We start from the raw sequence: 72,089 nt of genomic DNA on the forward strand, positions 1-72,089 counted from the left end.
CAAAGAGATGCACGAAATACAGATGTAACTCTGTGAGATGAATTAACAGAACACTAAGCAGTTTCTCAGAAAGCTTCTTTCCAGATTTCGTCTGAGGATATTTCCTTTTTCACCATAGCCCTCTATGGGCTTCCAAATATCACTTTGCCAATTCCACAAGAACTGTCTTAGCGAAAGGCTTCTTGAGGGGAAAGCTGTAACTCTGTGAGCTCATTTCACAGAACAGAAAGAAGTTTCTCAGAAAGCTTCTTTCTCTTAGTTTTCGGAGGATATTTCCTTTGGCCCTATAGTCTTCAAAGGGATCCGAAATATCTGTTCTCAGAATCCACAGAAATAAGGGTAGCCAAGTGATCCACGAAATACAGATGTAACTCTGTGAGATGAATTAACAGAACACTAAGCAGTTTCTCAGAAAGCTTCTTTCCAGATTTCATCGGAGGATATTTCCTTTTTCAACATAGCCCTCTATGGGCTTCCAAATATCACTTTGCCAATGCCACAAGAACTGTCTTAGCGAAAGGCTTCTTGAGGGGAAAGCTGTAACTCTGTGAGATGATTTCACAGAACACCAAGAAGTTTCTCAGAAAGCTTCTTTCTCTTAGTTATCGGAGGATATTTCCTTTGGCCCTATAGTCTTCAAAGGGATCCGAAATATCTGTTTTCAGATTCCACAGAAATAAGGCTAGCAAAGAGATCCACGAAATACAGATGTAACTCTGTGAGATGAATTAACAGAACACTAAGCAGTTTCTCAGAAAGCTTCTTTCCAGATTTCATCTGAGGATATTTCCTTTTTCACCATTGCCATCTATGGGCTTCCAAATATCACTTTGCCAATTCCACAAGAACTGTCTTAGCGAAAGGCTTCTTGAGGGGAAAGCTGTAACTCTGTGAGATGATTTCACAGAACACAAAGGAGTTTCTCAGAAAGCTTCTTTCTCTTAGTTATCGGAGGATATTTCCTTTGGCCCTATAGTCTTCAAAGGGATGCGAAATATCTGTTCTCAGATTCCACAGAAATAAGGCTAGCCAAGTGATCCACGAAATACAGTTGTAACTCTGTGAGATGAATTAACAGAACACTAAGCAGTTTCTCAGAAAGCTTCTTTCCAGATTTCATCGGAGGATATTTCCTTTTTCACCATAGCCCTCTATGGGCTTCCAAATATCACTTTGCCAATTCCACAAGAACTGTCTTAGCGAAAGGCTTCTTGAGGGGAAAGCTGTAACTCTGTGAGATGATTACATAGAACACAAAGAAATTTCTCACAAAGCTTCTTTCTCTTTGTTATCGGAGGATATTTCCTTTGGCCCTATAGTCTTCAAAGGGATCCGAAATATCTGTTCTCAGATTCCACAGAAATAAGGCTAGCAAAGAGATGCACGAAATACAGATGTAACTCTGTGAGATGAATTAACAGAACACTAAGCAGTTTCTCAGAAAGCTTCTTTCCAGATTTCATCTGAGGATATTTCCTTTTTCACCATAGCCCTCTATGGGATTCCAAATATGCTTCCAAATATCACTTTGCCAATTCCACAAGAACTGTCTTAGCGAAAGGCTTCTTGAGGGGAAAGTTATAACTCTGTGAGATGATTTCACAGAACACAAAGGATTTTCCCACAAAGCTTCTTTCTCTTTGTTATCGGAGGATATTTCCTTTGGCCCTATAGTCTTCAAAGGGATCCGAAATATCTGTTCTCAGATTCCACAGAAATAAGGCTAGCAAAGAGATCCACGAAATATAGATGTAAATCTGTGAGATGAATTAACAGAACACTAAGCAGCTTCTCAGAAAGCTTCTTTCCAGATTTCATCGGAGGATATTTCCTTTTTCACCATAGCCCTCTATGGGCTTCCAAATATCACTATGCCAATTCCACAAGAACTGTCTTAGCGAAAGGCTTCTTGAGGGGAAAGCTGTAACTCTGTGAGATGATTTCACAGAACACAAAGAAGTTTCTCAGAAAGCTTCTTTCTCTCAGTTATAGGAGGATATTTCCTTTGGCCCTCTAGTCTTCAAAGGGATCTTAAATATCTGTTGTCAGATTCCACAGAAATAAGGCTAGCAAAGAGATCCACGAAATACAGATGTAACTCGGTGAGATGAATTAACAGAACACTGAGCAGTTTCTCAGAAAGCTTCTTTCCAGTTTTCATCTGAGGATATTTCCTTTTTCACCATAGCCCTCTAAGGGCTTACAAATATCACTTTGCCAATTCCACAAGAACTGTCTTAGCGAAAGGCTTCTTGAGGGGAAAGCTGTAACTCTGTGAGATTATTTCACAGAACACAAAGAGGTTTCTCAAAAGATTCTTTCTCTTTTTTATCGGAGGATATTTCCTTTGGCCCTATAGTCTTCAAAGGGATCCGAAATATCTGTTCTCAGATTCCACAGAAATAAGGCTAGCAAGGAGATCAACGAAATACAGATCTAACTCTGTGAGTGGATGTCACACATCACAGAGCAGTTTCTCAGAAAGCTTCTTTCCAGATTTCATCTGAGGATATTTCCTTTTTCACCATAGCCCTCTATGGGCTTCCAAATATCACTTTGCCAATTCCACAAGAACTGTCTTAGCGAAAGGCTTCTTCAGGGGAATGCTGTAACTCTGTGAGATGATTTCACAGAACTCAAAGAAGTTTCTCAGAAAGCTTCTTTCTCTTAGTTATCGGAGGATATTTCCTTTGGCCCTATAGTCTTCAAAGGGATCCGAAATATCTGTTCTCAGATTCCACAGAAATAAGGCTAGCAAAGAGATCCACGAAATACAGATGTAACTCTGTGAGATGAATTAACAGAACACTAAGCAGTTTCTCAGAAAGCTTCTTTCCAGATGTCATCTGAAGATATTTCCTTTTTCACCATAGCCCTCTATGGGCTTCCAAATATCACTTTGCCAATTCCACAAGAACTGTCTTAGCGAAAGGCTTCTTGAGGGGAAAGCTGTAACTCTGTGAGATGATTTCACAGAACACAAAGAAGTTTCTCAGAAAGCTTCTTTCTCTTAGTTATCGGAGGATATTTCCTTTGGCCCTATAGTCTTCAAAGGGATCCGAAATATCTGTTCTCAGATTCAACAGAAATAAGGCTAGCAAAGAGATTCACGAAATACAGATGTAACTCTGTGAGATGAATTAACAGAACACTAAGCAGTTTCTCAGAAAGCTTCTTTCCAGATTTCATCAGAGGATATTTCCTTTTTCACCATTGCCATCTATGGGCTTCCAAATATCACTTTGCCAATTCCACAAGAACTGTCTTTGCGAAAGGCTTCTTGAGGGGAAAGCTGTAACTCTGTGAGATGATTTCACAGAACACAAAGAAGTTTCTCAGAAAGCTTCTTTCTCTTAGTTATCGGAGGATATTTCCTTTGGCCCTATAGTCTTCAAAGGGATTTGAAATATCTGTTCTCAGATTCCACAGAAATAAGGCTAGCCAAGTGATCCATGAAATACAGATGTAACTCTGTGAGAAGAATTTACAGAACACTAAGCAGTTTCTCAGAAAGCTTCTTTCCAGATTTCATCGGAGGATATTTCCTTTTTCACCATAGCCCTCTATGGGCTTCCAAATATCACTTTGCCAATTCCACAAGAACTCTCTTAGCGAAAGGCTTCTTGAGGGGAAAGCTGTAACTCTGTGAGCTCATTTCACAGAACAGAAAGAAGTTTCTCAGAAAGCTTCTTTCTCTTAGTTTTCGGAGGATATTTCCTTTGGCCCTATAGTCTTCAAAGGGATCCGAAATATCTGTTCTCAGAATCCACAGAAATAAGGCTAGCAAGAAGATCCACGAAATACAGATGTAACTCTGTGAGATGAATTTACAGAACACTAAGCAGTTTCTCAGAAAGCTTCTTTCCAGGTTTCATCTGAGGATATTTCCTTTTTCACCATAGCCCTCTATGGGCTTCCAAATATCACTTTGCCAATTCCACAAGAACTGTCTTAGCGAAAGGCTTCTTGAGGGGAAAGCTGTAACGCTGTGAGATGATTTCACAGAACACAAAGAAGTTTCTCAGAAAGCTTCTTTCTCTCAGTTATCGGAGGATATTTCCTTTGGCCCTATAGTCTTCAAAGGGATCTTAAATATCTGTTGTCAGATTCCACAGAAATAAGGCTAGCAAAGAGATCCACGAAATACAGATGTAACTCTGTGAGATGAATTAACAGAACACTAAGCAGTTTCTCAGAAAGCTTCTTTCCAGATTTCATCTGAGGATATTTCCTTTTTCACCATAGCCCTCTATGGGCTTCCAAATATCACTTTGCCAATTCCACAAGAACTGTCTTAGCGAAAGGCTTCTTGAGGGGAAAGCTGTAACTCTGTGAAATGATTACATAGAACACAAAGAAATTTCTCACAAAGCTTCTTTCTCTTTGTTATCGGAGGATATTTCCTTTGGCCCTATAGTCTTCAAAGGGATCCGAAATATCTGTTCTCAGATTCCACAGAAATAAGGCTAGCAAAGAGATCCACGAAATATAGATGTAACTCTGTGAGATGAATTAACAGAACACTAAGCAGTTTCTCAGAAAGCTTCTTTCCAGATTTCATCGGAGGATATTTCCTTTTTCACCATAGCCCTCTATGGGCTTCCAAATATCACTTTTCCAATTCCACAAGAACTGTCTTAGCGAAAGGCTTCTTGAGGGGAAAGCTGTAACTCTGTGAGATGATTTCACAGAACACAAAGAAGTTTCTCAGAAAGCTTCTTTCTCTTAGTTATCGGAGGATATTTCCTTTGGCCCTATAGTTTTCAAAGGGATCCGAAATATCTGTTTTCAGATTCCACAGAAATAAGGCCAGCCAACTGATCCACGAAATACAGATGTAACACTGTGAGATGAATTAACAGAACACTGAGCAGTTTCTCAGAAAGCTTCTTTCCAGATTTCATCTGAGGATATTTCCTTTTTCACCATTGCCATCTATGGGCTTCCAAATATCACTTTGCCAATTCCACAAGAACTGTCTTAGCGAAAGGCTTCTTGAGGGGAAAGCTGTAACTCTGTGAGATGATTTCACAGAACACAAAGAAGTTTCTCAGAAAGCTTCTTTCCAGATTTCATCGGAGGATATTTCCTTTGGCCCTATAGTCTTCAAAGGGATTCGAAATATCACTTTGCCAATTCCACAAGAACTGTCTTAGCGAAAGGCTTCTTGAGGGGAAAGCTGTAACTCTGTGAGATGATTACATAGAACACAAAGAAATTTCTCACAAAGCTTCTTTCTCTTTGTTATCGGAGGATATTTCCTTTGGCCCTATAGTCTTCAAAGGGATCCGAAATATCTGTTCTCAGATTCCACAGAAATAAGGCTAGCAAAGAGATGCACGAAATACAGATGTAACTCTGTGAGATGAATTAACAGAACACTAAGCAGTTTCTCAGAAAGCTTCTTTCCAGATTTCATCTGAGGATATTTCCTTTTTCACCATAGCCCTCTATGGGCTTCCAAATATCACTTTGCCAATTCCACAAGAACTGTCTTAGCGAAAGGCTTCTTGAGGGGAAAGCTGTAACTCTGTGAGCTCATTTCACAGAACAGAAAGAAGTTTCTCAGAAAGTTTCTTTCTCTTAGTTTTCGGAGGATATTTCCTTTGGCCCTATAGTCTTCAAAGGGATCCGAAATATCTGTTCTCAGAATCCACAGAAATAAGGCTAGCCAAGTGATCCACGAAACACAGATGTAACTCTGTGAGATGAATTAACAGAACACTAAGCAGTTTCTCAGAAAGCTTCTTTCCAGATTTCATCTGAGGATATTTCCTTTTTCACCATAGCCCTCTATGGGCTTCCAAATATCACTTTGCCAATTCCACAAGAACTGTCTTAGCGAAAGGCTTCTTGAGGGGAAAGCTGTAACTCTGTGAGATGATTTCACAGAACACCAAGAAGTTTCTCAGAAAGCTTCTTTCTCTTAGTTATCGGAGGATATTTCCTTTGGCCCTATAGTCTTCAAAGGGATCCGAAATATCTGTTTTCAGATTCCACAGAAATAAGGCTAGCAAAGAGATCCACGAAATACAGATGTAACTCTGTGAGATGAATTAACAGAACACTAAGCAGTTTCTCAGAAAGCTTCTTTCCAGATTTCATCTGAGGATATTTCCTTTTTCACCATTGCCATCTATGGGCTTCCAAATATCACTTTGCCAATTCCACAAGAACTGTCTTAGCGAAAGGCTTCTTGAGGGGAAAGCTGTAACTCTGTGAGATGATTTCACAGAACACAAAGGAGTTTCTCAGAAAGCTTCTTTCTCTTAGTTATCGGAGGATATTTCCTTTGGCCCTATAGTCTTCAAAGGGATGCGAAATATCTGTTCTCAGATTCCACAGAAATAAGGCTAGCCAAGTGATCCACGAAATACAGATGTAACTCTGTGAGATGAATTAACAGAACACTGAGCAGTTTCTCAGAAAGCTTCTTTCCAGAATTCATCTGAGGATATTTCCTTTTTCACCATAGCCCTCTATCGGCTTCCAAATATCACTTTCCCAATTCCACAAGAACTGTCTTAGCGAAAGGCTTCTTGAGGGGAAAGCTGTAACTCTGTGAGATGATTTCACAGAACACAAAGAAGTTTCTCATAAAGCTTCTTTCTCTTTGTTATCGGAGGATATTTCCTTTGGCCCTATAGTCTTCAAAGGGATCCGAAATATCTGTTCTCAGATTCCACAGAAATAAGGCTAGCAAAGAGATCCACAAAATATAGATGTAACTCTGTGAGATGAATTAACAGAACACTAAGCAGTTTCTCAGAAAGCTTCTTTCCAGATTTCATCGGAGGATATTTCCTTTTTCAACATAGCCCTCTATGGGCTTCCAAATATCACTTTGCCAATGCCACAAGAACTGTCTTAGCGAAAGGCTTCTTGAGGGGAAAGCTGTAACTCTGTGAGATGATTTCACAGAACACAAAGAAGTTTCTCAGAAAGCTTCTTTCTCTTAGTTATCGGAGGATATTTCCTTTGGCCCTATAGTCTTCAAAGGGATCCGAAATATCTGTTTTCAGATTCCACAGAAATAAGGCCAGCCAAGTGATCCACGAAATACAGATGTAACACTGTGAGATGAATTAACAGAACACTAAGCAGTTTCTCAGAAAGCTTCTTTCCAGATTTCATCTGAGGATATTTCCTTTTTCACCATTGCCATCTATGGGCTTCCAAATATCACTTTGCCAATTCCACAAGAACTGTCTTAGCGAAAGGCTTCTTGAGGGGAAAGCTGTAACTCTGTGAGATGATTTCACAGAACACAAAGAAGTTTCTCAGAAAGCTTCTTTCCAGATTTCATCGCAGGATATTTCCTTTGGCCCTATAGTCTTCAAAGGGATTCGAAATATCACTTTGCCAATTCCACAAGAACTGTCTTAGCGAAAGGCTTCTTGAGGGGAAAGCTGTAACTCTGTGAGATGATTACATAGAACACAAAGAAATTTCTCACAAAGCTTCTTTCTCTTTGTTATCGGAGGATATTTCCTTTGGCCCTATAGTCTTCAAAGGGATCCGAAATATCTGTTCTCAGATTCCACAGAAATAAGGCTAGCAAAGAGATGCACGAAATACAGATGTAACTCTGTGAGATGAATTAACAGAACACTAAGCAGTTTCTCAGAAAGCTTCTTTCCAGATTTCATCTGAGGATATTTCCTTTTTCACCATAGCCCTCTATGGGCTTCCAAATATCACTTTGCCAATTCCACAAGAACTGTCTTAGCGAAAGGCTTCTTGAGGGGAAAGCTGTAACTCTGTGAGCTCATTTCACAGAACAGAAAGAAGTTTCTCAGAAAGCTTCTTTCTCTTAGTTTTCGGAGGATATTTCCTTTGGCCCTATAGTCTTCAAAGGGATCCGAAATATCTGTTCTCAGAATCCACAGAAATAAGGCTAGCCAAGTGATCCACGATATACAGATGTAACTCTGTGAGATGAATTAACAGAACACTAAGCAGTTTCTCAGAAAGCTTCTTTCCAGATTTCATCTGAGGATATTTCCTTTTTCACCATAGCCCTCTATGGGCTTCCAAATATCACTTTGCCAATTCCACAAGAAGTGTCTTAGCGAAAGGCTTCTTGAGGGGAAAGCTGTAACTCTGTGAGATGATTACATAGAACACAAAGAAATTTCTCACAAAGCTTCTTTCTCTTTGTTATCGGAGGATATTTCCTTTGGCCCTATAGTCTTCAAAGGGATCCGAAATATCTGTTCTCAGATTCCACAGAAATAAGGCTAGCAAAGAGATGCACGAAATACAGATGTAACTCTGTGAGATGAATTAACAGAACACTAAGCAGTTTCTCAGAAAGCTTCTTTCCAGATTTCATCTGAGGATATTTCCTTTTTCACCATAGCCCTCTATGGGCTTCCAAATATCACTTTGCCAATTCCACAAGAACTGTCTTAGCGAAAGGCTTCTTGAGGGGAAAGCTGTAACTCTGTGAGATGATTTCACAGAACACCAAGAAGTTTCTCAGAAAGCTTCTTTCTCTTAGTTATCGGAGGATATTTCCTTTGGCCCTATAGTCTTCAAAGGGATCCGAAATATCTGTTTTCAGATTCCACAGAAATAAGGCTAGCAAAGAGATCCACGATATACAGATGTAACTCTGTGAGATGAATTAACAGAACACTAAGCAGTTTCTCAGAAAGCTTTCCAGATTTCACCTGAGGATATTTCCTTTTTCACCTTAGCCCTCTATGGGCTTCCAAATATCACTTTGCCAATTCCACAAGAACTGTCTTAGCGAAAGGCTTCTTGAGGGGAAAGCTGTAACACTGTGAGATGATTTCACAGAACACAAAGAAGTTTCTCAGAAAGCTTCTTTCTCTTAGTTATCCGAGGATATTTCCTTTGGCCCTATAGTCTTCAAAGGGATCCGAAATATCTGTTCTCAGATTCCACAGAAATAAGCCTAGCAAAGAGATCCACGAAATACAGATGTAACTCTGTGAGATGAATTAACAGAACACTGAGCAGTTTCTCAGAAAGCTTCTTTCCAGATTTCATCTGAGGATATTTCCTTTTTCACCATAGCCCTCTAAGGGCTTCCAAATATCACTTTGCCAATTCCACAAGAACTGTCTTAGCGAAAGGCTTCTTGAGGGGAAAGCTGTAACTCTGTGAGATGTTTTCACAGAACACAAAGAGGTTTCTCAAAAGATTCTTTCTCTTTTTTATCGGAGGATATTTCCTTTGGCCCTATAGTCTTCAAAGGGATCCGAAATATCTGTTCTCAGATTCCACAGAAATAAGGCTAGCAAAGAGATCAACGAAATACAGATCTAACTCTGTGAGTGGATGTCACACATCACAGAGCAGTTTCTCAGAAAGCTTCTTTCCAGATTTCATCTGAGGATATTTCCTTTTTCACCATAGCCCTCTATGGGCTTCCAAATATCACTTTGCCAATTCCACAAGAACTGTCTTAGCGAAAGGCTTCTTCAGGGGAATGCTGTAACTCTGTGAGATGATTTCACAGAACTCAAAGAAGTTTCTCAGAAAGCTTCTTTCTCTTAGTTATCGGAGGATATTTCCTTTGGCCCTATAGTCTTCAAAGGGATCCGAAATATCTGTTCTCAGATTCCACAGAAATAAGGCTAGCAAAGAGATCCACGAAATACAGATGTAACTCTGTGAGATGAATTAACAGAACACTAAGCAGTTTCTCAGAAAGCTTCTTTCCAGATGTCATCTGAGGATATTTCCTTTTTCACCATAGCCCTCTATGGGCTTCCAAATATCACTTTGCCAATTCCACAAGAACTGTCTTAGCGAAAGGCTTCTTGAGGGGAAAGCTGTAACTCTGTGAGATGATTTCACAGAACACAAAGAAGTTTCTCAGAAAGCTTCTTTCTCTTAGTTATCGGAGGATATTTCCTTTGGCCCTATAGTCTTCAAAGGGATCCGAAATATCTGTTCTCAGATTCCACAGAAATAAGGCTAGCAAAGAGATCCACGAAATACAGATGTAACTCTGTGAGATGAATTTACAGAACACTAAGCAGTTTCTCAGAAAGCTTCTTTCCAGATTTCATCGGAGGATATTTCCTTTTTCACCATAGCCCTCTATTGGCTTCCAAATATCACTTTGCCAATTCCACAAGAACTGTCTTAGCGAAAGGCTTCTTGAGGGGAAAGCTGTAACTCTGTGAGATGATTTCACAGAACACAAAGAAGTTTCTCAGAAAGCTTCTTTCTCTTAGTTATCGGAGGATATTTCCTTTGGCCCTATAGTCTGCAAAGGGATCCGAAATATCTGTTCTCAGATTCCACAGAAATAAGGCTAGCAAAGAGATCCACGAAATATAGAAGTAACTCTGTGAGATGAATTAACAGAACACTAAGCAGTTTCTCAGAAAGCTTCTTTCCAGATTTCATCTGAGGATATTTCCTTTTTCACCATAGCCCTCTATGGGCTTCCAAATATCACTTTGCCAATTCCACAAGAACTGTCTTAGCGAAAGGCTTCTTGAGGGGAAAGCTGTAACTCTGTGAGATGATTTCACAGAACCCAAAGAGGTTTCTCAGAAAGCTTCTTTCTCTTAGTTATCGGAGGATATTTCCTTTGGCCCTATAGTCTTCAAAGGGATCCGAAATATCTGTTCTCAGATTCCACAGAAATAAGGCTGGCAAAGAGATCCACGAAATACAGATGTAACTCTGTGAGTGGAAGTCACACATCACAGAGCAGTTTCTCAGAAAGCTTCTTTCCAGATTTCATCTGAGGATATTTCCTTTTACCCATAGCCCTCTATGGGCTTCCAAATATCACTTTGCCAGTTCCACAAGAACTGTCTTAGCGAAAGGCTTCTTGAGGGGAAAGCTGTAACTCTGTGAGCTCATTTCACAGAACACAAAGAAGTTTCTCAGAAAGCTTCTTTCTCTTAGTTTTCGGAGGATATTTCCTTTGGCCCTATAGTCTTCAAAGGGATCCGAAATATCTGTTCTCAGATTCCACAGAAATAAGGCTAGCAAAGAGATCCACGAAATACAGATGTAACTCTGTGAGATGAATTAACAGAACACTAAGCAGTTTCTCAGAAAGCTTCTTTCCAGATTTCATCGGAGGATATTTCCTTTTTCACCATAGCCCTCTATGGGCTTCCAAATATCACTTTGCCAATTCCACAAGAACTGTCTTAGCGAAAGGCTTCTTGAGGGGAAAGCTGTAACTCTGTGAGATGATTTCACAGAACACAAAGAAGTTTCTCAGAAAGCTTCTTTCTCTTAGTTTTCGGAGGATATTTCCTTTGGCCCTATAGTCTTCAAAGGGATCCGAAATATCTGTTCTCAGATTCCACAGAAATAAGGCTAGCAAAGAGATCCACGAAATACAGATGTAACTCTGTGAGATGAATTAACAGAACACTAAGCAGTTTCTCAGAAAGCTTCTTTCCAGATTTCATCGGAGGATATTTCCTTTTTCACCATAGCCCTCTAGGGGTTTCCAAATATCACTTTGCCAATTCCACAAGAACTGTCTTAGCGAAAGGCTTCTTGAGGGGAAAGCTGTAACTCTGTGAGCTCATTTCACAGAACACAAAGAAGTTTCTCAGACAGCTTCTTTCTCTTTGTTATCGGAGGATATTTCCTTTGGCCCTATAGTCTTCAAAGGGATCCGAAATATCTGTTCTCAGATTCCACAGAAATAAGCCTAGCAAAGAGATCCCCGAAATACAGATGTAACTCTGTGAGATGAATTAACAGAACACAGAGCAGTTTCTCAGAAAGCTTCTTTCCAGATTTCATCTGAGGATATTTCCTTTTTCACCATAGCCCTCTATCGGCTTCCAAATATCACTTTCCCAATTCCACAAGAACTGTCTTAGCGAAAGGCTTCTTGAGGGGAAAGCTGTAACTCTGTGAGATGATTTCACAGAACACAAAGAAGTTTCTCATAAAGCTTCTTTCTCTTTGTTATCGGAGGATATTTCCTTTGGCCCTATAGTCTTCAAAGGGATCCGAAATATCTGTTCTCAGATTCCACAGAAATAAGGCTAGCAAAGAGATCCACGAAATATAGATGTAACTCTGTGAGATGAATTAACAGAACACTAAGCAGTTTCTCAGAAAGCTTCTTTCCAGATTTCATCGGAGGATATTTCCTTTTTCACCATAGCCCTCTATGGGCTTCCAAATATCACTTTGCCAATTCCACAAGAACTGTCTTAGCGAAAGGCTTCTTGAGGGGAAAGCTGTAACTCTGTGAGATGATTTCACAGAACACAAAGAAGTTTCTCAGAAAGCTTCTTTCTCTTAGTTATCGGAGGATATTTCCTTTGGCCCTATAGTCTTCAAAGGGATCCGAAATATCTGTTTTCAGATTCCACAGAAATAAGGCCAGCCAAGTGATACACGAAATACAGATGTAACACTGTGAGATGAATTAACAGAACACTAAGCAGTTTCTCAGAAAGCTTCTTTCCAGATTTCATCTGAGGATATTTCCTTTTTCACCATTGCCATCTATGGGCTTCCAAATATCACTTTGCCAATTCCACAAGAACTGTCTTAGCAAAAGGCTTCTAGAGGAGAAAGCTGTAACTCTGTGAGATGATTTCACAGAACACAAAGAAGTTTCTCAGAAAGCTTCTTTCCAGATTTCATCGGAGGATATTTCCTTTGGCCCTATAGTCTTCAAAGGGATTCGAAATATCACTTTGCCAATTCCACAAGAACTGTCTTAGCGAAAGGCTTCTTGAGGGGAAAGCTGTAACTCTGTGAGATGATTACATAGAACACAAAGAAATTTCTCACAAAGCTTCTTTCTCTTTGTTATCGGAGGATATTTCCTTTGGCCCTATAGTCTTCAAAGGGATCCGAAATATCTGTTCTCAGATTCCACAGAAATAAGGCTAGCAAAGAGATGCACGAAATACAGATGTAACTCTGTGAGATGAATTAACAGAACACTAAGCAGTTTCTCAGAAAGCTTCTTTCCAGATTTCGTCTGAGGATATTTCCTTTTTCACCATAGCCCTCTATGGGCTTCCAAATATCACTTTGCCAATTCCACAAGAACTGTCTTAGCGAAAGGCTTCTTGAGGGGAAAGCTGTAACTCTGTGAGCTCATTTCACAGAACAGAAAGAAGTTTCTCAGAAAGCTTCTTTCTCTTAGTTTTCGGAGGATATTTCCTTTGGCCCTATAGTCTTCAAAGGGATCCGAAATATCTGTTCTCAGAATCCACAGAAATAAGGCTAGCCAAGTGATCCACGAAATACAGATGTAACTCTGTGAGATGAATTAACAGAACACTAAGCAGTTTCTCAGAAAGCTTCTTTCCAGATTTCATCGGAGGATATTTCCTTTTTCAACATAGCCCTCTATGGGCTTCCAAATATCACTTTGCCAATGCCACAAGAACTGTCTTAGCGAAAGGCTTCTTGAGGGGAAAGCTGTAACTCTGTGAGATGATTTCACAGAACACCAAGAAGTTTCTCAGAAAGCTTCTTTCTCTTAGTTATCGGAGGATATTTCCTTTGGCCCTATAGTCTTCAAAGGGATCCGAAATATCTGTTTTCAGATTCCACAGAAATAAGGCTAGCAAAGAGATCCACGAAATACAGATGTAACTCTGTGAGATGAATTAACAGAACACTAAGCAGTTTCTCAGAAAGCTTCTTTCCAGATTTCATCTGAGGATATTTCCTTTTTCACCATTGCCATCTATGGGCTTCCAAATATCACTTTGCCAATTCCACAAGAACTGTCTTAGCGAAAGGCTTCTTGAGGGGAAAGCTGTAACTCTGTGAGATGATTACATAGAACACAAAGAAATTTCTCACAAAGCTTCTTTCTCTTTGTTATCGGAGGATATTTCCTTTGGCCCTATAGTCTTCAAAGGGATCCGAAATATCTGTTCTCAGATTCCACAGAAATAAGGCTAGCAAAGAGATGCACGAAATACAGATGTAACTCTGTGAGATGAATTAACAGAACACTAAGCAGTTTCTCAGAAAGCTTCTTTCCAGATTTCATCTGAGGATATTTCCTTTTTCACCATAGCCCTCTATGGGATTCCAAATATGCTTCCAAATATCACTTTGCCAATTCCACAAGAACTGTCTTAGCGAAAGGCTTCTTGAGGGGAAAGTTATAACTCTGTGAGATGATTTCACAGAACACAAAGGATTTTCCCACAAAGCTTCTTTCTCTTTGTTATCGGAGGATATTTCCTTTGGCCCTATAGTCTTCAAAGGGATCCGAAATATCTGTTCTCAGATTCCACAGAAATAAGGCTAGCAAAGAGATCCACGAAATATAGATGTAAATCTGTGAGATGAATTAACAGAACACTAAGCAGCTTCTCAGAAAGCTTCTTTCCAGATTTCATCGGAGGATATTTCCTTTTTCACCATAGCCCTCTATGGGCTTCCAAATATCACTATGCCAATTCCACAAGAACTGTCTTAGCGAAAGGCTTATTGAGGGGAAAGCTGTAACTCTGTGAGATGATTTCACAGAACACAAAGAAGTTTCTCAGAAAGCTTCTTTCTCTTAGTTATCGGAGGATATTTCCTTTGGCCCTATAGTCTTCAAAGGGAACCGAAATATCTGTTCTCAGATTCAACAGAAATAATTCTAGCAAAGAGATTCACGAAATACAGATGTAACTCTGTGAGATGAATTAACAGAACACTAAGCAGTTTCTCAGAAAGCTTCTTTCCAGATTTCATCAGAGGATATTTCCTTTTTCACCATTGCCATCTATGGGCTTCCAAATATCACTTTGCCAATTCCACAAGAACTGTCTTTGCGAAAGGCTTCTTGAGGGGAAAGCTGTAACTCTGTGAGATGATTTCACAGAACACAAAGAAGTTTCTCAGAAAGCTTCTTTCTCTTAGTTATCGGAGGATATTTCCTTTGGCCCTATAGTCTTCAAAGGGATTTGAAATATCTGTTCTCAGATTCCACAGAAATAAGGCTAGCCAAGTGATCCATGAAATACAGATGTAACTCTGTGAGAAGAATTTACAGAACACTAAGCAGTTTCTCAGAAAGCTTCTTTCCAGATTTCATCGGAGGATATTTCCTTTTTCACCATAGCCCTCTATGGGCTTCCAAATATCACTTTGCCAATTCCACAAGAACTCTCTTAGCGAAAGGCTTCTTGAGGGGAAAGCTGTAACTCTGTGAGCTCATTTCACAGAACAGAAAGAAGTTTCTCAGAAAGCTTCTTTCTCTTAGTTTTCGGAGGATATTTCCTTTGGCCCTATAGTCTTCAAAGGGATCCGAAATATCTGTTCTCAGAATCCACAGAAATAAGGCTAGCAAGAAGATCCACGAAATACAGATGTAACTCTGTGAGATGAATTAACAGAACACTAAGCAGTTTCTCAGAAAGCTTCTTTCCAGGTTTCATCTGAGGATATTTCCTTTTTCACCATAGCCCTCTATGGGCTTCCAAATATCACTTTGCCAATTCCACAAGAACTGTCTTAGCGAAAGGCTTCTTGAGGGGAAAGCTGTAACTCTGTGAGATGATTTCACAGAACACAAAGAAGTTTCTCAGAAAGCTTCTTTCTCTCAGTTATCGGAGGATATTTCCTTTGGCCCTATAGTCTTCAAAGGGATCTTAAATATCTGTTGTCAGATTCCACAGAAATAAGGCTAGCAAAGAGATCCACGAAATACAGATGTAACTCTGTGAGATGAATTAACAGAACACTAAGCAGTTTCTCAGAAAGCTTCTTTCCAGATTTCATCGGAGGATATTTCCTTTTTCACCATAGCCCTCTATGGGCTTCCAAATATCACTTTGCCAATTCCACAAGAACTGTCTTAGCGAAAGGCTTCTTGAGGGGAAAGCTGTAACTCTGTGAGATGATTACATAGAACACAAAGAAATTTCTCACAAAGCTTCTTTCTCTTTGTTATCGGAGGATATTTCCTTTGGCCCTATAGTCTTCAAAGGGATCCGAAATATCTGTTCTCAGATTCCACAGAAATAAGGCTAGCAAAGAGATGCACAAAATACAGATGTAACTCTGTGAGATGAATTAACAGAACACTAAGCAGTTTCTCAGAAAGCTTCTTTCCAGATTTCATCTGAGGATATTTCCTTTTTCACCATAGCCCTCTATGGGATTCCAAATATGCTTCCAAATATCACTTTGCCAATTCCACAAGAACTGTCTTAGCGAAAGGCTTCTTGAGGGGAAAGTTGTAACTCTGTGAGATGATTTCACAGAACACAAAGGATTTTCCCACAAAGCTTCTTTCTCTTTGTTATCGGAGGATATTTCCTTTGGCCCTATAGTCTTCAAAGGGATCCGAAATATCTGTTCTCAGATTCCACAGAAATAAGGCTAGCAAAGAGATCTACGAAATATAGATGTAAATCTGTGAGATGAATTAACAGAACACTAAGCAGCTTCTCAGAAAGCTTCTTTCCAGATTTCATCGGAGGATATTTCCTTTTTCACCATAGCCCTCTATGGGCTTCCAAATATCACTATGCCAATTCCACAAGAACTGTCTTAGCGAAAGGCTTCTTGAGGGGAAAGCTGTAACTCTGTGAGATGATTTCACAGAACACAAAGAAGTTTCTCAGAAAGCTTCTTTCTCTCAGTTATAGGAGGATATTTCCTTTGGCCCTCTAGTCTTCAAAGGGATCTTAAATATCTGTTGTCAGATTCCACAGAAATAAGGCTAGCAAAGAGATCCACGAAATACAGATGTAACTCTGTGAGATGAATTAACAGAACACTGAGCAGTTTCTCAGAAAGCTTCTTTCCAGATTTCATCTGAGGATATTTCCTTTTTCACCATAGCCCTCTAAGGGCTTACAAATATCACTTTGCCAATTCCACAAGAACTGTCTTAGCGAAAGGCTTCTTGAGGGGAAAGCTGTAACTCTGTGAGATTATTTCACAGAACACAAAGAGGTTTCTCAAAAGACTCTTTCTCTTTTTTATCGGAGGATATTTCCTTTGGCCCTATAGTCTTCAAAGGGATCCGAAATATCTGTTCTCAGATTCCACAGAAATAAGGCTAGCAAAGAGATCAACGAAATACAGATCTAACTCTGTGAGTGGATGTCACACATCACAGAGCAGTTTCTCAGAAAGCTTCTTTCCATATTTCATCTGAGGATATTTCCTTTTTCACCATAGCCCTCTATGGGCTTCCAAATATCACTTTGCCAATTCCACAAGAACTGTCTTAGCGAAAGGCTTCTTCAGGGGAATGCTGTAACTCTGTGAGATGATTTCACAGAACTCAAAGAAGTTTCTCAGAAAGCTTCTTTCTCTTAGTTATCGGAGGATATTTCCTTTGGCCCTATAGTCTTCAAAGGGATCCGAAATATCTGTTCTCAGATTCCACAGAAATAAGGCTAGCAAAGAGATCCACGAAATACAGATGTAACTCTGTGAGATGAATTAACAGAACACTAAGCAGTTTCTCAGAAAGCTTCTTTCCAGATGTCATCTGAGGATATTTCCTTTTTCACCATAGCCCTCTATGGGCTTCCAAATATCACTTTGCCAATTCCACAAGAACTGTCTTAGCGAAAGGCTTCTTGAGGGGAAAGCTGTAACTCTGTGAGATGATTTCACAGAACACAAAGAAGTTTCTCAGAAAGCTTCTTTCTCTTAGTTATCGGAGGATATTTCCTTTGGCCCTATAGTCTTCAAAGGGATCCGAAATATCTGTTCTCAGATTCTACAAAAATAAGGCTAGCAAAGGGATCCACGAAATACAGATGTAACTCTGTGAGATGAATTAACAGAACACTAAGCAGTTTCTCAGAAAGCTTCTTTCCAGATTTCATCAGAGGATATTTCCTTTTTCACCATTGCCATCTATGGGCTTCCAAATATCACTTTGCCAATTCCACAAGAACTGTCTTTGCGAAAGGCTTCTTGAGGGGAAAGCTGTAACTCTGTGAGATGATTTCACAGAACACAAAGAAGTTTCTCAGAAAGCTTCTTTCTCTTAGTTATCGGAGGATATTTCCTTTGGCCCTATAGTCTTCAAAGGCATTTGAAATATCTGTTCTCAGATTCCACAGAAATAAGGCTAGCCAAGTGATCCACGAAATACAGATGTAACTCTGTGAGAAGAATTTACAGAACACTAAGCAGTTTCTCAGAAAGCTTCTTTCCAGATTTCATCGGAGGATATTTCCTTTTTCACCATAGCCCTCTATGGGCTTCCAAATATCACTTTGCCAATTCCACAAGAACTGTCTTAGCGAAAGGCTTCTTGAGGAGAAAGCTGTAACTCTGTGAGCTCATTTCACAGAACAGAAAGAAGTTTCTCAGAAAGCTTCTTTCTCTTAGTTTTCGGAGGATATTTCCTTTGGCCCTATAGTCTTCAAAGGGATCCGAAATATCTGTTCTCAGAATGCACAGAAATAAGGCTAGCAAGAAGATCCACGAAATACTGATGTAACTCTGTGAGATGAATTAACAGAACACTAAGCAGTTTCTCAGAAAGCTTCTTTCCAGGTTTCATCTGAGGATATTTCCTTTTTCACCATAGCCCTCTATGGGCTTCCAAATATCACTTTGCCAATTCCACAAGAACTGTCTTAGCGAAAGGCTTCTTGAGGGGAAAGCTGTAACGCTGTGAGATGATTTCACAGAACACAAAGAAGTTTCTCAGAAAGCTTCTTTCTCTCAGTTATCGGAGGATATTTCCTTTGGCCCTATAGTCTTCAAAGGGATCTTAAATATCTGTTGTCAGATTCCACAGAAATAAGGCTAGCAAAGAGATCCACGAAATACAGATGTAACTCTGTGAGATGAATTAACAGAACACTAAGCAGTTTCTCAGAAAGCTTCTTTCCAGATTTCATCTGAGGATATTTCCTTTTTCACCATAGCCCTCTATGGGCTTCCAAATATCACTTTGCCAATTCCACAAGAACTGTCTTAGCGAAAGGCTACTTGAGGGGAAAGCTGTAACTCTGTGAGCCCATTTCACAGAACACAAAGAAGTTTCTCAGAAAGCTTCTTTCTCTTAGTTTTCGGAGGATATTTCCTTTGGCCCTATAGTCTTCAAAGGGATCCGAAGTATCTGTTCTCAGATTCCACAGAAATAAGGCTAGCAGAGATCCACGAAATATAGATGTAACTCTGTGAGATAAATTAACAGAACACTAAGCAGTTTCTCAGAAAGCTACTTTCCAGATTTCATCTGAGGATATTTCCTTTTTCACCATAGCCCTCTATGGGCTTCCAAATATCACTTTGCCAATCCCAAAAGAACTGTCTTAGCGAAAGGCTTCTTGAGGGGAAAGCTGTAACTCTGTGAGATGATTTCACAGAACACAAAAAGGTTTCTCAGAAAGCTTCCTTCTCTTAGTTATCGGAGGATATTTCTTTGGCCCTATAGTCTTCAAAGGGATCAGAAATATCTGTTCTCAGATTCCACAGAAATAAGGCTAGCAAAGAGATCCACGAAATACAGATGTAACTCTGTGAGTGGAAGTCACACATCACAGAGCAGTTTCTCAGAAAGCTTCTTTCCAGATTTCAACTGAGGATACTTCCTTTTTCACCAAAGCCCTCTATGGGCTTCCAAATATCACTTTGCCAATTCCACAAGAACTGTCTTAGCGAAAGGCTTCTTGAGGGGAAAGCTGTAACTCTGTGAGATGATTACATAGAACACAAAGAAATTTCTCACAAAGCTTCTTTCTCTTTGTTATCGGAGGATATTTCCTTTGGCCCTATAGTCTTCAAAGGGATCCGAAATATCTGTTCTCAGATTCAACAGAAATAAGACTAGCAAAGAGATCCACGAAATACAGATGTAACTCTGTGAGATGAATTAACAGAACACTAAGCAGTTTCTGAGAAAGCTTCTTTCCAGATTCCATCCGAGGATATTTCCTTTTTCACCATAGCCCTCTATGGGCTTCCATATATTACTTTGCCAATTCCACAAGAACTGTCTTAGCGAAAGGCTTGTTGAGGGGAAAGCTGTAACTCTGTGAGATGATTACATAGAACACAAAGAAATTTCTCACAAAGCTTCTTCCTCTTTGTTATCGGAGGATATTTCCTTTGGCCCTATAGTCTTCAAAGGGATCCGAAATATCTGTTCTCAGATTCCACAGAAATAAGGCTAGCAAAGAGATGCACGAAATACAGATGTAACTCTGTGAGATGAATTAACAGAACACTAAGCAGTTTCTCAGAAAGCTTCTTTCCAGATGTCATCTGAGGATATTTCCTTTTTCACCATAGCCCTCTATGGGCTTCCAAATATCACTTTGCCAATTCCACAAGAACTATCTTAGCGAAAGGCTTCTTGAGGGGAAAGCTGTAACTCTGTGAGATGATTTCACAGAACACAAAGAAGTTTCTCAGAAAGCTTCTTTCTCTTAGTTATCGGAGGATATTTCCTTTGGCCCTATAGTCTTCAAAGGGATCCGAAATATCTGTTCTCAGATTCCACAGAAATAAGGCTAGCAAAGAGATCCACGAAATACAAATGTAACTCTGTGAGATGAATTAACAGAACACTAAGCAGTTTCTCAGAAAGCTTCTTTCCAGATTTCATCAGAGGATATTTCCTTTTTCACCATTGCCATCTATGGGCTTCCAAATATCACTTTGCCAATTCCACAAGAACTGTCTTTGCGAAAGGCTTCTTGAGGGGAAAGCTGTAACTCTGTGAGATGATTTCACAGAACACAAAGAAGTTTCTCAGAAAGCTTCTTTCTCTTAGTTATCGGAGGATATTTCCTTTGGCCCTATAGTCTTCAAAGGGATTTGAAATATCTGTTCTCAGATTCCACAGAAATAAGGCTAGCCAAGTGATCCACGAAATACAGATGTAACTCTGTGAGATGAATTTACAGAACACTAAGCAGTTTCTCAGAAAGCTTCTTTCCAGATTTCATCGGAGGATATTTCCTTTTTCACCATAGCCCTCTATGGGCTTCCAAATATCACTTTGCCAATTCCACAAGAACTGTCTTAGCGAAAGGCTTCTTGAGGGGAAAGCTGTAACTCTGTGAGCTCATTTCACAGAACAGAAAGAAGTTTCTCAGAAAGCTTCTTTCTCTTAGTTTTCGGAGGATATTTCCTTTGGCCCTATAGTCTTCAAAGGGATCCGAAGTATCTGTTCTCAGAATACACAGAAATAAGGCTAGCAAGAAGATCCACGAAATACAGATGTAACTCTGTGAGATGAATTAACAGAACACTAAGCAGTTTCTCAGAAAGCTTCTTTCCAGGTTTCATCTGAGGATATTTCCTTTTTCACCATAGCCCTCTATGGGCTTCCAAATATCACTTTGCCAATTCCACAAGAACTGTCTTAGCGAAAGGCTTCTTGAGGGGAAAGCTGTAACGCTGTGAGATGATTTCACAGAACACAAAGAAGTTTCTCAGAAAGCTTCTTTCTCTCAGTTATCGGAGGATATTTCCTTTGGCCCTATAGTCTTCAAAGGGATCTTAAATATCTGTTGTCAGATTCCACAGAAATAAGGCTAGCAAAGAGATCCACGAAATACAGAAGTAACTCTGTGAGATGAATTAACAGAACACTAAGCAGTTTCTCAGAAAGCTTCTTTCCAGATTTCATCTGAGGATATTTCCTTTTTCACCATAGCCCTCTATGGGCTTCCAAATATCACTTTGCCAATTCCACAAGAACTGTCTTAGCGAAAGGCTACTTGAGGGGAAAGCTGTAACTCTGTGAGCCCATTTCACAGAACACAAGGAAGTTTCTCAGAAAGCTTCTTTCTCTTAGTTATCGGAGGATATTTCCTTTGGCCCTATAGTCTTCAAAGGGATCCGAAGTATCTGTTCTCAGATTCCACAGAAATAAGGCTAGCAGAGATCCACGAAATATAGATGTAACTCTGTGAGATAAATTAACAGAACACTAAGCAGTTTCTCAGAAAGCTACTTTCCAGATTTCATCGGAGGATATTTCCTTTTTCACCATAGCCCTCTATGGGCTTCCAAATATCACTTTGCCAATCCCAAAAGAACTGTCTTAGCGAAAGGCTTCTTGAGGGGAAAGCTGTAACTCTGTGAGATGATTTCACAGAACACAAAAAGGTTTCTCAGAAAGCTTCCTTCTCTTAGTTATCGGAGGATATTTCCTTTGGCCCTATAATCTTCAAAGGGATCAGAAATATCTTTTCTCAGATTCCACAGAAATAAGGCTAGCAAAGAGATCCACGAAATACAGATGTAACTCTGTGAGTGGAAGTCACACATCACAGAGCAGTTTCTCAGAAAGCTTCTTTCCAGATTTCAACTGAGGATATTTCCTTTTTCACCATAGCCCTCTATGGGCTTCCAAATATCACTTTGCCAATTCCACAAGAACTGTCTTAGCGAAAGGCTTCTTGAGGGGAAAGCTGTAACTCTGTGAGATGATTACATAGAACACAAAGAAATTTCTCACAAAGCTTCTTTCTCTTTGTTATCGGAGGATATTTCCTTTGGCCCTATAGTCTTCAAAGGGATCCGAAATATCTGTTCTCAGATTCAACAGAAATAAGGCTAGCAAAGAGATCCACGAAATACAGATGTAACTCTGTGAGATGAATTAAAAGAACACTAAGCAGTTTCTGAGAAAGCTTCTTTCCAGATTCCATCCGAGGATATTTCCTTTTTCACCATAGCCCTCTATGGGCTTCCATATATCACTTTGCCAATTCCACAAGAACTGTCTTAGCGAAAGGCTTCTTGAGGGAAAGCTGTAACTCTGTGAGATGATTTCACAGAACACAAAGAAGTTTCTCAGAAAGCTTCTTTCTCTTAGTTATCGGAGGATATTTCCTTTGGCCCTATAGTCTTCAAAGGGATCCGAAATATCTGTTCTCAGATTCCACAGAAATAAGCCTAGCAAACAGATCCACGAAATACAGATGTAACTCTGTGAGATGAATTAACAGAACACTAAGCAGTTTCTCAGAAAGCTTCTTTCCAGATTTCATCTGAGGATATTTCCTTTTTCACCATAGCCCTCTATGGGCTTCCAAATATCACTTGGCCAATTCCACAAGAACTGTCTTAGCGAAAGGCTTCATGAGGGGAAAGCTGTAACTCTGTGAGATGATTTCACAGAAGACAAAGAAGTTTCTCAGAAAGCTTCTTTCTCTTTGTTATCGGAGGATATTTCCTTTGGCCCTATAGTCCTCAAAGGGATCCGAAATATCTGTTCTCAGATTCCACAGAAATAAGGCTAGCAAAGAGATCCACGAAATATAGATGTAACTCTGTGAGATGAATTAACAGAACACTAAGCAGTTTCTCAGAAAGCTTCTTTGCAGATTTCATCTGAGGATATTTCCTTTTTCACCATAGCCCTCTATGGGCATCCAAATATCACTTTGCCAATTCCACAAGAACTGTCTTAGCGAAAGGCTTCTTGAAGGGAAAGCTGTAACTCTGTGAGATGATTACATAGAACACAAAGAAATTCCTCACAAAGCTTCTTTCTCTTTGTTATCGGAGGATATTTCCTTTGGCCCTGTAGTCTTCCAAGGGATCCGAAATATCTGTTCTCAGATTCCACAGAAATAAGGCTAGCAAAGAGATCCACGAAATACAGATGTAACTCTGTGAGATGAATTAACAGAACACTAAGCAGTTTCTCAGAAAGCTTCTTTCCAGATTTCATCTGAGGATATTACCTTTTTCACCATAGCCCTCTATGGGCTTCCAAATATCACTTTGCCAATTCCACAAGAACTGTCTTAGCGAAAGGCTTCTTGAGAGGAAAGCTGTAACTCTGTGAGCTCATTTCACAGAACACAAAGAAGTTTCTCAGAAAGCTTCTTTTTCTTTGTTATCGGAGGATATTCCCTTTGACCCTATACTCTTCAAAGGGATCCGAAATATCTGTTCTCAGATTCCACAGAAATAAGCCTAGCAAAGAGATCCACGAAATACAGACGTAACTCTGTGAGATGAATTAACAGAACACTGAGTAGATTCTCAGAAAGCTTCTTTCCAGATTTCATCTGAGGATATTTCCTTTTTCACCATAGCCCTCTATGGGCTTCCAAATATCACTTTGCCAATTCCACAAGAACTGTCTTAGCGAAAGGCTTCTTGAGGGGAATGTTGTAACTCTGTGAGCTCATTTCACAGAACACAAAGAAGTTTCTCAGAAAGCTTCTTTCTCTTTGTTATCGGAGGATATTTCCTTTGGCCCTATAGTCTTCAAAGGGATCCGAAATATCTGTTCTCAGATTCCACAGAAATAAGGCTAGCAAAGAGATCCACGAAATACAGATGTAACTCTGTGAGATGAATTAACAGAACACTAAGCAGTTTCTCAGAAAGCTTCTTTCCAGATTTCATCTGAGGATATTTCCTTTTTCACCATAGCCCTCTATGGGCTTCCAAATATCACTTTGCCAATTCCACAAGAACTGTCTTAGCGAAAGGCTTCTTGAGGGGAAAGCTGTAACTCTGTGAGCTCATTTCACAGAACTCAAAGAAGTTTCTCAGAAAGCTTCTTTCTCTTAGTTTTCGGAGGATATTTCCTTTGGCCCTATAGTGTTCTAAGGGATCAGAAATATCTGTTCTCAGATTCCACAGAAATAAGGCTAGCAAAGAGATCCACGAAATACAGATGTAACTCTGTGAGATGAATTAACAGAACACTAAGCAGTTTCTCAGAAAGCTTCTTTCCAGATTTCATCTGAGGATATTTCCTTTTTCACCATAGCCCTCTATGGGCTTCCAATTATCACTTTGCCAATTCCACAAGAACTGTCTTACCGAAAGGCTTCTTGAGGGGAAAGCTGTAACTCTGTGAGCTCATTTCACACAACACAAAGAAGTTTCTCAGAAAGCTTATTTCTCTTAGTTTTCGGAGGATATTTCCTTTGGCCCTATAGTCTTCAAAGGGATCCGAAATATCTGTTCTCAGATTCCACAGAAATAAGGCTAGCAAAGAGATCCACGAAATATAGATGTAACTCTGTGAGATGAATTAACAGAACACGAAGCAGTTTCTCAGAAAGCTTCTTTCCAGATTTTATCGGAGGATATTTACTTTTTCACCATAGCCTTCTATGGGCTTCCAAATATCACTTTGCCAATTCCACAAGAACTGTCTTAGCGAAAGGCTTCTTGAGGGGAAAGCTGTAACTCTGTGAGATGATTTCAGAGAACACAAAGAAGTTTCTCAGAATGCTTCTTTCTCTTAGTTATCGGAGGATATTTCCTTTGGCCCTATAGTCTTCAAAGGGATCCGAATTATCTGTTCTCAGATTCCACAGAAATAAGCCTAGCAAAGAGATCCACGAAATACAGATGTAACTCTGTGAGATGAATTAACAGAACACTGAGCAGTTTCTCAGAAAGCTTCTTTCCAGATTTCATCTGAGGATATTTCCTTTTTCACCATAGCCCTCTATGGGCTTCCAAATATCACTTTGCCAATTCCACAAGAAATGTCTTAGCGAAAGGCTTCTTGAGGGGAAAGCTGTAACTCTGTGAGATGATTTCACAGAACACAAAGAAGTTTCTCAGAAAGCTTCTTTCTCTTAGTTATCGGAGGATATTTCCTTTGGCCCTATAGTCTTCAAAGGGATCCGAAATATCTATTGTCAGATTCCACAGAAATAAGGCTAGCCATGTGATCCACGAAATACGGATGTAACTCTGTGAGTTGAATTAACAGAACACTAAGCAGTTTCTCAGAAAGCTTCTTTCCAGATTTCATCTGAGGATATTTCCTTTTTCACCATAGCCCTCTATGGGCTTCCAAATATCACTTTGCCAATTCCACAAGAACTGTCTTAGCGAAAGGCTTCTTGAGGGGAAAGCTGTAACTCTGTGAGATGATTACATAGAACACAAAGAAATTTCTCACAAAGCTTCTTTCTCTTTGTTATCGGAGGATATTTCCTTTGGCCCTATAGTCTTCAAAGGGATCCAAAATATCTGTTTTCAGATTCCACAGAAATAAGGCTAGCAAAGAGATATACGAAATACAGATGTAACTCTGTAAGATGAACTAACAGAACACTAAGCAGTTTCTCAGAAAGCTTCTTTCCAGATTTCATCTGAGGATATTTCTTTTTTCACCATAGCCCTCAATGGGCTTCCAAATATCACTTTGCCAATTCCACAAGAACTGTCTTAGCGAAAGGCTTCTTGAGGGGAAAGCTGTAACTCTGTGAGCTCATTTCACAGAACACAAAGAAGTTTCTCAGAAAGCTTCTTTCTCTTAGTTATCGGAGGATATTTCCTTTGGCCCTATAGTCTTCAAAGGGATCCGAAATATCTGTTTTCAGATTCCACCGAAATAAGGCTGGCAAAGAGATCCACGAAATACAGCTGTAACTCTGTGAGATGAATTAACAGAACACTAAGCAGTTTCTCAGAAAGCTTCTTTCCAGATTTCATCTGAGGATATTTCCTTTTTCACCATTGCCATCTATGTGCTTCCAAATATCACTTTGCCAATTCCACAAGAACTGTCTTAGCGAAAGGCTTCTTGAGGGGAAAGCTGTAACTCTGTGAGATGATTTCACAGAACACAAAGAAGTTTCTCAGAAAGCTTCTTTCTCTTAGTTATCGGAGGATATTTCCTTTGGCCCTAAAGTCTTCAAAGGGATCCGAAATATCTGTTCTCAGATTCCACAGAAATAAGGCTAGCCAAGTGATCCACGAACTACAGATGTAACTCTGTGAGATGAATTAACAGAACACTAAGCAGTTTCTCAGAAAGCTTCTTTCCAGATTTCATCGGAGGATATTTCCTTTTTCACCACAGCCCTCTATGGGCTTCCAAATATCACTTTGCCAATTCCACAAGAACTGTCTTAGCGAAAGGCTTCTTGAGGGGAAAGCTGTAACTCTGTGAGCCCATTTCACAGAACACAAAGAAGTTTCTCAGAAAGCTTCTTTCTCTTAGTTTTCGGAGGATATTTCCTTTGGCCCTATAGTCTTCAAAGGGATCCGAAATATCTGTTCTCAGATTCCACAGAAATAAGGCTAGCAGGGATCCACGAAATATAGATGGAACTCTGTGAGATGAATTAACAGAACACTAAGCAGTTTCTCAGAAAGCTTCTTTCCAGATTTCATCGGAGGATATTTCCTTTTTCACCATAGCCCTCTATGGGCTTCCAAATATCACTTTGCCAATCCCACAAGAACTGTCTTAGCGAAAGGCTTCTTGAGGGGAAAGCTGTAACTCTGTGAGATGATTTCACAGAACACAAAGAAGTTTCTCAGAAAGCTTCTTTCTCTTAGTTATCGGAGGATATTTCCTTTGGCCCTATAGTCTTCAAAGGGATCCGAAATATCTGTTCTCAGATTCCACAGAAATAAGGCTAGCCAAGTGATCCACGAAATACAGATGTAACTCTGTGAGATGAATTAGCAGAACACTAAGCAGTTTCTCAGAAAGCTTCTTTCCAGATTTCATCTGAGGATATTTCCTTTTTCACCATAGCCCTCTATGGGCTACCAAATATCAGTTTACCAATTCCACAAGAACTGTCTTAGCGAAAGGCTTCTTGAGGGGAAAGCTGTAACTCTGTGAGATGATTACATAGAACACAAAGAAATTTCTCACAAAGCTTCTTTCTCTTTGTTATCGGAGGATATTTCCTTTGGCCCTATAGTCTTCAAAGGGATCCGAAATATCTGTTCTCAGATTCCACAGAAATAAGGCTAGCAAAGAGATCCACGAAATATAGATGTAACTCTGTGAGATGAATTAACAGATCACTAAGCAGTTTCTCAGAAAGCTTCTTTCCAGATTTCATCGGAGGATATTTCCTTTTTCACCATAGCCCTCTAAGGGCTTCCAAATATCACTTTGCCAATTCCACAAGAACTGTCTGAGCAAAAGGCTTCTTGAGGGGAAAGCTGTAACTCTGTGAGATGATTTCACAGAACACAAAGAAGTTTCTCAGAAAGCTTCTTTCTCTTAGCTATCGGAGGATATTTCCTTTGCCTCTATAGTCTTCAAAGGGATCCGAAATATCTGTTCTCAGATTCCACAGAAATAAGACTAGCAAAGAGATCCACGAAATACAGATGTAACTCTGTGAGATGAATTAACAGAACACTAAGCAGTTTCTCAGAAAGCTTCTTTCCAGATTTCATCGGAGGATATTTCCTTTTTCACCATATCCCTCTATGGGCTTTCAAATATCACTTTGCCAATTCCACAAGAACTGTCTTAGCGAAAGGCTTCTTGAGGGGAAAGCTGTAACTCTGTGAGATGATTTCACAGAACACAAAGAAGTTTCTCAGAAAGCTTCTTTCTCTTTGTTATCAGAGGATATTTCCTTTGGCCCTATAGTCTTCAAAGGGATCCGAAATATCTGTTCTCAGATTCCACAGAAATAAGGCTAGCCAAGTGATCCACGAAATACAGATGTAACTCTGTGAGATGAATTAACAGAACACTAAGCAGTTTCTCAGAAAGCTTCTTTCCAGATTTCATCTGAGGATATTTCCTTTTTCACCATAGCCCTCTATGGGTTTCCAAATATCACTTTGCCAATTCCACAAGAACTGACTTAGCGAAACGCTTCTTGAGGGGAAAGCTGTAACTCTGTGAGATGATTACATAGAACACAAAGAAATTTCTCACAAAGCTTCTTTCTCTTTGTTATCGGAGGATATTTCCTTTGGCCCTATAGTCTTCAAAGGGATCCGAAATATCTGTTCTCAGATTCCACAGAAATAAGGCTAGCAAAGAGATCCACGAAATACAGATGTAACTCTGTGTGATGAATTAACAGAACACTAAGCAGTTTCTCAGAAAGCTTCTTTCCAGATTTCATCTGAGGATATTTCCTTTTTCACCATAGCCCTCTATGGGCTTCCAAATATCACTTTGCCAATTCCACAAGAACTCTCTTAGCGAAAGTCTTCTTGAGGTGAAAGCTGTAACTCTGTGAGATGATTTCACAGAACTCAAAGAAGTTTCTCAGAAAGCTTCTTTCTCTTAGTTATCGGAGGATATTTCCTTTGGCCCTATAGTCTTCAAAGGGATCCGAAATATCTGTTCTCAGATTCCACAGAAATAAGGCTAGCAAAGAGATCCACGAAATACAGATGTAACTCTGTGAGATGAATTAACAGAACACGGAGCAGTTTCTCAGAAAGCTTCTTTCCAGATTTCATCTGAGGATATTTCCTTTTTCACCATAGCCCTCTATGGGCTTCCAAATATCACTTTGCCAATTCCACAAGAACTGTCTTAGCGAACGGCTTCTTGAGGGGAAAGCTGTAACTCTGTGAGCTCATTTCACAGAACACAAAGAAGTTTCTCAGAAAGCTTATTTCTCTTAGTTTTCGGAGGATATTTCCTTTGGCCCTATAGTGTTCTAAGGGATCCGAAATATCTGTTCTCAGATTCCACAGAAATAAGGCTAGCAAAGAGATCCACGAAATACAGATGTAACTCTGTGAGATGAATTAACAGAACACTAAGCAGTTTCTCAGAAAGCTTCTTTCCAGATTTCATCTGAGGATATTTCCTTTTTCACCATAGCCCTCTATGGGCTTCCAATTATCACTTTGCCAATTCCACAAGAACTGTCTTAGCGAAAGGCTTCTTGAGGGGAAAGCTGTAACTCTGTGAGCTCATTTCACACAACACAAAGAAGTTTCTCAGAAAGCTTATTTCTCTTAGTTTTCGGAGGATATTTCCTTTGGCCCTATAGTCTTCAAAGGGATCCGAAATATCTGTTCTCAGATTCCACAGAAATAAGGCTAGCAAAGAGATCCACGAAATATAGATGTAACTCTGTGAGATGAATTAACAGAACACGAAGCAGTTTCTCAGAAAGCTTCTTTCCAGATTTTATCGGAGGATATTTCCTTTTTCACCATAGCCTTCTATGGGCTTCCAAATATCACTTTGCCAATTCCACAAGAACTGTCTTAGCGAAAGGCTTCTTGAGGGGAAAGCTGTAACTCTGTGAGATGATTTCAGAGAACACAAAGAAGTTTCTCAGAAAGCTTCTTTCTCTTAGTTATCGGAGGATATTTCCTTTGGCCCTATAGTCTTCAAAGGGATCCGAATTATCTGTTCTCAGATTCCACAGAAATAAGCCTAGCAAAGAGATCCACGAAATACAGATGTAACTCTGTGAGATGAATTAACAGAACACTGAGCAGTTTCTCAGAAAGCTTCTTTCCAGATTTCATCTGAGGATATTTCCTTTTTCACCATAGCCCTCTATGGGCTTCCAAATATCACTTTGCCAATTCCACAAGAAATGTCTTAGCGAAAGGCTTCTTGAGGGGAAAGCTGTAACTCTGTGAGATGATTTCACAGAACACAAAGAAGTTTCTCAGAAAGCTTCTTTCTCTTAGTTATCGGAGGATATTTCCTTTGGCCCTATAGTCTTCAAAGGGATCCGAAATATCTATTGTCAGATTCCACAGAAATAAGGCTAGTCATGTGATCCACGAAATACGGATGTAACTCTGTGAGTTGAATTAACAGAACACTAAGCAGTTTCTCAGAAAGCTTCTTTCCAGATTTCATCTGAGGATATTTCCTTTTTCACCGTAGCCCTCTATGGGCTTCCAAATATCACTTTGCCAATTCCACAAGAACTGTCTTAGCGAAAGGCTTCTTGAGGGGAAAGCTGTAACTCTGTGAGATGATTACATAGAACACAAAGAAATTTCTCACAAAGCTTCTTTCTCTTTGTTATCGGAGGATATTTCCTTTGGCCCTATAGTCTTCAAAGGGATCCAAAATATCTGTTCTCAGATTCCACAGAAATAAGGCTAGCAAAGAGATACACGAAATACAGATGTAACTCTGTGAGATGAACTAACAGAACACTAAGCAGTTTCTCAGAAAGCTTCTTTACAGATTTCATCTGAGGATATTTCTTTTTTCACCATAGCCCTCAATGGGCTTCCAAATATCACTTTGCCAATTCCACAAGAACTGTCTTAGCGAAAGGCTTCTTGAGGGGAAAGCTGTAACTCTGTGAGCTCATTTCACAGAACACAAAGAAGTTTCTCAGAAAGCTTCTTTCTCTTAGTTATCGGAGGATATTTCCTTTGGCCCTATAGTCTTCAAAGGGATCCGAAATATCTGTTTTCAGATTCCACAGAAATAAGGCTGGCAAAGAGATCCACGAAATACAGATGTAACTCTGTGAGATGAATTAACAGAACACTAAGCAGTTTCTGAGAAAGCTTCTTTCCAGATTTCATCTGAGGATATTTCCTTTTTCACCATTGCCATCTATGTGCTTCCAAATATCACTTTGCCAATTCCACAAGAACTGTCTTAGCGAAAGGCTTCTTGAGGGGAAAGCTGTAACTCTGTGAGATGATTTCACAGAACACAAAGAAGTTTCTCAGAAAGCTTCTTTCTCTTAGTTATCGGAGGATATTTCCTTTGGCCCTAAAGTCTTCAAAGGGATCCGAAATATCTGTTCTCAGATTCCACAGAAATAAGGCTAGCCAAGTGATACACGAAATACAGATGTAACTCTGTGAGATGAATTAACAGAACACTAAGCAGTTTCTCAGAAAGCTTCTTTCCAGATTTCATCTGAGGATATTTCCTTTTTCAACACAGCCCTCTATGGGCTTCCAAATACCACTTTGCCAATTCCACAAGAACTGTCTTAGCGAAAGGCTTCTTGAGGGGAAAGCTGTAACTCTGTGAGCCCATTTCACAGAACACAAAGAAGTTTCTCAGAAAGCTTCTTTCTCTTAGTTTTCGGAGGATATTTCCTTTGGCCCTATAGTCTTCAAAGGGATCCGAAATATCTGTTCTCAGATTCCACAGAAATAAGGCTAGCAGGGATTCACGAAATATAGATGTAACTCTGTGAGATGAATTAACAGAACACTAAGCAGTTTCTCAGAAAGCTTCTTTCCAGATTTCATCGGAGGATATTTCCTTTTTCACCATAGCCCTCTATGGGCTTCCAAATATCACTTTGCCAATCCCACAAGAACTGTCTTAGCGAAAGGCTTCTTGAGGGGAAAGCTGTAACTCTGTGAGATGATTTCACAGAACACAAAGAAGTTTCTCAGAAAGCTTCTTTCTCTTTGTAATCCGAGGATATTTCCTTTGGCCCTATAGTCTTCAAAGGGATCCGAAATATCTGTTCTCAGATTCCACAGAAATAAGCCTAGCAAAGAGATCCACGAAATACAGATGTAACTCTGTGAGATGAATTAACAGAACACTGAGCAGTTTCTCAGAAAGCTTCTTTCCAGATTTCATCTGAGGATATTTCCTTTCTCACCATAGCCCTCAATGGGCTTCCAAATATCACTTTGCCAATTCCACAAAAACTGTCTTAGCGAAAGGCTTCTTGAGGGGAAAGCTGTAACTCTGTGAGATGATTTCACAGAACACAAAGAAGTTTCTCAGAAAGCTTCTTTCTCTTAGTTTTCGGAGGATATTTCCTTTGGCCCTATAGTCTTCAAAGGGATCCGAAATATCTGTTCTCAGATTCCACAGAAATAAGGCTAGCCAAGTGATCCACGAAATACAGATGTAACTCTGTGAGATGAATTAGCAGAACACTAAGCAGTTTCTCAGAAAGCTTCTTTCCAGATTTCATCTGAGGATATTTCCTTTTTCACCATAGCCCTCTATGGGCTACCAAATATCAGTTTGCCAATTCCACAAGAACTGTCTTAGCGAAAGGCTTCTTGAGGGGAAAGCTGTAACTCTGTGAGATGATTACATAGAACACAAAGAAATTTCTCACAAAGCTTCTTTCTCTTTGTTATCGGAGGATATTTCCTTTGGCCCTATAGTCTTCAAAAGGATCCGAAATATCTGTTCTCAGATTCCACAGAAATAAGGCTAGCAAAGAGATCCACGAAATATAGATGTAACTCTGTGAGATGAATTAACAGATCACTAAGCAGTTTCTCAGAAAGCTTCTTTCCAGATTTCATCGGAGGATATTTCCTTTTTCACCATAGCCCTCTATGGGCTTCCAAATATCACTTTGCCAATTCCACAAGAACTGTCTGAGCAAAAGGCTTCATGAGGGGAAAGCTGTAACTCTGTGAGATGATTTCACAGAACACAAAGAAGTTTCTCAGAAAGCTTCTTTCTCTTAGCTATCGGAGGATATTTCCTTTGGCCCTATAGTCTTCAAAGGGATCCGAAATATCTGTTCTCAGATTCCACAGAAATAAGACTAGCAAAGAGATCCACGAAATACAGATGTAACTCTGTGAGATGAATTAACAGAACACTAAGCAGTTTCTCAGAAAGCTTCTTTCCAGATTTCATCGGAGGATATTTCCTTTTTCACCGTAGCCCTCTATGGGCTTTCAAATATCACTTTGCCAATTCCACAAGAACTGTCTTAGCGAAAGGCTTCTTGAGGGGAAAGCTGTAACTCTGTGAGATGATTTCACAGAACACAAAGAAGTTTCTCAGAAAGCTTCTTTCTCTTTGTTATCAGAGGATATTTCCTTTGGCCCTATAGTCTTCAAAGGGATCCGAAATATCTGTTCTCAGATTCCACAGAAATAAGGCTAGCCAAGTGATCCACGAAATACAGATGTAACTCTGTGAGATGAATTAACAGAACACTAAGCAGTTTCTCAGAAAGCTTCTTTCCAGATTTCATCTGAGGATATTTCCTTTTTCACCATAGCCCTCTATGGGTTTCCAAATATCACTTTGCCAATTCCACAAGAACTGTCTTAGCGAAAGGCTTCTTGAGGGGAAAGCTGTAACTCTGTGAGATGATTACATAGAACACAAAGAAATTTCTCACAAAGCTTCTTTCTCTTTGTTATCGGAGGATGTTTCCTTTGGCCCTATAGTCTTCAAAGGGATCCGAAATATCTGTTCTCAGATTCCACAGAAATAAGGCTAGCAAAGAGATCCACGAAATACAGATGTAACTCTTTGTGATGAATTAACAGAACACTAAGCAGTTTCTCAGAAAGCTTCTTTCCAGATTTCATCTGAGGATATTTCCTTTTTCACCATAGCCCTCTATGGGCTTCCAAATATCACTTTGCCAATTCCACAAGAACTCTCTTAGCGAAAGGCTTCTTGAGGTGAAAGCTGTAACTCTGTGAGATGATTTCACAGAACACAAAGAAGTTTCTCAGAAAGCTTCTTTCTCTTAGTTATCGGAGGATATTTCCTTTGGCCCTATAGTCTTCAAAGGGATCCGAAATATCTGTTCTCAGATTCCACAGAAATAAGGCTAGCAAAGAGATCCACGAAATACAGATGTAACTCTGTGAGATGAATTAACAGAACACTGAGCAGTTTCTCAGAAAGCTTCTTTCCAGATTTCATCTGAGGATATTTCCTTTTTCACCATAGCCCTCTAAGGGCTTCCAAATATCACTTGGCCAATTCCACAAGAACTGTCTGAGCGAAAGGCTTCCTGAGGGGAAAGCTGTAACTCTGTGAGATGATTTCACAGAACACAAAGAAGTTTCTCAGAAAGTTTCTTTCTCTTTGTTATCGGAGGATATTTCCTTTGGCCCTATAGTCTTCAAAGGGATCCGAAATATCTGTTCTCAGATTCCACAGAAATAAGGCTAGCAAAGAGATCCACGAAATATAGATGTAACTCTGTGAGATGAATTAACAGAACACTAAGCAGTTTCTCTGAAAGATCCTTTCCAGATTTCATCGGAGGATATTTCCTTTTTCACCATAGCCCTCTATGGGCTTCCAAATATCACTTTGCCAATTCCACAAGAACTGTCTTAGCGAAAGGCTTCTGGAGGGGAAAGCTGTAACTCTGTGAGATGATTTCACAGAACACAAAGAAGTTTCTCAGAAAGCTTTTTTTTCTCTGTTATCCGAGGTAATTCCTTTGGCCCTATAGTCTTCAAAGGGATCCGAAATATCTGTTCTCAGATTCCACAGAAATAAGGCTAGCCAAGTGATCCACAAAATACAGATGTAACTCTGTGAGATGAATTAACAGAACACTAAGCAGTTTCTCAGAAAGCTTCTTTCCAGATTTCATCTGAGGATATTTCCTTTTTCACCATAGCCCTCTATGGGCTTCCAAATATCACTTTGCCAATTCCACAAGAACTGTCTTAGCGAAAGGCTTCTTGAGGGGAAGCTGTAACTCTGTGAGATGATTTCACAGAACACAAAAAGGTTTCTCAGAAAGCTTCGTTCTCTTAGTTATCGGAGGATATTTCCTTTGGCCCTATACTCTTCAAAGGGATCCGAAATATCTATTCTCAGATTCCACAGAAATAAGGCTAGCAAAGAGATCAACGAAATACAGATGTAACTCTGTGAGTGGAAGTCACACATCACAGAGCAGTTTCTCAGAAAGCTTCTTTCCAGATTTCATCTGAGGATATTTCCTTTTTCACCATAGCCCTCTATGGGCTTCCAAATATCACTTTGCCAATTCCACAAGAACTGTCTTAGCGAAAGGCTTCTTCAGGGGAAAGCTGTAACTCTGTGAGATGATTACATAGATCACAAAGAAATTTCTCACAAAGCTTCTTTCTCTTTGTTATCGGAGGATATATCCTTTGGCCCTATAGTCTTCAAAGGGATCCGAAATATCTGTTCTCAGATTCCACAGAAATAAGCCTAGCAATGAGATCCACGAAATACAGACGTAAGTCTGTGAGTGGAAGTCACACATCACAGAGCAGTTTCTCAGAAAGCTTCTTTCCAGATTTCATCTGAGGATATTTCCTTTTTCACCATAGCCCTCTATGGTCTTCCAAATATCACTTTGCCAATTCCACAAGAACTGTCTTAGCGAAAGGCTTCTTGAGGGGAAAGCTGTAACTCTGTGAGATGATTTCACAGAACACAAAGAAGTTTCTCAGAAAGCTTCTTTCTCTTAGCTATCGGAGGATATTTCCTTTGGCCCTATAGTCTTCAAAGGGATCCGAAATATCTGTTCTCAGATTCCACAGAAATAAGACTAGCAAAGAGATCCACGAAATACAGATGTAACTCTGTGATATGAATTAACAGAACACTAAGCAGTTTCTCAGAAAGCTTCTTTCCAGATTTCATCGGAGGATATTTCCTTTTTCACCATAGCCCTCTATGGGCTTTCAAATATCACTTTGCCAATTCCACAAGAACTGTCTTAGCGAAAGGCTTCTTGAGTGGAAAGCTGTAACTCTGTGAGATGATTTCACAGAACACAAAGAAGTTTCTCAGAAAGCTTCTTTCTCTTTGTTATCAGAGGATATTTCCTTTGGCCCTATAGTCTTCAAAGGGATCTGAAATATCTGTTCTCAGATTCCACAGAAATAAGGCTAGCCAAGTGATCCACGAAATACAGATGTAACTCTGTGAGATGAATTAACAGAACACTAAGCAGTTTCTCAGAAAGCTTCTTTCCAGATTTCATCTGAGGATATTTCCTTTTTCACCATAGCCCTCTATGGGTTTCCAAATATCACTTTGCCAATTCCACAAGAACTGTCTTAGCGAAAGGCTTCTTGAGGGGAAAGCTGTAACTCTGTGAGATGATTACATAGAACACAAAGAAATTTCTCACAAAGCTTCTTTCTCTTTGTTATCGGAGGATATTTCCTTTGGCCCTATAGTCTTCAAAGGGATCCGAAATATCAGTTCTCAGATTCCACAGAAATAAGGCTAGCAAAGAGATCCACGAAATACAGATGTAACTCTTTGTGATGAATTAACAGAACACTAAGCAGTTTCTCAGAAAGCTTCTTTCCAGATTTCATCTGAGGATATTTCCTTTTTCACCATAGCCCTCTATGGGCTTCCAAATATCACTTTGCCAATTCCACAAGAACTCTCTTAGCGAAAGGCTTCTTGAGGTGAAAGCTGTAACTCTGTGAGATGATTTCACAGAACACAAAGAAGTTTCTCAGAAAGCTTCTTTCTCTTAGTTATCGGAGGATATTTCCTTTGGCCCTATAGTCTTCAAAGGGATCCGAAATATCTGTTCTCAGATTCCACAGAAATAAGGCTAGCAAAGAGATCCACGAAATACAGATGTAACTCTGTGAGATGAATTAACAGAACACTAAGCAGTTTCTCAGAAAGCTTCTTTCCAGATTTCATCTGAGGATATTTCCTTTTTCACCATAGCCCTCTATGGGCTTCCAAATATCACTTGGCCAATTCCACAAGAACTGTCTGAGCGAAAGGCTTCTTGAGGGGAAAGCTGTAACTCTGTGAGATGATTTCACAGAACACAAAAAGGTTTCTCAGAAAGCTTCCTTCTCTTAGTTATCGGAGGATATTTCCTTTGGCCCTATAGTCTTCAAAGGGATCCGAAATATCTATTCTCAGATTCCACAGAAATAAGGCTAGCAAAGAGATCAACGAAATACAGATGTAACTCTGTGAGTGGAAGTCACACATCACAGAGCAGTTTCTCAGAAAGCTTCTTTCCAGATTTCATCTGAGGATATTTCCTTTTTCACCATAGCCCTCTATGGGCTTCCAAATATCACTTTGCCAATTCCACAAGAACTGTCTTAGCGAAAGGCTTCTTCAGGGGAAAGCTGTAACTCTGTGAGATGATTACATAGAACAGAAAGAAATTTCTCACAAAGCTTCTTTCTCTTTGTTATCGGAGGATATATCCTTTGGCCCTATAGTCTTCAAAGGGATCCGAAATATCTGTTCTCAGATTCCACAGAAATAAACCTAGCAAAGATATCCACGAAATACAGACGTAAGTCTGTGAGTGGAAGTCACACATCACAGAGCAGTTTCTCAGAAAGCTTCTTTCCAGATTTCATCTGAGGATATTTCCTTTTTCACCATAGCCCTCTATGGGCTTCCAAATATCACTTTGCCAATTCCACAAGAACTGTCTTAGCGAAAGGCTTCTTGAGGGGAAAGCTGTAACTCTGTGAGATGATTTCACAGAACACAAAGAAGTTTCTCAGAAAGTTTCTTTCTCTTAGTTATCGGAGGATATTTCCTTTGGCCCTATAGTCTTCAAAGGGATCCGAAATATCTGTTCTCAGATTCCACAGAAATAAGGTTAGCCAAGTGATTCACGAAATACAGATGTAACTCTGTGAGATGAATTAACAGAACACTAAGCAGTTTCTCAGAAAGCTTCTTTCCAGATTTCATCTGAGGATATTTCCTTTTTCACCATAGCCCTCTATGGGATTCCAAATATGCTTCCAAATATCACTTTGCCAATTCCACAAGAACTGTCTTAGCGAAAGGCTTCTTGAGGGGAAAGCTGTAACTCTGTGAGCTCATTTCACAGAACACAAAGAAGTTTCTCAGAAAGCTTCTTTCTCTTAGTTTTCGGAGGATATTTCCTTTGGCCCTATAGTCTTCAAAGGGATCCGAAGTATCTGATCTCAGATTCCACAGAAATAATGCTAGCAAAGAGATCCACGAAACATAGATGTAACTCTGTGAGATGAATTAACAGAACACTAAGCAGTTTCTCAGAAAGCTTCTTTCCAGATTTCATCGGAGGATATTTCCTTTTTCACCATAGCCCTCTATGGGCTTCCAAATATCACCATGCCAATTCCTCAAGAAATGTCTTAGCGAAAGGCTTCTTGAGGGGAAAGCTGTAACTCTGTGAGATGATTTCACAGAACACAAAGAAGTTTCTCAGAAAGCTTCTTTCTCTTAGTTATCGGAGGATATTTCCTTTGGCCCTATAGTCTTCAAAGGGATCCGAAATATCTGTTCTCAGATTCCACCGAAATAAGCCTAGCAAAGAGATCCACGAAATACAGATGTAACTCTGTGAGATGAATTAACAGAACACTAAGCAGTATCTCAGAAAGCTTCTTTCCAGATTTCATCTGAGGATATTTCCTTTTTCACCATAGCCCTCTAAGGGCTTCCAAATATCACTTGGCCAATTCCACAAGAACTGTCTTAGCAAAAGGCTTCTTGAGGGGAAAGTTGTAACTCTGTGAGATGATTTCACAGAACACAAAGGATTTTCCCACAAAGCTTCTTTCTCTTTGTTATCGGAGGATATTTCCTTTGGCCCTATAGTCTTCAAAGGGATCCGAAATATCTGTTCTCAGATTCCACAGAAATAAGGCTAGCAAAGAGATCCACGAAATATAGATGTAAATCTGTGAGATGAATTAACAGAACACTAAGCAGTTTCTCAGAAAGCTTCTTTCCAGATTTCATCGGAGGATATTTCCTTTTTCACCATAGCCCTCTATGGGCTTCCAAATATCACTATGCCAATTCCACAAGAACTGTCTTAGCGAAAGGCTTCTTGAGGGGAAAGCTGTAACTCTGTGAGATGATTTCACAGAACACAAAGAAGTTTCTCAGAAAGCTTCTTTCTCTCAGTTATCGGAGGATATTTCCTTTGGCCCTCTAGTCTTCAAAGGGATCTCAAATATCTGTTGTCAGATTCCACAGAAATAAGGCTAGCAAAGAGATCCACGAAATACAGATGTAACTCTGTGAGATGAATTAACAGAACACTAAGCAGTTTCTCAGAAAGCTTTCCAGATTTCACCTGAGGATATTTCCTTTTTCACCATAGCCCTCTATGGGCTTCCAAATATCACTTTGCCAATTCCACAAGAACTGTCTTAGCGAAAGGCTTCTTGAGGGGAAAGCTGTAACTCTGTGAGCTCATTTCACAGAACACAAAGAAGTTTCTCAGAAAGCTTCTTTCTCTTAGTTTTCGGAGGATATTTCCTTTGGCCCTATAGTCTTCAAAGGGATCCGAAGTATCTGATCTCAGATTCCACAGAAATAATGCTAGCAAAGAGATCCACGAAACATAGATGTAACTCTGTGAGGTGAATTAACAGAACACTAAGCAGTTTCTCAGAAAGCTTCTTTCCAGATTTCATCGGAGGATATTTCCTTTTTCACCATAGCCCTCTATGGGCTTCCAAATATCACTTTGCCAATTCCTCAAGAAATGTCTTAGCGAAAGGCTTCTTGAGGGGAAAGCTGTAACTCTGTGAGATGATTTCACAGAACACAAAGAGGTTTCTCAAAAGATTCTTTCTCTTTTTTATCGGAGGATATTTCCTTTGGCCCTATAGTCTTCAAAGGGATCCGAAATATCTGTTCTCAGATTCCACAGAAATAAGGCTAGCAAAGAGATCAACGAAATACAGATCTAACTCTGTGAGTGGATGTCACACATCACAGAGCAGTTTCTCAGAAAACTTCTTTCCAGATTTCATCTGAGGATATTACCTTTTTCACCATAGCCCTCTATGGGCTTCCAAATATCACTTTGCCAATTCCACAAGAACTGTCTTAGCGAAAGGCTTCTTGAGGGGAAAGCTGTAACTCTGTGAGCTCATTTCACAGAACACAAAGAAGTTTCTCAGAAAGCTACTTTTTCTTTGTTATCGGAGGATATTCCCTTTGGCCCTATACTCTTCAAAGGGATCCGAAATATCTGTTCTCAGATTCCACAGAAATAAGCCTAGCAAAGAGATCCACGAAATACAGACGTAACTCTGTGAGATGAATTAACAGAACACTGAGCAGATTCTCAGAAAGCTTCTTTCCAGATTTCATCCGAGGATATTTCCTTTTTCACCATAGCCCTCTATGGGCTTCCAAATATCACTTTGCCAATTCCACAAGAACTGTCTTAGCGAAAGGCTTCTTGAGGGGAGAGCTGTAACTCTGTGAGCTCATTTCACACAACACAAAGAAGTTTCTCAGAAAGCTTATTTCTCTTAGTTTTCGGAGGATATTTCCTTTGGCCCTATAGTCTTCAAAGGGATCCGAAATATCTGTTCTCAGATTCCACAGAAATAAGGCTAGCAAAGAGATCCACGAAATATAGATGTAACTCTGTGAGATGAATTAACAGAACACGAAGCAGTTTCTCAGAAAGCTTCTTTCCAGATTTTATCGGAGGATATTTCCTTTTTCACCATAGCATTCTATGGGCTTCCAAATATCACTTTGCCAATTCCACAAGAACTGTCTTAGCGAAAGGCTTCTTGAGGGGAAAGCTGTAACTCTGTGAGATGATTTCAGAGAACACAAAGAAGTTTCTCAGAAAGCTTCTTTCTCTTAGTTATCGGAGGATATTTCCTTTGGCCCTATAGTCTTCAAAGGGATCCGAAATATCTGTTCTCAGATTCCACAGAAATAAGCCTAGCAAAGAGATCCACGAAATACAGATGTAACTCTGTGAGATGAATTAACAGAACACTGAGCAGTTTCTCAGAAAGCTTCTTTCCAGATTTCATCTGAGGATATTTCCTTTTTCACCATAGCCCTCTATGGGCTTCCAAATATCACTTTGCCAATTCCACAAGAACTGTCTTAGCGAAAGGCTTCTTGAGGGGAAAGCTATAACTCTGTGAGATGATTTCACAGAACACAAAGAAGTTTCTCAGAAAGCTTCTTTCTCTTAGTTATCGGAGGATATTTCCTTTGGCCCTATAGTCTTCAAAGGGATCCGAAATATCTATTGTCAGATTCCACAGAAATAAGGCTAGCCATGTGATCCACGAAATACGGATGTAACTCTGTGAGTTGAATTAACAGAACACTAAGCAGTTTCTCAGAAAGCTTTTTTCCAGATTTCATCTGAGGATATTTCCTTTTTCACCATAGCCCTCTATGGGCTTCCAAATATCACTTTGCCAATTCCACAAGAACTGTCTTAGCGAAAGGCTTCTTGAGGGGAAAGCTGTAACTCTGTGAGATGATTACATAGAACACAAAGAAATTTCTCACAAAGCTTCTTTCTCTTTGTTATCGGAGGATATTTCCTTTGGCCCTATAGTCTTCAAAGGGATCCAAAATATCTGTTCTCAGATTCCACGGAAATAAGGCTAGCAAAGAGATACACGAAATACAGATGTAACTCTGTGAGATGAACTAACAGAACACTAAGCAGTTTCTCAGAAAGCTTCTTTACAGATTTCATCTGAGGATATTTCCTTTTTCACCATAGCCCTCAATGGGCTTCCAAATATCACTTTGCCAATTCCACAAGAACTGTCTTAGCGAAAGGCTTCTTGAGGGGAAAGCTGTAACTCTGTGAGATGATTTCACAGAACACAAAGAAGTTTCTCAGAAAGCTTCTTTCTCTTAGTTATCGGAGGATATTTCCTTTGGCCCTATAGTCTTCAAAGGGATCCGAAATATCTGTTTTCAGATTCCACAGAAATAAGGCTGGCAAAGAGATCCACGAAATACAGATGTAACTCTGTGAGATGAATTAACAGAACAGTAAGCAGTTTCTCAGAAAGCTTCTTTCCAGATTTCATCTGAGGATATTTCCTTTTTCACCATTGCCATCTATGTGCTTCCAAATATCACTTTGCCAATTCCACAAGAACTGTCTTAGCGAAAGGCTTCTTGAGGGGAAAGCTGTAACTCTGTGAGATGATTTCACAGAACACAAAGAAGTTTCTCAGAAAGCTTCTTTCTCTTAGTTATCGGAGGATATTTCCTTTGGCCCTAAAGTCTTCAAAGGGATCCGAAATATCTCTTCTCAGATTCCACAGAAATAAGGCTAGCCAAGTGATCCACGAAATACAGATGTAACTCTGTGAGATGAATTAACAGAACACTAAGCAGTTTCTCAGAAAGCTTCTTTCCAGATTTCATCGGAGGATATTTCCTTTTTCACCATAGCCCTCTATGGGCTTCCAAATATCACTTTGCCAATTCCACAAGAACTGTCTTAGCGAAAGGCTTCTTGAGGGGAAAGCTGTAACTCTGTGAGCCCATTTCACAGAACACAAAGAAGTTTCTCAGAAAGCTTCTCTCTCTTTGTTATCGGAGGATATATCCTTTGGCCCTATAGTCTTCAAAGGGATCCGAAATATCTATTGTCAGATTCCACAGAAATAAGGCTAGCAAAGAAGATACACGAAATATAGAAGTATCTCTGTGAGATGAATTAACAGAACAGTAAGCAGTTTCTCAGAAAGCTTCTTTCCAGATTTCATCGGAGGATATTTCCTTTTTCACCATAGCCCTCTACGGGCTTCCAAATATCACTTTGCCAATTCCTCAAGAAATGTCTTAGCGAAAGGCTTCTTGAGGGGAAAGCTGTAACTCTGTGAGATGATTTCACAGAACACAAAGAAGTTTCTCAGAAAGCTTCTTTCTCTTTGTTATCCGAGGATATTTCCTTTGGCCCTATAGTCTTCAAAGGGATCCGAAATATCTGTTCTCAGATTCCACAGAAATAAGCCTAGCAAAGAGATCCACGAAATACAGATGTAACTCTGTGAGATGAATTAACAGAACACTGAGCAGTTTCTCAGAAAGCTTCTTTCCAGATTTCATCTGAGGATATTTCCTTTTTCACCATAGCCCTCTATGGGCTTCCAAATATCACTTGGCGAATTCCACAAGAACTGTCTTAGCGAAAGGCTTCTTGAGGGGAAAGCTGCAACTCTGTGAGATGATTTCACAGAACACAAAGAAGTTTCTCAGAAAGCTTCTTTCTCTTAGTTATCGGAGGATATTTCCTTTGGCCCTATAGTCTTCAAAGGGATCAGAAATATCTGTTCTCAGATTCCACAGAAATAAGGCTAGCCAAGTGATCCACGAAATACAGATGTAACTCTGTGAGATGAATTAACAGAACACTAAGCAGTTTCTCAGAAACCTTCTTTCCAGATTTCATCTGAGGATATTTCCTTTTTCACCATAGCCCTCTATGGGCTACCAAATATCAGTTTGCCAATTCCACAAGAACTGTCTTAGCGAAAGGCTTCTTGAGGGGAAAGCTGTACCTCTGTGAGATGATTACATAGAACACAAAGAAATTTCTCACAAAGCTTCTTTCTCTTTGTTATCGGAGGATATTTCCTTTGGCCCTATAGTCTTCAAAGGGATCCGAAATATCTGTTCTCAGATTCCACAGAAATAAGGCTAGCAAAGAGATCCACGAAATATAGATGTAACTCTGTGAGATGAATTAACAGATCACTAAGCAGTTTCTCAGAAAGCTTCTTTCCAGATTTCATCGGAGGATATTTCCTTTTTCACCATAGCCCTCTATGGGCTTCCAAATATCACTTTGCCAATTCCACAAGAACTGTCTTAGCGAAAGGCTTCTTGAGGGGAAAGCTGTAACTCTGTGAGCCCATTTCACAGAACACAAAGAAGTTTCCCAGAAAGCTTCTTTCTCTTAGTTTTCGGAGGATATTTCCTTTGGCCCTATAGTCTTCAAAGGGATCCGAAATATCTGTTCTCAGATTCCACAGAAATAAGGCTAGCAGGGATCCACGAAATATAGATGTAACTCTGTGAGATGAATTAACAGAACACTAAGCAGTTTCTCAGAAAGCTTCTTTCCAGATTTCATCGGAGGATATTTCCTTTTTCACCATAGCCCTCTATGGGCTTCCAAATATCACTTTGCCAATCCCTCAAGAACTGTCTTAGCGAAAGGCTTCTTGAGGGGAAAGCTGTAACTCTGTGAGATGATTTCACAGAACACAAAGAAGTTTCTCAGAAAGCTTCTTTCTCTTTGTTATCCGAGGATATTTCCTTTGGCCCTATAGTCTTCAAAGGGATCCGAAATATCTGTTCTCAGATTCCACAGAAATAAGCCTAGCAAAGAGATCCACGAAATACAGATGTAACTCTGTGAGATGAATTAACAGAACACTGAGCAGTTTCTCAGAAAGCTTCTTTCCAGATTTCATCTGAGGATATTTCCTTTTTCACCATAGCCCTCTATGGGCTTCCAAATATCACTTGGCGAATTCCACAAGAACTGTCTTAGCGAAAGGCTTCTTGAGGGGAAAGCTGCAACTCTGTGAGATGATTTCACAGAACACAAAGAAGTTCCTCAGAAAGCTTCTTTCTCTTAGTTATCGGAGGATATTTCCTTTGGCCCTATAGTCTTCAAAGGGATCCGAAATATCTGTTCTCAGATTCCACAGAAATAAGGCTAGCCAAGTGATCCACGAAATACAGATGTAACTCTGTGAGATGAATTAACAGAACACTAAGCAGTTTCTCAGAAAGCTTCTTTCCAGATTTCATCTGAGGATATTTCCTTTTTCACCATAGCCCTCTATGGGCTACCAAATATCAGTTTGCCAATTCCACAAGAACTGTCTTAGCGAAAGGCTTCTTGAGGGGAAAGCTGTAACTCTGTGAGATGATTACATAGAACACAAAGAAATTTCTCACAAAGCTTCTTTCTCTTTGTTATCGGAGGATATTTCCTTTGGCCCTATAGTCTTCAAAGGGATCCGAAATATCTGTTCTCAGATTCCACAGAAATAAGGCTAGCAAAGAGATCCACGAAATATAGATGTAACTCTGTGAGATGAATTAACAGATCACTAAGCAGTTTCTCAGAAAGCTTCTTTCCAGATTTCATCGGAGGATATTTCCTTTTTCACCGTAGCCCTCTATGGGCTTCCAAATATCACTTTGCCAATTCCACAAGAACTGTCTGAGCAAAAGGCTTCTTGAGGGGAAAGCTGTAACTCTGTGAGATGATTTCACAGAACACAAAGAAGTTTCTCAGAAAGCTTCTTTCTCTTAGCTATCGGAGGATATTTCCTTTGGCCCTATAGTCTTCAAAGGGATCCGAAATATCTGTTCTCAGATTCCACAGAAATAAGACTAGCAAAGAGATCCACGAAATACAGATGTAACTCTGTTAGATGAATTAACAGAACACTAAGCAGTTTCTCAGAAAGCTTCTTTCCAGATTTCATCGGAGGATATTTCCTTTTTCACCATAGCCCTCTATGGGCTTTCAAATATCACTTTGCCAATTCCACAACAACTGTCTTAGCGAAAGGCTTCTTGAGGGGAAAGCTGTAACTCTGTGAGATGATTTCACAGAACACAAAGAAGTTTCTCAGAAAGCTTCTTTCTCTTTGTTATCAGAGGATATTTCCTTTGGCCCTATAGTCTTCAAAGGGATCCGAAATATCTGTTCTCAGATTCCACAGAAATAAGGCTAGCCAAGTGATCCACGAAATACAGATGTAACTCCGTGAGATGAATTAACAGAACACTAAGCAGTTTCTCAGAAAGCTTCTTTCCAGATTTCATCTGAGGATATTTCCTTTTTCACCATAGCCCTCTATGGGCTTCCAAATATCACTTTGCCAATTCCACAAGAACTGTCTTAGCGAAAGGCTTCTTGAGGGGAAAGCTGTAACTCTGTGAGCTCATTTCACAGAACACAAAGAAGTTTCTCAGAAAGCTTCTTTCTCTTAGTTTTCGGAGGATATTTCCTTTGGCCCTATAGTCTTCAAAGGGATCCGAAATATCTGTTCTCAGATTCCACAGAAATAAGGCTAGCAAAGAGATCCACGAAATACAGATGTAACTCTGTGAGATGAATTAACAGAACACTAAGCAGTTTCTCAGAAAGCTTCTTTCCAGATTTCATCTGAGGATATTTCCTTTTTCACCATAGCCCTCTATGGGCTTCCAATTATCACTTTGCCAATTCCACAAGAACTGTCTTAGCGAAAGGCTTCTTGAGGGGAGAGCTGTAACTCTGTGAGCTCATTTCACACAACACAAAGAAGTTTCTCAGAAAGCTTATTTCTCTTAGTTTTCGGAGGATATTTCCTTTGGCCCTATAGTCTTCAAAGGGATCCGAAATATCTGTTCTCAGATTCCACAGAAATAAGGCTAGCAAAGAGATCCACGAAATATAGATGTAACTCTGTGAGATGAATTAACAGAACACGAAGCAGTTTCTCAGAAAGCTTCTTTCAAGATTTTATCTGAGGATATTTCCTTTTTCACCATAGCATTCTATGGGCTTCCAAATATCACTTTGCCAATTCCACAAGAACTGTCTTAGCGAAAGGCTTCTTGAGGGGAAAGCTGTAACTCTGTGAGATGATTTCAGAGAACAAAAAGAAGTTTCTCAGAAAGCTTCTTTCTCTTAGTTATCGGAGGATATTTCCTTTGGCCCTATAGTCTTCAAAGGGATCCGAAATATCTGTTCTCAGATTCCACAGAAATAAGCCTAGCAAAGAGATCCACGAAATACAGATGTAACTCTGTGAGATGAATTAACAGAACACTGAGCAGTTTCTCAGAAAGCTTCTTTCCAGATTTCATCTGAGGATATTTCCTTTTTCACCATGGCCCTCTATGGGCTTCCAAATATCACTTTGCCAATTCCACAAGAACTGTCTTAGCGAAAGGCTTCTTGAGGGGAAAGCTATAACTCTGTGAGATGATATCACAGAACACAAAGAAGTTTCTCAGAAAGCTTCTTTCTCTTAGTTATCGGAGGATATTTCCTTTGGCCCTATAGTCTTCAAAGGGATCCGAAATATCTATTGTCAGATTCCACAGAAATAAGGCTAGCCATGTGATCCACGAAATACGGATGTAACTCTGTGAGTTGAATTAACAGAACACTAAGCAGTTTCTCAGAAAGCTTCTTTCCAGATTTCATCTCTGGATATTTCCTTTTTCACCATAGCCCTCTATGGGCTTCCAAATATCACTTTGCCAATTCCACAAGAACTGTCTTAGCGAAAGGCTTCTTGAGGGGAAAGCTGTAACTCTGTGAGATGATTACATAGAACACAAAGAAATTTCTCACAAAGCTTCTTTCTCTTTGTTATCGGAGGATATTTCCTTTGGCCCTATAGTCTTCAAAGGGATCCAAAATATCTGTTCTCAGATTCCACAGAAATAAGGCTAGCAAAGAGATCCACGAAATACAGATGTAACTCTGTGAGATGAACTAACAGAACACTAAGCAGTTTCTCAGAAAGCTTCTTTACAGATTTCATCTGAGGATATTTCCTTTTTCACCATAGCCCTCAATGGGCTTCCAAATATCACTTTGCCAATTCCACAAGAACTGTCTTAGCGAAAGGCTTCTTGAGGGGAAAGCTGTAACTCTGTGAGCTCATTTCACAGAACACAAAGAAGTTTCTCAGAAAGCTTCTTTCTCTTAGTTATCGGAGGATATTTCCTTTGGCCCTATAGTCTTCAAAGGGATCCGAAATATCTGTTTTCAGATTCCACAGAAATAAGGCTGGCAAAGAGATCCACGAAATACAGATGTAACTCTGTGAGATGAATTAACAGAACACTAAGCAGTTTCTCAGAAAGCTTCTTTCCAGATTTCATCTGAGGATATTTCCTTTTTCACCATTGCCATCTATGTGCTTCCAAATATCACTTTGCCAATTCCACAAGAACTGTCTTAGCGAAAGGCTTCTTGAGGGGAAAGCTGTAACTCTGTGAGATGATTTCACAGAACACAAAGAAGTTTCTCAGAAAGCTTCTTTCTCTTTGTTATCCGAGGATATTTCCTTTGGCCCTATAGTCTTCAAAGGGATCCGAAATATCTGTTCTCAGATTCCACAGAAATAAGCCTAGCAAAGAGATCCACGAAATACAGATGTAACTCTGTGAGTGGAAGTCACACATCACAGAGCAGTTTCTCAGAAAGCTTCTTTCCAGATTTCATCTGAGGATATTTCCTTTTTCACCATAGCCCTCTATGGGCTTCCAAATATCACTTGGCGAATTCCACAAGAACTGTCTTAGCGAAAGGCTTCTTGAGGGGAAAGCTTTAACTCTGTGAGATGATTTCACAGAACACAAAGAAGTTTCTCAGAAAGCTTCTTTCTCTTAGTTATCGGAGGATATTTCCTTTGGCCCAATAGTCTTCAAAGGGATCCGAAATATCTGTTCTCAGATTCCACAGAAATAAGGCTAGCCAAGTGATCCACGAAATACAGATGTAACTCTGTGAGATGAATTAACAGAACACTAAGCAGTTTCTCAGAAAGCTTCTTTCCAGATTTCATCTGAGGATATTTCCTTTTTCACCATTGCCCTCTATGGGCTACCAAATATCAGTTTGCCAATTGCACAAGAACTGTCTTAGCGAAAGGCTTCTTGAGGGGAAAGCTGTAACTCTGTGAGATGATTTCACAGAACACAAAGAAGTTTCTCAGAAAGCTTCTTTCTCTTAGCTATCGGAGGATATTTCCTTTGGCCCTATAGTCTTCAAAGGGATCCGAAATATCTGTTCTCAGATTCCACAGAAATAAGACTAGCAAAGAGATCCACGAAATACAGATGTAACTCTGTGAGATGAATTAACAGAACACTAAGCAGTTTCTCAGAAAGCTTCTTTCCAGATTTCATCGGAGGATATTTCCTTTTTCACCATAGCCCTCTATGGGCTATCAAATATCACTTTGCCAATTACACAAGAACTGTCTTAGCGAAAGGCTTCTTGAGGGGAAAGCTGTAACTCTGTGAGATGATTTCACAGAACACAAAGAAGTTTCTCAGAAAGCTTCTTTCTCTTTGTTATCAGAGGATATTTCCTTTGGCCCTATAGTCTTCAAAGGGATCCGAAATATCTGTTCTCAGATTCCACAGAAATAAGGCTAGCCAAGTGATCCACGAAATACAGATGTAACTCTGTGAGATGAATTAACAGAACACTAAGCAGTTTCTCAGAAAGCTTCTTTCCAGATTTCATCTGAGGATATTTCCTTTTTCACCATAGCCCTCTATGGGCTTCCAAATATCACTTTGCCAATTCCACAAGAACTGTCTTAGCCAAAGGCTTCTTGAGGGGAAAGCTGTAACTCTGTGAGTTGATTACATAGAACACAAAGAAATTTCTCACAAAGCTTCTTTCTCTTTGTTATCGGAGGATATTTCCTTTGGCCCTATAGTCTTCAAAGGGATCCGAAATATCTGTTCTCAGATTCCACAGAAATAAGGCTAGCAAAGAGATCCACGAAATACAGATGTAACTCTGTGTGATGAATTAACAGAACACTAAGCAGTTTCTCAGAAAGCTTCTTTGCAGATTTCATCGGAGGATATTTCCTTTTTCACCATAGCCCTCTATGGGCTTCCAAATATCACTTTGCCAATTCCACAAGAACTCTCTTAGCGAAAGGCTTCTTGAGGTGAAAGCTGTAACTCTGTGAGATGATTTCACAGAACACAAAGAAGTTTCTCAGAAAGCTTCTTTCTCTTAGTTATCGGAGGATATTTCCTTTGGCCCTATAGTCTTCAAAGGGATCCGAAATATCTGTTCTCAGATTCCACAGAAATAAGGCTAGCAAAGAGATCCACGAAATACAGATGTAACTCTGTGAGATGAATTAACAGAACACTAAGCAGTTTCTCAGAAAGCTTCTTTCCAGATTTCATCTGAGGATATTTCCTTTTTCACCATAGCCCTCTATGGGCTTCCAAATATCACTTGGCCAATTCCACAAGAACTGTCTGAGCGAAAGGCTTCTTGAGGGGAAAGCTGTAACTCTGTGAGATGATTTCACAGAACACAAAGAAGTTTCTCAGAAAGCTTCTTTTTCTTTGTTATCCGAGGTAATTCCTTTGGCCCTATAGTATTCAAAGGGATCCGAAATATCTGTTCTCAGATTCCACAGAAATAAGGCTAGCCAAGTGATCCACAAAATACAGATGTAACTCTGTGAGATGAATTAACAGAACACTAAGCAGTTTCTCAGAAAGCTTCTTTCCAGATTTCATCTGAGGATATTTCCTTTTTCACCATAGCCCTCTATGGGCTTCCAAATATCACTTTGCCAATTCCACAAGAACTGTCTTAGCGAAAGGCTTCTTGAGGGGAAAGCTGTAACTCTGTGAGCTCATTTCACAGAACACAAAGAAGTTTCTCAGAAAGCTTCTTTCTCTTAGTTTTCGGAGGATATTTCCTTTGGCCCTATAGTCTTCAAAGGGATCCGAAATATCTGTTCTCAGATTCCACAGAAATAAGGCTAGCAAAGAGATCCACGAAATACAGATGTAACTCTGTGAGATGAATTAACAGAACACTAAGCAGTTTCTCAGAAAGCTTCTTTCCAGGTTTCATCGGAGGATATTTCCTTTTTCACCATAGCCCTCTATGGGCTTCCAATTATCACTTTGCCAATTCCACAAGAACTGTCTTAGCGAAAGGCTTCTTGAGGGGAGAGCTGTAACTCTGTGAGCTCATTTCACACAACACAAAGAAGTTTCTCAGAAAGCTTATTTCTCTTAGTTTTCGGAGAATATTTCCTTTGGCCCTATAGTCTTCAAAGGGATCCGAAATATCTGTTCTCAGATTCCACAGAAATAAGGCTAGCAAAGAGATCCACGAAATATAGATGTAACTCTGTGAGATGAATTAACAGAACACGAAGCAGTTTCTCAGAAAGCTTCTTTCCAGATTTTATCGGAGGATATTTCCTTTTTCACCATAGCATTCTATGGGCTTCCAAATACACTTTGCCAATTCCACAAGAACTGTCTTAGCGAAAGGCTTCTTGAGGGGAAAGCTGTAACTCTGTGAGATGATTTCAGAGAACACAAAGAAGTTTCTCAGAAAGCTTCTTTCTCTTAGTTATCGGAGGATATTTCCTTTGGCCCTATAGTCTTCAAAGGGATCCGAAATATCTGTTCTCAGATTCCACAGAAATAAGCCTAGCAAAGAGATCCACGAAATACAGATGTAACTCTGTGAGATGAATTAACAGAACACTGAGCAGTTTCTCAGAAAGCTTCTTTCCAGATTTCATCTGAGGATATTTCCTTTTTCACCATAGCCCTCTATGGGCTTCCAAATATCACTTTGCCAATTCCACAAGAACTGTCTTAGCGAAAGGCTTCTTGAGGGGAAAGCTGTAACTCTGTGAGATGATTTCACAGAACACAAAGAAGTTTCTCAGAAAGCTTCTTTCTCTTAGTTATCGGAGGATATTTCCTTTGGCCCTATAGTCTTCAAAGGGATCCGAAATATCTATTGTCAGATTCCACAGAAATAAGACTAGCCATGTGATCCACGAAATACGGATGTAACTCTGTGAGTTGAATTAAAAGAACACTAAGCAGTTTCTCAGAAAGCTTCTTTCCAGATTTCATCGGAGGATATTTCCTTTTTCACCATAGCCCTCAATGGGCTTCCAAATATCACTTTGCCATTTCCACAAGAACTGTCTTAGCGAAAGGCTTCTTGAGGGGAAAGCTGTAACTCTGTGAGCTCATTTCACAGAACACAAAGAAGTTTCTCAGAAAGCTTCTTTCTCTTAGTTATCGGAGGATATTTCCTTTGGCCCTATAGTCTTCAAAGGGATCCGAAATATCTGTTTTCAGATTCCACAGAAATAAGGCTGGCAAAGAGATCCACGAAATACAGATGTAACTCTGTGAGATGAATTAACAGAACACTAAGCAGTTTCTCAGAAAGCTTCTTTCCAGATTTCATCTGAGGATATTTCCTTTTTCACCATTGCCATCTATGTGCTTCCAAATATCACTTTGCCAATTCCACAAGAACTGTCTTAGCGAAAGGCTTCTTGAGGGGAAAGCTGTAACTCTGTGAGATGATTTCACAGAACACAAAGAAGTTTCTCAGAAAGCTTCTTTCTCTTAGTTATCGGAGGATATTTCCTTTGGCCCTAAAGTCTTCAAAGGGATCCGAAATATCTGTTCTCAGATTCCACAGAAATAAGGCTAGCCAAGTGATCCACGAAATACAGATGTAACTCTGTGAGATGAATTAACAGAACACTAAGCAGTTTCTCAGAAAGCTTCTTTCCAGATTTCATCGGAGGATATTTCCTTTTTCACCATAGCATTCTATGGGCTTCCAAATATCACTTTGCCAATTCCACAAGAACTGTCTTAGCGAAAAGCTTCTTGAGGGGAAAGCTGTAACTCTGTGAGCCCATTTCACAGAACACAAAGAAGTTTCTCAGAAAGCTTCTTTCTCTTAGTTTTCGGAGGATATTTCCTTTGGCCCTATAGTCTTCAAAGGGATCCGAAATATCTGTTCTCAGATTCCACAGAAATAAGGCTAGCAGGGATCCACGAAATATAGATGTAACTCTGTGAGATGAATTAACAGAACACTAAGCAGTTTCTCAGAAAGCTTCTTTCCAGATTTCATCGGAGGATATTTCCTTTTTCACCATAGCCCTCTATGGGCTTCCAAATATCACTTTGCCAATCCCACAAGAACTGTCTTAGCGAAAGGCTTCTTAAGGGGAAAGCTGTAACTCTGTGAGATGATTTCACAGAACACAAAGAAGTTTCTCAGAAAGCTTCTTTCTCTTTGTTATCCGAGGATATTTCCTTTGGCCCTATAGTCTTCAAAGGGATCCGAAATATCTGTTCTCAGATTCCACAGAAATAAGCCTAGCAAAGAGATCCACGAAATACAGATGTAACTCTGTGAGATGAATTAACAGAACACTGAGCAGTTTCTCAGAAAGCTTCTTTCCAGATTTCATCTGAGGATATTTCCTTTTTCACCATAGCCCTCTATGGGCTTCCAAATATCACTTGGCGAATTCCACAAGAACTGTCTTAGCGAAAGGCTTCTTGAGGGGAAAGCTGTAACTCTGTGAGATGATTTCACAGAACACAAAGAAGTTTCTCAGAAAGCTTCTTTCTCTTAGTTATCGGAGGATATTTCCTTTGGCCCTATAGTCTTCAAAGGGATCCGAAATATCTGTTCTCAGATTCCACAGAAATAAGGCTAGCCAAGTGATCCACGAAATACAGATGTAACTCTGTGAGATGAATTAACAGAACACTAAGCAGTTTCTCAGAAAGCTTCCTTCCAGATTTCATCTGAGGATATTTCCTTTTTCACCATAGCCCTCTATGGGCTACCAAATATCAGTTTGCCAATTCCACAAGAACTGTCTTAGCGAAAGGCTTCTTGAGGGGAAAGCTGTAACTCTGTGAGATGATTACATAGAACACAACGAAATTTCTCACAAAGCTTCTTTCTCTTTGTTATCGGAGGATATTTCCTTTGGCCCTATAGTCTTCAAAGGGATCCGAAATATCTGTTCTCAGATTCCACAGAAATAAGGCTAGCAAAGAGATCCACGAAATATAGATGTAACTCTGTGAGATGAATTAACAGATCACTAAGCAGTTTCTCAGAAAGCTTCTTTCCAGATTTCATCGGAGGATATTTCCTTTTTCACCGTAGCCCTCTATGGGCTTCCAAATATCACTTTGCCAATTCCACAAGAACTGTCTGAGCAAAAGGCTTCTTGAGGGGAAAGCTGTAACTCTGTGAGATGATTTCACAGAACACAAAGAAGTTTCTCAGAAAGCTTCTTTCTCTTAGCTATCGAAGGATATTTCCTTTGGCCCTATAGTCTTCAAAGGGATCCGAAATATCTGTTCTCAGATTCCACAGAAATAAGACTAGCAAAGAGATCCACGAAATACAGATGTAACTCTGTGAGATGAATTAACAGAACACTAAGCAGTTTCTCAGAAAGCTTCTTTCCAGATTTCATCGGAGGATATTTCCTTTTTCACCATAGCCCTCTATGGGCTTTCAAATATCACTTTGCCAATTCCACAAGAACTGTCTTAGCGAAAGGCTTCTTGAGGGGAAAGCTGTAACTCTGTGAGATGATTTCACAGAACACAAAGAAGTTTCTCAGAAAGCTTCTTTCTCTTTGTTATCAGAGGATATTTCCTTTGGCCCTATTGTCTTCAAAGGGATCCGAAATATCTGTTCTCAGATTCCACAGAAATAAGGCTAGCCAAGTGATCCACGAAATACAGATGTAACTCTGTGAGATGAATTAACAGAACACTAACAGTTTCTCAGAAAGCTTCTTTCCAGATTTCATCTGAGGATATTTCCTTTTTCACCATAGCCCTCTATGGGCTTCCAAATATCACTTTGCCAATTCCACAAGAACTGTCTTAGCGAAAGGCTTCTTGAGGGGAAAGCTGTAACTCTGTGAGATGATTACATAGAACACAAAGAAATTTCTCACAAAGCTTCTTTCTCTTTGTTATCGGAGGATATTTCCTTTGGCCCTATAGTCTTCAAAGGGATCCGAAATATCTGTTCTCAGATTCCACAGAAATAAGGCTAGCAAAGAGATCCACGAAATACAGATGTAACTCTGTGAGTGGAAGTCACACATCACAGAGCAGTTTCTCAGAAAGCTTCTTTCCAGATTTCATCTGAGGATATTTCCTTTTTCACCATAGCCCTCTATGGGCTTCCAAATATCACTTTGCCAATTCCACAAGAACTGTCTTAGCGAAAGGCTTCTTGAGGGGAAAGCTGTAACTCTGTGAGATGATTACATAGAACACAAAGAAATTTCTCACAAAGCTTCTTTCTCTTTGTTATCGGAGGATATATCCTTTGGCCCTATAGTCTTCAAAGGGATCCGAAATATCTGTTCTCAGATTCCACAGAAATAAGCCTAGCAAAGAGATCCACGAAATACAGACGTAAGTCTGTGAGTGGAAGTCACACATCGCAGAGAAGTTTCTCAGAAAGCTTCTTTCCAGATTTCATCTGAGGATATTTCCTTTTTCACCATAGCCCTCTATGGGCTTCCAAATATCACTTTGCCAATTCCACAAGAACTGTCTTAGCGAAAGGCTTCTTGAGGGGAAAGCTGTAACTCTGTGAGATGATTTCACAGAGCACAAAGAAGTTTCTCAGAAAGCTTCTTTCTCTTAGTTATCGGAGGATATTTCCTTTGGCCCTATAGTCTTCAAAGGGATCCGAAATATCTGTTCTCAGATTCCACAGAAATAAGGTTAGCCAAGTGATTCACGAAATACAGATGTAACTCTGTGAGATGAATTAACAGAAGACTAAGCAGTTTCTCAGAAAGCTTCTTTCCGGATTTCATCTGAGGATATTTCCTTTTTCACCATAGCCCTCTATGGGCTTCCAAATATCACTTTGCCAATTCCACAAGAACTGTCTTAGCGAAAGGCTTCTTGAGGGGAAAGCTGTAACTCTGTGAGATGATTTCACAGAACACAAAGAAGTTTCTCAGAAAGCTTCTTTTTCTTTGTTATCCGAGGTAATTCCTTTGGCCCTATAGTCTTCAAAGGGATCCGAAATATCTGTTCTCAGATTCCAAAGAAATAAGGCTAGCCAAGTGATCCACGAAATACAGATGTAACTCTGGGAGATGAATTAACACAACACTAAGCAGTTTCTCAGAAAGCTTCTTTCCAGATTTCATCAGAGGATATTTCCTTTTTCACCATAGCCCTCTATGGGCTTCCAAATATCACTTTGCCAATTCCACAAGAACTGTCTTAGCGAAAGGCTTCTTGAGGGGAAAGCTGTAACTCTGTGAGATGATTTCACAGAACACAAAAAGGTTTCTCAGAAAGCTTCCTTCTCTTAGTTATCGGAGGATATTTCCTTTGGCCCTATAGTCTTCAAAGGGATCCGAAATATCTATTCTCAGATTCCACAGAAATAAGGCTAGCAAAGAGATCAACGAAATACAGATGTAACTCTGTGAGTGGAAGTCACACTTCACAGAGCAGTTTCTCAGAAAGCTTCTTTCCAGATTTCATCGGAGGATATTTCCTTTTTCACCATAGCCCTCTATGGGCTTCCAAATATCACTTTGCCAATTCCACAAGAACTGTCTTAGCGAAAGGCTTCTTGAGGGGAAAGCTGTAACTCTGTGAGATGATTTCACAGAACACAAAGAAGTTTCTCAGAAAGCTTCTTTCTCTTAGTTATCGGAGGATATTTCCTTTGGCCCTATAGTCTTCAAAGGGATCCGATATATCTGTTCTCAGATTCCACAGAAATAAGGCTAGCCAAGTGATCCACGAAATACAGATGTAACTCTGTGAGATGAATTAACAGAACACTAAGCAGTTTCTCAGAAAGCTTCTTTCCAGATTTCATCTGAGGATATTTCCTTCTTCACCATAGCCCTCTATGGGCTTCCATATATCACTTTGCCAATTCCACAAGAACTGTCTTAGCGAAAGGATTCTTGAGGGGAAAGCTGTAACTCTGTTAGATGATTTCACAGAACACAAAGAAGTTTCTCAGTAAGCTTCTTTCTCTTTGTTATCGGAGGATATTTCTTTTGGCCCTATAGTCTTCAAAGGGATCCGAAATATCTGTTCTCAGATTCCACAGAAATAAGGCTAGCAGAGAGATCCACGAAATACAGATGTAACTCTGTGAGATGAATTAACAGAACACTAAGCAGTTTCTCTGAAAGCTTCTTTCCAGATTTCATCGGAGGATATTTGCTTTTTCACCATAGCCCTCTATGGGCTTCCAAATATCACTTTGCCAATTCCACAAGAACTGTCTTAGCGAAAGGCTTCTTGAGGGGAAAGCTGTAACTCTGAGACCTCATTTCACAGAACACAAAGAAGTTTCTCAGAAAGCTTCTTTCTCTTTGTTATCGGAGGATATTTCCTTTGGCCCTATAGTCTTCAAAGGGATCCGAAATATCTGTTCTCAGATTCCACAGAAATAAGGCTAGCAAAGAGATCCACGAAATACAGATGTAACTCTGTGAGATGAATTAACAGAACACTAAGCAGTTTCTCAGAAAGCTTCTTTCCAGATTTCATCTGAGGATATTTCCTTTTTCACCATAGCCCTCTATGGGCTTCCAAATATCACTTTGCCAATTCCACAAGAAATGTCTTAGCGAAAGGCTTCTTGAGGGGAAAGCTGTAACTCTGTGAGCTCATTTCACAGAACACAAAGAAGTTTCTCAGAAAGCTTCTTTTTCTTTGTTATCGGAGGATATTTCCTTTGGCCCTATAGTCTTCAAAGGGATCCGAAATATCTGTTCTCAGATTCCACAGAAATAAGCCTAGCAAAGAGATCCACGAAATACAGATGTAACTCTGTGAGATGAATTAACAGAACACTGAGCAGTTTCTCAGAAAGCTTCTTTCCAGATTTCATCGGAGGATATTTCCTTTTTCACCATAGCCCTCTATGGGCTTCCAAATATCACTTTGCCAATTCCACAAGAACTGTCTTAGCGAAAGGCTTCTTGAGGGGAAAGCTGTAACTCTGTGAGATGATTTCACAGAACACAAAGAAGTTTCTCAGAAAGCTTCTTTCTCTTTGTTATCGGAGGATATTTCCTTTGGCCCTATAGTCTTCAAAGGGATCCGAAATATCTGTTCTCAGATTCCACAGAAATAAGGCTAGCAGAGAGATCCACGAAATATAGATGTAACTCTGTGAGATGAATTAACAGAACACTAAGCAGTTTCTCTGAAAGCTTCTTTCCAGATTTCATCGGAGTATATTTCCTTTTTCACCATAGCCCTCTATGGGCTTCCAAATATCACTTTGCCATTTCCACAAGAAATGTCTTAGCGAAAGGCTTCTTGAGGGGAAAGCTGTAACTCTGTGAGCTCATTTCACAGAACACAAAGAAGTTTCTCAGAAAGCTTCTTTTTCTTTGTTATCGGAGGATATTTCCTTTGGCCCTATAGTCTTCAAAGGGATCCGAAATATCTGTTCTCAGATTCCACAGAAATAAGCCTAGCAAAGAGATCCACGAAATACAGATGTAACTCTGTGAGATGAATTAACAGAACACTGAGCAGTTTCTCAGAAAGCTTCTTTCCAGATTTCATCAGAGGATATTTCCTTTTTCACCATAGCCCTCTATGGGCTTCCAAATATCACTTTGCCAATTCCACAAGAACTGTCTTAGCGAAAGGCTTCTTGAGGGGAAAGCTGTAACTCTGTGAGATGATTTCACAGAACACAAAGAAGTTTCTCAGAAAGCTTCTTTCTCTTTGTTATCGGAGGATATTTCCTTTGGCCCTATAGTCTTCAAAGGGATCCGAAATATCTGTTCTCAGATTCCACAGAAATAAGGCTAGCAGAGAGATCCACGAAATATAGATGTAACTCTGTGAGATGAATTAACAGAACACAAAGCAGTTTCTCAGAAAGCTTCTTTCCAGATTTCATCGGAGGATATTTCCTTTTTCACCATAGCCCTCTATGGGCTTCCAAATATCACTTTGCCAATTCCACAAGAACTGTCTTAGCGAAAGGCTTCTTGAGGGGAAAGCTGTAACTCTGTGAGATGATTTCACAGAACACAAAGAAGTTTCTCAGAAAGCTTCTTTGTCATTGTTATCCAAGGTAATTCCTTTGGCCCTATAGTCTTCAAAGGGATCCGAAATATCTGTTCTCAGATTCCACAGAAATAAGGCTAGCCAAGTGATCCACGAAATACAGATGTAACACTGTGAGATGAATTAACAGAACACTAAGCAGTTTCTCAGAAAGCTTCTTTCCAGATTTCATCTGAGGATATTTCCTTTTTCACCGTAGCCCTCTATGGGCTTCCAAATATCACTTTGCCAATTCCACAAGAACTATCTTAGCGAAAGGCTTCTTAAGGGGAAAGCTGTAACTCTGTGAGATGATTACATAGAACACAAAGAAATTTCTCACAAAGCTTCTTTCTCTTTGTTATCGGAGGATATTTCCTTTGGCCCTATAGTCTTCAAAGGGATCCGAAATATCTGTTCTCAGATTCCACAGAAATAAGGCTAGCAAAGAGATCCACGAAATACAGATGTAACTCTGTGAGATGAATTAACAGAACACTAAGCAGTTTCTCAGAAAGCTTCTTTCCAGATTTCATCGGAGGATATTTCCTTTTTCACCATAGCCCTCTATGGGCTTCCAAATATCACTTTGCCAATTCCACAAGAACTGTCTTAGCGAAAGGCTTCTTGAGGGGAAAGCTGTAACTCTGTGAGATGATTTACACAGAACACAAAGAAGTTTCTCAGAAAGCTTCTTTCTCTTTGTTATCGGAGGATATTTCCTTTGGCCCTATAGTCTTCAAAGGGATCCGAAATATCTGTTGTCAGATTCCACAGAAATAAGCCTAGCAGAGAGATCCACGAAATACACATGTAACTCTGTGAGATGAATTAACAGAACACTGAGCAGTTTCTCAGAAAGCTTCTTTCCAGATTTCATCGGAGGATATTTCCTTTTTCACCATAGCCCTCTATGGGCTTCCAAATATCACTTTGCCAATTCCACAAGAACTGTCTTAGCGTAAGGCTTCTTGAGGGGAAAGCTTTAACTCTGTGAGATGATTTCACAGAACACAAAGAAGTTTCTCAGAAAGCTTCTTTCTCTTTGTTATCGGAGGATATTTCCTTTGGCCCTATAGTCTTCAAAGGGATCCGAAATATCTGTTCTCAGATTCCACAGAAATAAGGCTAGCAAAGAGATCCACGAAATATAGATGTAACTATGTGAGATGAATTAACAGAACACTAAGCAGTTTCTCTGAAAGCTCCTTTCCAGATTTCATCGGAGGATATTTCCTTTTTCACCATAGCCCACTATGGGCTTCCAAATGTCACTTTGCCAATTCCACAAGAACTGTCTTAACGAAAGGCTTCTTGAGGGGAAAGCTGTAACTCTGTGAGATGATTTCACAGAACACAAAGAACTTTCTCAGAAAGCTTCTTTTTCTTTGTTATCCGAGGTAATTCCTTTGGCCCTATAGTCTTCAAAGGGATCCGAAATATCTGTTCTCAGATTCCACAGAAATAAGGCTAGCCAAGTGATCCACGACATACAGATGTAACTCTGTGAGATGAATTAACAGAACACTAAGCAGTTTCTCAGAAAGCTTCTTTCCAGATTTCATCTGAGGATATTTCCTTTTTCACCATAGCCCTCTATGGGCTTCCAAATATCACTTTGCCAATTCCACAAGAACTGTCTTAGCGAAAGGCTTCTTGAGGGGAAAGCTGTAACTCTGTGAGATGATTTCACAGAACACAAAAAGGTTTCTCAGAAAGCTTCTTTCTCTTAGTTATCGGAGGATATTTCCTTTGGCCCTATAGTCTTCAAAGGGATCCGAAATATCTGTTCTCAGATTCCCCAGAAATAAGGCTAGCAAAGAGATCAACGAAATACAGATGTAACTCTGTGAGTGGAAGTCACACATTACAGAGCAGTTTCTCAGAAAGCTTCTTTCCAGATTTCATCGGAGGATATTTCCTTTTTCACCATAGCCCTCTACGGGCTTCCAAATATCACTTTGCCAATTATTCAAGAAATGTCTTAGCGAAAGTCTTCTTGAGGGGAAAGCTGTAACTCTGTGAGATGATTTCACAGAACACAAAGAAGTTTCTCAGAAAGCTTCTTTCTCTCAGTTATCGGAGGATATTTCCTTTGGACCTATAGTCTTCAAAGGGATCCGAAATATCTGTTCTCAGATTCCACAGAAATAAGGCTAGCAAAGAGATACACGAAATATAGAAGTAACTCTGTGAGATGAATTAACAGAACACTAAGCAGTTTCTCAGAAAGCTTCTTTCCAGATTTCATCGGAGGATATTTCCTTTTTCACCATAGCCCTCTACGGGCTTCCAAATATCACTTTGCCAATTCCTCAAGAAATGTCTTAGCGAAAGGCTTCTTGAGGGGAAAGCTGTAACTCTGTGAGATGATTTCACAGAAGACAAAGAAGTTTCTCAGAAAGCTTCTTTCTCTTAGTTATCGGAGGATATTTCCTTTGGCCCTATAGTCTTCAAAGGGATCCGAAATATCTGTTCTCAGATTCCACAGAAATAAGGCTAGCAAAGAGATCCACGAAATACAGATGTAACTCTGTGAGATGAATTAACAGAACACTTAGCAGTTTCTCAGAAAGCTTCTTTCCAGATTTCATCTGAGGATATTTCCTTTTTCACCATAGCCCTCTATGGGCTTCCAAATATCACTTTGCCAATTCCACAAGAACTGTCTTAGCAAAAGGCTTCTTGAGGGAAAAGCTGTAACTCTGTGAGCTCATTTCACAGAACACAAAGAAGTTTCTCAGAAAGCTTCTTTCTCTTAGTTTTCGGAGGATATTTCCTTTGGCCCTATAGTATTCAAAGGGATCCGAAATATCTGTTCTCAGATTCCACAGAAATAAGGCTAGCAAAGAGATCCACGAAATATAGATGTAACTCTGAGAGATGAATTATCAGAACACTAAATAGTTTCTCAGAAAGCTTCTTTCCATATTTCATCGGAGGATATTTCCTTTTTTACCATAGCCCTCTATGGGCTTCCAAATATCACTTTGCCAATTCCACAAGAACTGTCTTAGCGAAAGGCTTCTTGAGGGGAAACCTGTAACTCTGTAAGATCATTTCACAGAACACAAACAAGTTTCTCAGAAAGCTTCTTTCTCTTAGTTATCGGAGGATATTTCCTTTGGCCCTATAGTCTTCAAAGGGATCCGAAATATCTGTTTTCAGATTCCACAGAAATAAGGCTAGCAAAGAGATCCACGAAATATAGATGTAACTCTGTGAGATGAATTAACAGAACACTAAGCAGTTTCTCAGAAAGCTTCTTTCCAGATTTCAACTGAGGATATTTCCTTTTTCACCATAGCCCTCTATGGGCTTCCAAATATCACTTTGCCAATTCCACAAGAACTGTCTTAGCCAAAGGCTTCTTGAGGGGAAAGCTGTAACTCTGTGAGATGATTTCACAGAACACAAAGAAGTTTCTCAGAAAGCTTCTTTCTCTTTGTTATCGGAGGATATTTCCTTTGGCCCTATAGTCTTCAAAGGGATCCGAAATATCTGTTCTCAGATTCCACAGAAATAAGGCTAGCAAAGAGATACACGAAATATAGAAGTAACTCTGTGAGATGAATTAACAGAACACTAAGCAGTTTCTCAGAAAGCTTCTTTCCAGATTTCATCTGAAGATATTTCCTTTTTCACCATAGCCCTCTACGGGCTTCCAAATATCACTTTGCCAATTCTTCAAGAAATGTCTTAGCGAAAGGCTTCTTGAGGGGAAAGCTGTAACTCTGTGAGATGATTTCACAGAACACAAAGAAGTTTCTCAGAAAGCTTCTTTCTCTCAGTTATCGGAGGATATTTCCTTTGGCCCTATAGTCTTCAAAGGGATCCGAAATATCTGTTCTCAGATTCCACAGAAATAAGGCTAGCAAAGAGATACACGAAATATAGAAGTATCTCTGTGAGATGAATTAACAGAACACTCAGCAGTTTCTCAGAAAGCTTCTTTCTAGATTTCATCGGAGGATATTTCCTTTTTCACCATAGCCCTCAATGGGCTTCCAAATATCACTTTGCCAATTCCACAAGAACTGTCTTAGCGAAAAGCTTCCTGAGGGGAAAGCTGTAACTCTGTGAGATGATTTCACAGAACACAAAGAAGTTTCTCAGAAAGCTTCTTTCTGTTAGTTATCGGAGGATATTTCCTTTGGCCCTATAGTCTTCAAAGGGATCCGAAATATCTGTTCTCAGATTCCACAGAAATAAGGCTAGCCAAGTGATCCACGAAATACAGATGTAACTCTGTGAGATGAATTAACAAAACACTAAGCAGTTTCTCAGAAAGCTTCTTTCCAGATTTCATCTGAGGATATTTCCTTTTTCACCATAGCCCTCTATGGGCTTCCAAATATCACTTTGCCAATTCCGCAGGAACTGTCTTAGCGAAAGGCTTCTTGAGGGGAAAGCTGTAACTCTGTGAGATGATTACATAGAACACAAAGAAATTCCTCACAAAGCTTCTTTCTCTTTGTTATCGGAGGATATTTCCTTTGCCCTCTAGTCTTCAAAGGGATCCGAAATATCTGTTCTCAGATTCCACAGAAATAAGGCTAGCAAAGAGATCCACGAAATACAGATGTAACCCTGTGAGATGAATTAACAGAACACTAAGCAGTTTCTCAGAAAGCTTCTTTCCAGATTTCATCTGAGGATATTTCCTTTTTCACCATAGCCCTCTATGGGCTTCCAAATATCACTTTGCCAATTCCACAAGAACTGTCTTAGCGAAAGGCTTCTTGAGGGGAAAGCTGTAACTCTGTGAGATAATTACATAGAACACAAAGAAATTTCTCACAAAGCTTCTTTCTCTTTGTTATCGGAAGATATTTCCTTTGGCCCTATAGTCTTCAAAGGGATCCGAAATATCTGTTCTCAGATTCCACAGAAATAAGGCTAGCAAAGAGATCCACGAAATACAGATGTAACTCTGTGAGATGAATTAACAGAACACTAAGCAGTTTCTCAGAAAGCTTCTTTCCAGATTTCATCTGAGGATATTACCTTTTTCACCATAGCCCTCTATGGGCTTCCAAATATCACTTTGCCAATTCCACAAGAACTGTCTTAGCGAAAGGCTTCTTGAGGGGAAAGCTGTAACTCTGTGAGATGATTTCACAGAACACAAAGAAGTTTCTCAGAAAGCTTCTTTTTCTTTGTTATCGGAGGATATTTCCTTTGGCCCTATAGTCTTCAAAGGGATCCGAAATATCTGTTCTCAGATTCCACAGAAATAAGCCTAGCAAAGAGATCCACGAAATACAGACGTAACTCTGTGAGATGAATTAACAGAACACTGAGCAGATTCTCAGAAAGCTTCTTTCCAGATTTCATCTGAGGATATTTCCTTTTTCACCATAGCCCTCTATGGGCTTCCAAATATCACTTTGCCAATTCCACAAGAACTGTCTTAGCGAAAGGCTTCTTGAGGGGAAAGCTGTAACTCTGTGAGATGATTTCACAGAACACAAAGAAGTTTCTCAGAAGGCTTCTTTCTCTTTGTTATCGGAGGATATTTCCTTTGGCCCTATAGTCTTCAAAGGGATCCGAAATATCTGTTCTCAGATTCCACAGAAATAAGGCTAGCAAAGAGATCCACGAAATACAGATGTAACTCTGTGAGATGAATTAACAGAACACTAAGCAGTTTCTCAGAAAGCTTCTTTCCAGATTTCATCTGAGGATATTTCCTTTTTCACCATAGCCCTCTATGGGCTTCCAAATATCACTTTGCCAATTCCACAAGAACTGTCTTAGCGAAAGGCTTCTTGAGGGGAAAGCTGTAACTCTGAGAGCTCATTTCACAGAACACAAACAAGTTTCTCAGAAAGCTTCTTTCTCTTTGTTATCGGAGGATATTTCCTTTGGCCCTATAGTCTTCAAAGGGATCCGAAATATCTGTTCTCAGATTCCACAGAAATAAGGCTAGCAAAGAGATCCACGAAATACAGATGTAACTCTGTGAGATGAATTAACAGAACACTAAGCAGTTTCTCAGAAAGCTTCTTCCCAGATTTCATCTGAGGATATTACCTTTTTCACCATAGCCCTCTATGGGCTTCCAAATATCACTTTGCCAATTCTACAAGAACTGTCTTAGCGAAAGGCTTCTTGAGGGGAAAGCTGTAACTCTGTGAGCTCATTTCACAGAACACAAAGAAGTTTCTCAGAAAGCTTCTTTATCTTTGTTATCGGAGGATATTTCCTTTGGCCCTATAGTCTTCAAAGGGATCCGAAATATCTGTTCTCAGATTCCACGGAAATAAGCCTAGCAAAGAGATCCACGAAATACAGACGTAACTCTGTGAGATGAATTAACAGAACACTGAGCAGATTCTCAGAAATCTTCTTTCCAGATTTCATCTGAGGATATTTCCTTTTTCACCATAGCCCTCTATGGGCTTCCAAATATCACTTTGCCAATTCCACAAGAACTGTCTTAGCGAAAGGCTTCTTGAGGGGAAAGCTGTAACTCTGTGAGATGATTTCACAGAACACAAAGAAGTTTCTCAGAAAGCTTCTTTCTCTTTGTTATCGGAGGATATTTCCTTTGGCCCTATAGTCTTCAAAGGGATCCGAAATATCTGTTCTCAGATTCCACAGAAATAAGGCTAGCAAAGAGATCCACGAAATATAGATGTAACTCTGTGAGATGAATTAACAGAACACTAAGCAGTTTCGCAGAAAGCTTCTTTCCAGATTTCATGTGAGGATATTTCCTTTTTCACCATAGCCCTCTATGGGCTTCCAAATATCACTTTGCCAATTCCACAAGAACTGTCTTAGCCAAAGGCTTCTTGAGGGGAAAGCTGTAACGCTGTGAGATGATTTCACAGAACACAAAGAAGTTTCTCAGAAAGCTTCTTTCTCTTTGTTATCGGAGGATATTTCCTTTGGCCCTATAGTCTTCAAAGGGATCCGAAATATCTGTTCTCAGATTCCACAGAAATAAGGCTAGCAAAGAGATACACGAAATATAGAAGTAACTCTGTGAGATGAATTAACAGAACACTAAGCAGTTTCTCAGAAAGCTTCTTTCCAGATTTCATCTGAAGATATTTCCTTTTTCACCATAGCCCTCTACGGGCTTCCAAATATCACTTTGCCAATTCTTCAAGAAATGTCTTAGCGAAAGGCTTCTTGAGGGGAAAGCTGTAACTCTGTGAGATGATTTCACAGAACACAAAGAAGTTTCTCAGAAAGCTTCTTTCTCTCAGTTATCGGAGGATATTTCCTTTGGCCCTATAGTCTTCAAAGGGATCCGAAATATCTGTTCTCAGATTCCACAGAAATAAGGCTAGCAAAGAGATACACGAAATATAGAAGTATCTCTGTGAGATGAATTAACAGAACACTAAGCAGTTTCTCAGAAAGCTTCTTTCCAGATTTCATCGGAGGATATTTGCTTTTTCACCATAGCCCTCTACGGGCTTCCAAATATCACTTTGCCAATTCCTCAAGAAATGTCTTAGCGAAAGGCTTCTTGAGGGGAAAGCTGTAACTCTGTGAGATGATTTCACAGAACACAAAGAAGTTTCTCAGAAAGCTTCTTTCTCTCAGTTATCGGAGGATATTTCCTTTGGCCCTATAGTCTTCAAAGGGATCCGAAATATCTGTTCTCAGATTCCACAGAAATAAGGCTAGCAAAGAGATCCAAGAAATACAGATGTAATTCTGTGAGAAGAAATAACAGAACACAGAGCAGTTTCTCAGAAAGCTTCTTTCCAGATTTCATCGGAGGATATTTCCTTTTTCACCATAGCCCTCTATGGGCTTCCAAATATCACTTTGCCAATTCCACAAGAACTGTCTTAGCGAAAAGCTTCCTGAGGGGAAAGCTGTAACTCTGTGAGATGATTTCACAGAACACAAAGAAGTTTCTCAGAAAGCTTCTTTCTGTTAGTTATCGGAGGATATTTCCTTTGGCCCTATAGTCTTCAAAGGGATCCGAAATATCTGTTCTCAGATTCCACAGAAATAAGGCTAGCCAAGTGATCCACGAAATACAGATGTAACTCTGTGAGATGAATTAACAAAACACTAAGCAGTTTCTCAGAAAGCTTCTTTCCAGATTTCATCTGAGGATATTGCCTTTTTCACCATAGCCCTCTATGGGCTTCCAAATATCACTTTGCCAATTCCGCAGGAACTGTCTTAGCGAAAGGCTTCTTGAGGGGAAAGCTGTAACTCTGTGAGATGATTACATAGAACACAAAGAAATTCCTCACAAAGCTTCTTTCTCTTTGTTATCGGAGGATATTTCCTTTGGCCCTCTAGTCTTCAAAGGGATCCGAAATATCTGTTCTCAGATTCCACAGAAATAAGGCTAGCAAAGAGATCCACGAAATACAGATGTAACCCTGTGAGATGAATTAACAGAACACTAAGCAGTTTCTCAGAAAGCTTCTTTCCAGATTTCATCTGAGGATATTTCCTTTTTCACCATAGCCCTCTATGGGCTTCCAAATATCACTTTGCCAATTCCACAAGAACTGTCTTAGCAAAGGCGTCTTGAGGGGAAAGCTGTAACTCTGTGAGATAATTACATAGAACACAAAGAAATTTCTCACAAAGCTTCTTTCTCTTTGTTATCGGAAGATATTTCCTTTGGCCCTATAGTCTTCAAAGGGATCCGAAATATCTGTTCTCAGATTCCACAGAAATAAGGCTAGCAAAGAGATCCACGAAATACAGATGTAACTCTGTGAGATGAATTAACAGAACACTAAGCAGTTTCTCAGAAAGCTTCTTTCCAGATTTCATCTGAGGATATTTCCTTTTTCACCATAGCCCTCTATGGGCTTCCAAATATCACTTTGCCAATTCCACAAGAACTGTCTTAGCGAAAGGCTTCTTGAGGGGAAAGCTGTAACTCTGTGAGATGATTTCACAGAACACAAAGAAGTTTCTCAGAAAGCTTCTTTTTCTTTGTTATCGGAGGATATTTCCTTTGGCCCTATAGTCTTCAAAGGGATCCGAAATATCTGTTCTCAGATTCCACAGAAATAAGCCTAGCAAAGAGATCCACGAAATACAGACGTAACTCTGTGAGATGAATTAACAGAACACTGAGCAGATTCTCAGAAAGCTTCTTTCCAGATTTCATCTGAGGATATTTCCTTTTTCACCATAGCCCTCTATGGGCTTCCAAATATCACTTTGCCAATTCCACAAGAACTGTCTTAGCGAAAGGCTTCTTGAGGGGAAAGCTGTAACTCTGTGAGATGATTTCACAGAACACAAAGAAGTTTCTCAGAAAGCTTCTTTCTCTTTGTTATCGGAGGATATTTCCTTTGGCCCTATAGTCTTCAAAGGGATCCGAAATATCTGTTCTCAGATTCCACAGAAATAAGGCTAGCAAAGAGATCCACGAAATACAGATGTAACTCTGTGAGATGAACTAACAGAACACTGAGCAGTTTCTCAGAAAGCTTCTTTCCAGATTTCATCTGAGGATATTTCCTTTTTCACCATAGCCCTCTATGGGCTTCCAAATATCACTTTGCCAATTCCACAAGAACTGTCTTAGCGAAAGGCTTCTTGAGGGGAAAGGTGTAACTCTGAGAGCTCATTTCACAGAACACAAACAAGTTTCTCAGAAAGCTTCTTTCTCTTTGTTATCGGAGGATATTTCCTTTGGCCCTATAGTCTTCAAAGGGATCCGAAATATCTGTTCTCAGATTCCACAGAAATAAGGCTAGCAAAGAGATCCACGAAATACAGATGTAACTCTGTGAGATGAATTAACAGAACACTAAGCAGTTTCTCAGAAAGCTTCTTCCCAGATTTCATCTGAGGATATTACCTTTTTCACCATAGCCCTCTATGGGCTTCCAAATATCACTTTGCCAATTCTACAAGAACTGTCTTAGCGAAAGGCTTCTTGAGGGGAAAGCTGTAACTCTGTGAGCTCATTTCACAGAACACAAAGAAGTTTCTCAGAAAGCTTCTTTTTCTTTGTTATCGGAGGATATTTCCTTTGGCCCTATAGTCTTCAAAGGGATCCGAAATATCTGTTCTCAGATTCCACGGAAATAAGCCTAGCAAAGAGATCCACGAAATACAGACGTAACTCTGTGAGATGAATTAACAGAACACTGAGCAGATTCTCAGAAATCTTCTTTCCAGATTTCATCTGAGGATATTTCCTTTTTCACCATAGCCCTCTATGGGCTTCCAAATATCACTTTGCCAATTCCACAAGAACTGTCTTAGCGAAAGGCTTCTTGAGGGGAAAGCTGTAACTCTGTGAGATGATTTCACAGAACACAAAGAAGTTTCTCAGAAAGCTTCTTTCTCTTTGTTATCGGAGGATATTTCCTTTGGCCCTATAGTCTTCAAAGGGATCCGAAATATCTGTTCTCAGATTCCACAGAAATAAGGCTAGCAAAGAGATCCACGAAATATAGATGTAACTCTGTGAGATGAATTAACAGAACACTAAGCAGTTTCTCAGAAAGCTTCTTTCCAGATTTCATCTGAGGATATTTCCTTTTTCACCATAGCCCTCTATGGGCTTCCAAATATCACTTTGCCAAATCCACAAGAACTGTCTTAGCGAAAGGCTTCTTGAGGGGAAAGCTGTAACTCTGTGAGATGATTACATAGAACACAAAGAAATTTCTCACAAAGCTTCTTTCTCTTTGTTATCGGAGGATATTTCCTTTGGCCCTCTAGTCTTCAAAGGGATCCGAAATATCTGTTCTCAGATTCCACAGAAATAAGGCTAGCAAAGAGATCCACGAAATACAGATGTAACTCTGTGAGATGAATTAACAGAACACTAAGCAGTTTCTCAGAAAGCTTCTTTCCAGATTTCATCTGAGGATATTTCCTTTTTCACCATAGCCCTCTATGGGCTTCCAAATATCACTTTGCCAATTCCACAAGAACTGTCTTAGCGAAAGGCTTCTTGAGGGGAAAGCTGTAACTCTGAGAGGTCATTTCACAGAACACAAACAAGTTTCTCAGAAAGCTTCTTTCTCTTTGTTATCGGAGGATATTTCCTTTGGCCCTGTAGTCTTCAAAGGGATCCGAAATATCTGTTCTCAGATTCCACAGAAATAAGGCTAGCAAAGAGATCCACGAAATACAGATGTAACTCGGTGAGATGAATTAACAGAACACTAAGCAGTTTCTCAGAAAGCTTCTTTCCAGATTTCATCGGAGGATATTTCCTTTTTCACCATAGCCCTCTATGGGCTTCCAAATATCACTTTGCCAATTCCACAAGAACTGTCTTAGCGAAAGGCTTCTTGAGGGGAAAGCTGTAACTCTGTGAGATGATTTCACAGAACACAAAGAAGTTTCTCAGAAAGCTTCTTTTTCTTTGTTATCGGAGGATATTTCCTTTGGCCCTATAGTCTTCAAAGGGATCCGAAATATCTGTTCTCAGATTCCACAGAAATAAGCCTAACAAAGAGATCCACGAAATACAGATGTAACTCTGTGAGATGAATTAACAGAACACTGAGCAGTTTCTCAGAAAGCTTCTTTCCAGATTTCATCGGAGGATATTTCCTTTTTCACCATAGCCCTCTATGGGCTTCCAAATATCACTTTGCCAATTCCACAAGAACTGTCTTAGCGAAAGGCTTCTTGAGGGGAAAGCTGTAACTCTGTGAGATGATTTCACAGAACACAAAGAAGTTTCTCAGAAAGCTTCTTTCTCTTTGTTATCGGAGGATATTTCCTTTGGCCCTATAGTCTTCAAAGGGATCCGAAATATCTGTTCTCAGATTCCACAGAAATAAGGCTAGCAAAGAGATCCACGAAATACAGATGTAACTCTGTGAGATGAATTAACAGAACACTAAGCAGTTTCTCTGAAAGCTCCTTTCCAGATTTCATCGGAGGATATTTCCTTTTTCACCAGAGCCATCTATGGGCTTCCAAATGTCACTTTGCCAATTCCACAAGAACTGTCTTAACGAAAGGCTTTTTGAGGGGAAAGCTGTAACTCTGTGAGATGATTTCACAGAACACAAAGAAGTTTCTCAGAAAGCTTCTTTTTCTTTGTTATCCGAGGTATTTCCTTTGGCCCTATAGTCTTCAAAGGGATCCGAAATATCTGTTCTCAGATTCCACAGAAATAAGGCTAGCAAAGAGATCCACGAGATACAGATGTAACTCTGTGAGATGAATTAACAGAACACTAAGCAGTTTCGCAGAAAGCTTCTTTCCAGATTTCATGTGAGGATATTTCCTTTTTCACCATAGCCCTCTATGGGCTTCCAAATATCACTTTGCCAATTCCACAAGAACTGTCTTAGCGAAAGGCTTCTTGAGGGGAAAGCTGTAACTCTGTGAGATGATTTCACAGAACACAAAGAAGTTTCTCAGAAAGCTTCTTTCTCTTAGTTATCGGAGGATATTTCCTTTGGCCCTATAGTCTTCAAAGGGATCCGAAATATCTGTTCTCAGATTCCCCAGAAATAAGGCTAGCAAAGAGATCAACGAAATACAGATGTAACTCTGTGAGTGGAAGTCACACATTACAGAGCAGTTTCTCAGAAAGCTTCTTTCCAGATTTCATCGGAGGATATTTCCTTTTTCACCATAGCCCTCTACGGGCTTCCAAATATCACTTTGCCAATTCTTCAAGAAATGTCTTAGCGAAAGTCTTCTTGAGGGGAAAGCTGTAACTCTGTGAGATGATTTCACAGAACACAAAGAAGTTTCTCAGAAAGCTTCTTTCTCTCAGTTATCGGAGGATATTTCCTTTGGCCCTATAGTCTTCAAAGGGATCCGAAATATCTTTTCTCAGATTCCACAGAAATAAGGCTAGCAAAGAGATACACGAAATATAGAAGTAACTCTGTGAGATGAATTAACAGAACACTAAGCAGTTTCTCAGAACGCTTCTTTCCAGATTTCATCGGAGGATATTTCCTTTTTCACCATAGCCCTCTACGGGCTTCCAAATATCACTTTGCCAATTCCTCAAGAAATGTCTTAGCGAAAGGCTTCTTGAGGGGAAAGCTGTAACTCTGTGAGATGATTTCACAGAAGACAAAGAAGTTTCTCAGAAAGCTTCTTTCTCTCAGTTATCGGAGGATATTTCCTTTGGCCCTATAGTCTTCAAAGGGATCCGACATATCTGTTCTCAGATTCCACAGAAATAAGGCTAGCAAAGAGATCCACGAAATACAGATGTAACTCTGTGAGATGAATTAACAGAACACTGAGCAGTTTCTCAGAAAGCTTCTTTCCAGATTTCATCTGAGGATATTTCCTTTTTCACCATAGCCCTCTATGGGCTTCCAAATATCACTTTGCCAATTCCACAAGAACTGTCTTAGCAAAAGGCTTCTTGAGGGAAAAGCTGTAACTCTGTGAGCTCATT

The sequence above is a fragment of the Macaca mulatta genome, chromosome 5, assembly GCF_049350105.2.
Source record: "Macaca mulatta isolate MMU2019108-1 chromosome 5, T2T-MMU8v2.0, whole genome shotgun sequence".
Lineage (NCBI taxonomy): Eukaryota > Metazoa > Chordata > Mammalia > Primates > Cercopithecidae > Macaca > Macaca mulatta.